This window comes from Xyrauchen texanus, chromosome 31 (assembly GCF_025860055.1).
Source record: "Xyrauchen texanus isolate HMW12.3.18 chromosome 31, RBS_HiC_50CHRs, whole genome shotgun sequence".
Classification (NCBI taxonomy): Eukaryota; Metazoa; Chordata; class Actinopteri; order Cypriniformes; family Catostomidae; genus Xyrauchen; species Xyrauchen texanus.
In genome coordinates this window covers 19364054-19436142 of record NC_068306.1, presented here as the reverse complement: position 1 = coordinate 19436142, position 72089 = coordinate 19364054, and the positions used below count along the sequence as shown (strand labels likewise).

The 72089-nt window shown below is 39.8% G+C and overlaps 1 protein-coding gene across 1 annotated transcript; it reads right to left on the bottom strand.

Moving 5' to 3' along the window:
• Window positions 1-27004: 27004 nt before the first annotated feature.
• LOC127625269 (CCR4-NOT transcription complex subunit 6-like) lies at window positions 27005-57234 on the bottom strand. Its single transcript, XM_052100458.1, has 12 exons — window positions 57145-57234; window positions 55556-55677; window positions 54222-54408; window positions 52380-52465; window positions 45527-45628; window positions 45256-45324; window positions 43564-43721; window positions 38713-38867; window positions 38407-38561; window positions 37910-38143; window positions 37624-37826; window positions 27005-30834 (listed from the first exon to the last, which is right to left on the bottom strand). The coding sequence occupies exons 2-12, from the start codon at window positions 55665-55667 to the stop codon at window positions 30622-30624; spliced, it is 1674 nt and encodes a 557-aa protein (XP_051956418.1). The 5' UTR covers window positions 55668-55677; window positions 57145-57234; the 3' UTR covers window positions 27005-30621.
• Window positions 57235-72089: the final 14855 nt, after the last annotated feature.

Below are 72089 nucleotides of genomic sequence, written 5' to 3'. Positions count from 1 at the left end.
ATGCCACGAGAGCACACGCCACCTTGAATTTTGGTGAAGGGTTTGGAATTTTATGTGTGACATATTGGCCACTCAAATGTAATTTTGCCCCAGTATTTTAGGCGATGGAGTGGTCAATAATGCATAAAATAATTGGGTCCTAGCCAGTGTTATGATCAGCAGACAGATTATTCTTAGAGGATGGAAGTCGGCTGGAGCGCCCTCATTTCAAGAGTGGTGCACAGAGATGGAGAGGGTTGCGGCATTCATGGAAATGTCATGTAGAAGACAAGGCAACTTAGATTTATTTAATTGAAAATGGGGCAACTAATTCTTTTTGGAGGGCTCTCGCAGAGGAGAGAGAAGTGTAGTTTTAAATGTGTGTGATTATTTTATGTATATATAGTATATATATATATATAAAATGCCATATAAATGTGGTTTATGAGGACATTTCAAGTGTCCCCATAATTCAAATTGATTAAAAAACATACTAAACGATATTTAATTGAAAATGTAAAAATGCAGAACGTTTTTTGTGAGGGTTAGGTTTAGGGGTAGTGTCAGGGGATAGAACCTATAGTTTGTGCAGTATAAAAATCATTATATCTATGGAGAGTCCTCCTAATGAAAGCTGCACCAACATGATTGCAAACAGATAATGATTGACAATATCTGGAAATGGCATGGATCTGGGAAGTTGCCAAATATATTATACAGTGGCCAGGGTGTGAAACTTGCACCAAATGCAACAAGGTTGAATCCAGTTTGCAGGCTTCTCATCCAAATGTATTTCATGCGTGAGTGTTTGCTCCACCAAGACACGTGCTTGAACAAGCACTCTTTATTATATGTTTAAGAACAGACAAAAGAAAAGATTGTACCATGTCATTTTATATTAAATATATGTTTACTACATGCAGTTTGCTTATGTATTTATTTATTATGTTTAATCTTTTGTGTTGTGGTTAATAAAAATAAACATTAGTAATTAATTACATATTTTGTTTGAACCAAAATAATTTCTTTTAAATTTTAGTTTCTGAGAAAAACAAGTTTTGAAACTCGAAAAGGCAATCCTTGCCTCAAATTTGTTAAGTTAGTAGAACTTATAAGGGTTTGCTATGTTTTTAAATCCTTCAAAAATTGGCCCAATTTACTTCAATTGTAAGTACCTCAATTAAATCAAAATCATTTTGTGATAATCAACACTGACACAAATGCTTTCGATTGAGCTTAACTTGTACTGAACCTGTATTCCCTTAATATATCTTTTTTCCAATAAATGGATTTGTTTCATACTATGTGCTGCCTCTGTAGTCTCATTTGACAGTCACTGTAGTTAGTTTTACATCATCCATTTTATTGGGTTTAAATTGACTCAGTTTTGTTAAGAGAACTTGTTTCAATCACGTGGAACCACTGTCCATGATTGAATTATGTTCAGCCAAAGTGCTATTTATTTGAGTGTACTGCCCACTGTGGACAAAACGATGAGTCAGCAAACTTGCTGTAATAGAGCCTAGAGGGAAAAACCAATAGATGCATGCTGCAGCTAAACGCAACCTTTAGATGCATAAACCAACAGATATGAATACTGTAAATATAAAAATAATAAATATAAAATAATAGATGTAATGTAAATGAATGGTGACTGAGATGAACATTATGAACATATTTTGTATTTTACAGGAGAAAAGAAATTGAATAGATTTGGATACAACATGAGGGTGAATAAATGATGACAGCATTTTTATTTTTGGGGGAATTATCACCTTAATTATGACCAGCAATATTATCAGCATCTTTTTAGTCACACAGCACATGTGCAACAAGATGTCATAATGCATGTCACACTGTTTTAATTCCTCTTCTGTTCCGGTGTGGTCTGCCAAGTCCACCATATGTGTCTGATTCATTCACTTATGTGGATATTCTGCACATATCCACAGATCCAGAAGAGGAGGACACATCAGTGAGTTTGTCTGATATGGTGACTTTACTGTATTATAAAACAAGATACAAGATTTTATAGAATTTAATACAAGAGCGCATATATAGGGCCCTGAACTGGCAGTGGTTTGCGCTAAAGGGACTTTAGGGTCAGGGGCGTAGCACCAAATTTTGGGCCCTGGGTACAAACCATCTTGCTGGGCCCCCGTACCAAATATGTATGTATAGAAAACTGACTTCTAAGGGGCCCCCCCTACCTCGGGCCCTGGGTACTCGGTACCCTTTACCCCCCCAGTCCACCGCCCCTGTTTAGGGTTACTGGTTGATGGCTGTAAAAGAGAGTTTGGAACTGTGTTGCCGTCACTGCTGGCCCTCAAATGGCTCACAGCCGAGCCAGTGTGTCCCGCCATGATGTGTGTTTCACATTTGTTCTTCAGCTCCCTCTCTCCTCTCTCATCCTGAAACTCCTTCCGCACAAACGGACGCTGCTGAACAGATGCATGTGTTACATGAACACATACACTAAAAGGCATGGTTCACCCAATAATGAAAATTCTGTCATAATTTACTCACCTTCTTGTTGTTCAAAACACATAATACTTGCCCTTAAAAGGTATACAAGGTACACAAGTATACCTAAATACAAGTACTGAGAAGAAACTTAAGGAAACTATAAATATGTTGAGTGCATTATGCTATTTTTTTCCCCAGAGCCTGAACGCCAGTGTAGTTTGATGGCATGCCTGTCAGTTGAACAACAAATCACACTGTTTTGGTGGATACAGATTTGCATATGGAACAAATCACATCACCACACATTTAGTACAACCCTTGGGAGAGTCTTATACCTCAACAGTGTATTTTCCAAAGTGTATTTTTGCTTTCACTTTGATGAAAGACTTATAACTTCACACATTATTTCAGCCCACGAGAAAAATTACTTTATTGGAAGGTTTTGCTTGGAGTCCTTTAGGAGTCAAGAAAAGCTTCATTTCTGGGCAGCTTGATATACACATGACATTTACAGGACCAAAAAGAAAACAGCAGGCTAGTAAAGGGAGCAGGCTGGCAGTGTTATGAAAGCTGTTCTCTCTGAAATCTTGTTTTTATAAACTCACAGGGGTGAATTCACTACACACACTGAAAAAAGTGGTAACCTGCAATTGTCACCTCAATGATCTTTTTCTTGATGATCTTACCCAAGGATTACCAAACTTTTTTGTGTGTGTGCATTGAACCCCTTGACCTAAAATATTTACATTAAGTACCCCCAGATATTTTAAAGGAATAGTTCACCCATAAATTCTCTCATCATTTACTCCCCCTGAAGTCATCCCAGATATGTAGGACTTTCTGTTTTCTACAGAACACAAACAAAGATTTTAAGAAGAATATCTCAGCTCTGTAGGTCCACACAATGCAAGTGAAAGGGTACCAAAAAAGGTGACTCCAGTGGTTTAACCCATTCTGAAATGACATAAGGGGTTTTGGGTGAGAACAAACCAAAATGTAACTCCTTTTTCACTGCACATCTTGCCATTGCAGTCTTTAGGCATGATCATGATTTCAAGCTCAATTATACTTCCTAGGAGAGTTGGGAGAAAGTCACACATGTTCAAGTCACAAGCAATTCTCAAGTCTTAAGGTGCGTACACACTGCCAGCGACTTTGTCGCTGCAGGTCGCCAATGGCTGGCGGTGAAGTCGCTAGTGGGTGTTCCCAATACTGGTTGCCTAGTAACGTTTATAAATGACATTCACGGATGTCATTCCATTGCTGTTGACAGCGAATCTCTTTTCTTGCCACTAAAAACAAACATTTTGGAGGGAAAAGACTAAATATAAATGGAATCAGTACATAAAATGCTTTATATCAAAGATGAACGAGAAACCAGGCGTGCTGTTTGCCATAGCGGCTGTTTATCTGCGGCGAAAATGCAAATGCCGGTCTGTCTGGGTCCATAAAATCCCCGCGATCTCAGATACACCTTTCCACGCAGTATTTTTCTTAAAAATGTCCTTGTACGTGGGAAGAGACATATCATAGAGCACTGGAAAATTTCTAACAGCAAGAATTAGCCTTTCATCCATCTTTCCGTTACCGCAGGAGCTGAGAGAGAGAGAAGGATCACGTGAGCTCTCCCGTCTTCTCTCCTATTGGCTGTCGCTTCGTTAGTCGCTCCAAAGTTGAACTTTTCTCAACTTTGTCGTGTCGCCGGAAGTCGCTGTGCTCGCATTGAAAATTAATGGTATTGAGTCGCTGTCGCGCGCGATGTCGCTGGCAGTGTGTACGCACCTTTAAGCATCAAGTCGAGTTAAGTCTCAAGTGCAGTTGAGACAAATCAAACGAGTCAGTGACTCACCTCAAGCAAGTCAAGTTGAGTCCTGATGGTTTCAAGTCGAGTCAAGCCACAGTACAAAAATAAGGTTATCACACACACATACACACACACACTCAAAAATGAGGTTATTTTTTTTTATAAATATTCTATATTTTAATAAAAAAAGTCATTGTATAAAGGTATGCATTACGTTTGTTGGCGACATTTGATATCTTGATATGATATGGCCAAAATGTACCTTTTTAATGAAATACAATGTCCAGAACCTACTATTTTTTAGGACTACAGGGCAAACAATGTCAGGTTTATGACTCCAACTTTATAGTTAAAAACGTACTTTCTGGTAATGAAAGTAAATACGTTCCATGATTAGTTGAATAATAGCATGTAATTCACTTTTGCATTAAAAAGTGTTATTTTTTCACAGTAAAGTGTACCAGTTCACAGTAGTGTGCTGCATCATCCATAACCAACTTTAATTACAAAGTAGTAGTTTTTGGTCATTTTAAATTCTTGATATCAGATTACAGTTACAGACTTTCAGTTAAGTTAGTTATTTTTAATACATGATTTGAGTTACAAATATTTCTAAATGTTATTATATTACTAATATGCTATTTTTGAAAAATAAATTTTAAACATGAATTATGTTCACATGTAGGCTACATCTGCTTGCTGTGACAGCTGAAGTGTGTGCGCCCCCAAGCAGATGATCGCTATGGAGAAACGTGTGGTGCTGAGTGGATGACTTGAATGCGACAATGTCCAAGGAGGAAGTATAGACATTACTTTGAATTTGTTTAGCAGAAAAATTATAGCTTTTCTGCGAAAAGTGTTAAAGAAATTCAATTAGAAGTGAAGTAATCACTCAGATGCACAGGTCTAAACTTGATGGGCATTTCTGCCTGCCGCACCTCCGCCAGTGCCTTCAGTTGTCCAGCTACGAGGTCATCAGTCGGGAACCACCTATCACAGATATTTCACCCTATTATTCCAAGAACATCTCTTGGTGGTGGGGCATCAACCGCCCCTCTAATGCCTAGCTTGGCATGGTTTTGCTCCCCCACTCAATCCCTCTCCAGAAACCCCTGGATAAGGACCACGTGGGTCAGCAGAAATAATTCCTCCCCACTCCTTTCCTCTTCTACATGCTACCTCACCACATATTGCAACTGTTTCCTATTCCTACTTTCTCACTTCTGCACACCCCACTTTTCATCCTTCCTTCTTAATCATAGCCAGATGCTCCCTTTTTCTTCTTCTCCTGCCATTTCCTTCAGAGGCTTCTTTAATGCTGATCAAAGATGCCAATGTTTTTCAACAAGTGTTGCATTGATGTTGCATTAAACCCTCAACACCCGACCTCCACAGGGTAAGTGGTAGCCTCCATCCATTTTTCCTGTACTCGGTGGCCAGATCAGCATATTTTAGCATCTTCCTCACATAGGCTGCCTCCAGTTCCGCTTCCCATGGGACAGTAAGTTCAATCATTATGACATTCTTAGCTGATACCAACCATAATACTATGTCTGCCCTCAAGGAGTTAATGGCGATCTCAAAAGGAAATTTTAGCTGCTGGCTAAGGTCGACCACCATTGGCCAATCACTTCCATGTACCAGGATTAAACTTTCCTCCTTTCATGCCATGCCTTGTGTGGCACCTGCCTTTTTTAACAAACACAATGTACTTCCTCTGTGGAGCATGATGGTGTAATGTGATGACTTTTTCGATGAAGACTTCTGATAATCTGATTTAGAAAATTAATTAGTAATTTGTAGTGGATTACTAGTTTTGAGTAATTTACTGTCCACAATTTAGCACTCAACTGACCTTTTTTTTGTTGGCCTTATTTGCACTGTTACCTGATTTGCATAATTGCTTTAGTGAATCGGGTGCTAAAATGCATTCAGCACTTGCAAATAAACAATGCATGAACAAATATGTTGACTTATTCTTGACAAGCAGACCCTGATATGTTGAATAAACAGCGCTCAGTTGACTTGAGAGAATGGTGTACACGCTAATGCATTTGATACATTCCTCAAAAATCCCTCACCATTCAAGAACAAGAGCTACTGACTGCACGTCAAACTATGATCTTGGGTGGGTTCAGATTGTCCATTTCAGCAGTTTAATGGAAGAAAATCAGGACAGCTCCCTGCTGTATCGAGACATATCCAGCTGCAGACCCGCAGCACCACCAGTTTCAGAACCCCAGCGCCAGAACCTGATGTGAGGGGCGGAGTTATTGACAATGAGACAGGCATGGCGGAGATCATGGTGAGTTGTGTAACGTTTTTGACATCATGTTGTGAAAAATTATCGCATATATTAAGTTCAGCGTTCATCTGCTAAATATTTAATTTGTGCATAACTTTATCATCTTAATGAAGCTTGAATATGTTGTCATACTTTACTGTATTAAAAAAAAAATTCTACGGATGGTTCGATACATTTTTGCGTGTTGTAAATGAGCCTTGCGGTGACGTTTTGAAGACATCTTGTGAAGGTGTTAAAGTGTTTGTTCCACGTTCCTCTGTTATATGCATTGTTTGTGAGTTAATGTTACCTTATAGTTGAGGGGGTTTTTTACGTTGAGATTATTGTGTGGTGCTTTCATCTCTTGTAGAGACATTTCGAATGAATGAAGACCACAAGGAAAAGGCCCGCAACAATCTCCTGGAACAGTCAGAAGCTTCCAGAGAGCCCTTTCTATTTCATTTTGTGTTCGGGGATGACATGGAGCTATTTTAGCAAGAATGTAAGGACAAAACGGGCCTGAGAGTGAATTCCTCATTTGATACATTTTAAGTTTAATTTATACAGGATTGTCATGATAAAATGGGCCTAGGGGTGAATTGGTCATTTGTTGTATATATTTTTATTGTTTCTTTTAAAATTATGCTGAATTTTCTCTCTTTTTTAGTTTTTTGACATGTTTTATTTTACATAAAGAAAAATGCATGCTGCACATGTTCTTGTGAAATAAAGTATATTTTATATAAAATGCCCATAAGTTTCAAGCATTTTTTTTCACCATCATGATCAGGAAGTAACTCTCATAATACAATGAAACGGATAACTATATACAATTATATTACACAAGATCAATGTTTTAAAATGCTTATTGTACTGTACCTTAAAGAATCATTATAACATATGTATAAAGTATGATGTTTCGTTTGTAATAAAAGCAAAGTACTCTCCAAAACGTTAGGTGGCGCTACTCGGTTTCGAACGTAAGCTCCGCCCCTCACTTCAGGTTCTGGCGCTGGGGTTCTGAAACTGGTGGTGCTGCGGGTCTGCAGCTGGATACTATTGGCTGTATCACACAATAACCCACTGAGTAGCCATATGCCTGATCAGCACTGCACACTAAAGTCCAGGTGGACCACAAGGTCTTCTTTATCTTCTCCTACATTAACTGAACTTTCACCAATACAGAATTGTGTCCTCCAGGTAAAATCTGAGTGGGCAGTTTGAGACATTGTGACAGCAAACAGAGGAAACTGTCTCTACAATAGACCAGAGAGACTGTCACAGTGGATACACACAGCGACATCAGCGTTCCTCATTAGAGGGTGTTTCTTAGACAAGATGTCTCCTACAGCAAATGTGTTCTCCTCTGAAGCTGTTCTTCTCCGTTTCGAAGTGCAACCACAGCTTAGAGACACATGAAGTGGGTATCACATTAGAAGACGACAGAAGGGACATTGCAAGATTGCAAATAATCAATAGGCTTTTGCAAAATGGTGATAAAAAACGAATTTCACAAGCTCTGAAACGTGATGAGAGCTATATATAAGCAAGAGTATTATTTAGCTCAATTTTAAGAAAAACAGCACAATAGAGAGCAACAATCAGGTTCCGGAAGTAAAAATCCCATTCATTTTCTCCATAGACGAATTTAGTTTTTACAATAACTTATAAATATTTAAAGGAAAAGTACACCCAAAAATGAAAATTCTCTCATTATTTATTCACCCTTATGCCATCCCAGATGTATATGACTTTCCTTCTTCTGCAGAACACACATGAAGATTTTTAGACTACCTCAGCTATGTAGGCCCATACAATGAAAGTGAATAGTAACCAAAACTTTGAATCTCCAAAAAGCACATAAAGGCAGCATAAAAGTAATCCATAAGACTCCAGTGGTTAAATCCATATCTTCAGAAGCAATGTGATAGATGTGGCTAGATCTTATCATGGTTGCTATGACAGCAAGCCACTCTTTAACAAGCGTGAGTGCTTTGAGTTAAAAGGGAACAAATTGTAGAAAAAATGTAGAGAGAAAAGAATATAGATTCTTTATTTTAATTATATATTACTATAATTATACATTTACATTTATGCATTTGGCAGACGCTTCTATCCAAAGCGACTTACAGTGCACTTATTACAGGGACAATCCCCCCGGAGCAACCTGGAGTTAAGTGCCTTGCTCAAGGACACAATGGTGGTGGCTGTGGGGATCAAACCAGCGACCTTCAGATTTTGAAGAGAATAAGTTGTATTTTATTTTTCATTTGTTTCATTTAATAGTTAGTCCTGATGCGATCCAAAGTGCACTTGCAATTGCGATCCAAACACGTTCTTATGAAGTGTTACATTCATACAAGCATAGAGAGAAGTAAGTTTGAAGTAAGTTTGAAGCAGAAGAAATAGAAATAAACCTTGTGCAAATTGTCAGCTTTACGCTAAGCTAAGATGCTATTTCTAGCCATTTTACATGCACATGTTACCAGACACGATCATATTTCTTTATTTAAAAAAAATGCATGTTGGATCATAATTTATTTTTGTATAGTAAGACCTTTGATATTAGGGCAAAAATCCTATTCTTGATGATAAAAAATATAGAAAAATCCTTAAAACAAGATCAATTTGATTTATCTTGTTTTAGAAACAACACATGAGATATAGGTTTTTCAGATACTGTATTTTTAACATGTGTGTTTTGTCTTTCTGTACTGGCAGAGTTTTTATAGTCAAAACAAGTTAAAAAAAATCTACCAGTGCTGAAGAAGTAATTCAAAGTATTTAGAATACATTACTGACCTTGAGTATTCAAACAGAATACATAACAAATTACATTTACGGCATGTATTCTGTAATCTGTAGTGGAATACATTTCAAAAGTAACCCTCCCAACCCTGTGTATGCAGCCGACAAATGCGACCTCCGGGGGACACAGCCTTTGAAATGAGACACAGCCCAAATCTCTTTTATATTCTTCTTCTGTTTTTTGGCAATTTGCATTCGTCATGCATACCACCACCTGCTGTTTGGGGCTTGTCAAATGTGGAGATTTAAAGAACAGAAAGCTGAGGCTGCGGTGGGCACAAGCTCACCAAAAGTGGACAGTTAAAGACTGGAAAACATAGCCTGGTCTAATGAATCTCAATTTCTGCTGAGGTACACAGATGATTCTGTTCTTGGCTGACAGAAGTGGAACACAACATGGTCTTTTGCTGTTGTAGCCCATTTGCTTCAAGGTTCGACGTGTTGTGCACTCTGAGATGCTATTCTGCTCACTACTATTGTACAGGGTGGTTATTCGATTTCCCGTAGCCTTTCCGTCAGCTTAAACCAGTCTGGCCATTCTGCATTGACCTCTCTCATCAACAAGACGTTTCCGTCCGCAGAACTGCCCCTTACTGGATGTTTTTTTGTTTTTGGTACCACTCTATACACTCTAGAGACCGTTGTGCATGAAAATCCCATGAGATCAGCAGTTACAGAAATACTCAAACTAGCCTGTCTGGCACAAAAAATCATGCCATGGTTGAAATCACTGAGATCGCATTTATTCCCCATTCTGATGGTTGATGTGAACATTAACTGAAGCTTCTGACCCGTATCTGTATGATTTTATGCACTGCACTGCTGCCACACGATTGGCTAATTAGACAATCGCATAAATATGTACTGTAGGTGTCCAGGTGTTCATAACAAAGTGGTCACTGAGTGTACGTAGTCTTTGTATCAAAGTTTGTGATGTTGTGATTTACCTTGGAGCTGTTTGGTTAGGTTCATGGCTTAGATCTCTGTATTTTTTTGAAAACTCTATGGAATAAAATGCATAGGAAAAATACTTCTGGAGCCAAGATGGCTAAAAACAATTCCTGTCAATTCACAATTTTTTTTTCCCACCAACATAAATAGTTCAAAAATAAGCTAAAGCATCAAGCTTTAGAGCACAGCTAAAGAGCACACAGATTGGAATGCCCCAAAGACCGACAAGTGTGATACAATCCATATAAGTGGCACAGTGAAGTGTCATATTGCTTGTATACAAATGATTGGCACTCTTAGCAATTCAGATCAATGGACCGAAGTTAACTGTTATATAAAGGGTTATAAAGAGCCTTTCCATTCACTAGTAACACCATCATGTTGTAAATATACAAACAAAAAATAGGTTGTGTACCAAACATGAGAGCAATACTTATTCTTTCTGTTTAACCAGAAGCAGTCTCCATTGCTGGATCTGTTTTTAAATGTGCACCACGTGTTCTGCTTCCAATTCCATGATCAAAGGCATAGAAATGTTGGACAGGATAGAAATGGAATGGAAGGGGGGGGGTGGGGGGGGCAGCAGATGATCCTGAGGCCTTCCTCGAAGATGGGGGCAGCAGAAGATGGGGGCATGCTTCAGAAGATGGGGGCAGCAGATGATCCTGAGGCCTTCCTCGATTTGTTCGAGCGCTCTGCAGAAATCTGGGGCTGGCCCTCGAACAGTGGGCAGCCCGCCTGATTCCCCTCATGTCCGGGGAAGCTCAACATTCGGCACCAGTGTAGCACTCTTCACATGAAGGACGACAGGAAACACATATTCCCCACAAGGTAAGCTTTTTAATTCACGTTGCTCTTTACACTATAACTTAACACACACAACACAATAACAGCACACTGGGTTAGTCTGTCATCTTCCTCCCCTGGAGGCCCACTCGCTGCCCTTTTATGCCGCTCTCCCCGTGCTCACTGAAATTAGAGACAGGTGTTAGACATAATTTAGCTCAGGTGACCACGCCCCCGCTGCCACAATGGCATTTAATTTTTAATAATTTTTTTGTTTATGTTTTTTAGTATTGGGTATTTTAGAATATCTGGGACATTTCTATCACTTAAGGGGTTAGTTCACCCCAAAAATGTAAATCTTTAATCATTTACTCACTCTCATGCCATCTCAGATGTGTAGAAATTTCTTTTTTCTGCTGAATACAATCAAAGATTTTTACAAGAATTTCTCAGCTCTTGAATTTGATGCTCCAAAATCCACATCAGGGCAAACAAAAGTACTCCAGAAAACTCTGGTGGTTAAATCCATATATTCTGAAGCTATTTGATAGGTGTGGGTGAGAAATAGATCAATATTTCAAAGTCCTTTTTTACTATAAATTCTCCTCTATGCTTCTTATTCTCCTTCTGTTTTTGGTGAATCACAGTCTTTGTGCATATCACCCCTATTGATCCGTTTCTCACCCACATCTATAACATCATGTCTGATCACATGAATTTAACCACTGGAGCATTATGGATTACTTTTATGCTGTCTATCTGTGGATTTTGGAGTCATAATTTTGACACCTATTCACTTGCATTGTGAGGACCCATAGAGCTGAAATATTTTACTAAAATGTGTATATATATACACTCACCTAAAGGATTATTAGGAACACCTGTTCAATTTCTCATTAATGCAATTATCTAAACAACCAATCAAATGGCAGTTGCTTCATTGCATTTAGGGGTGTGGTCCTGGTCAAGACAATCTCCTGAACTCCAAACTGAATGTCAGAATGGGAAAGAAAGGTGATTTAAGCAATTTTGAGCGTGGCATGGTTGTTGGTGCCAGACGGGCCGGTCTGAGTATTTCACAATCTGCTCAGTTACTGGGATTTTCACGCACAACCATTTCTAGGGTTTACAAAGAATGGTGTGAAAAGGAAAAACATCCAGTATGCGGCAGTCCTGTGGGCTGAAAATGCCTTGTTGATGCTAGAGGTCAGAGGAGAATGGGCCGACTGATTCAAGCTGATAGAAGAGCAACTTTGCCTGAAATAACCACTCATTACAGCCGAGGTATGCAGCAAAGCATTTGTGAAGCCACAACACGCACAACCTTGAGCCGGATGGGCTACAACAGCAGAAGACCCCACCGGGTACCACTCATCTCCACTACAAATAGGAAAAAGAGGCTACAATTTGCAAGAGCTCACCAAAATTGGACAGTTGAAGACTGGAAAAATGTTGCCTGGTCTGATGAGTCTCGATTTCTGTTGAGACATTCAGATGGTAGAGTCAGAATTTGGCGTAAACAGAATGAGAACATGGATCCATCATGCCTTGTTACCACTGTGCAGGCTGGTGGTGGTGGTGTAATGGTGTGGGGGATGTTTTCTTGGCACTCTTTAGGCCCCTTAGTGCCAATTGGGCATCGTTTAAATGCCACGGCCTACCTGAGCATTGTTTCTGACCATGTCCATCCCTTTATGGCCACCACGTACCCATCCTCTGATGGCTACTTCCAGCAGGATAATGCACCATGTCACAAAGCTTGAATCATTTCAAATTGGTTTCTTGAACATACAATGAGTTCACTGTACTAAAATGGCCCCCACAGTCACCAGATCTCAACCCAATAGAGCATCTTTGGGATGTGGTGGAACGGGAGCTTCGTGCCCTGGATGTGCATCCCACAAATCTCCATCAACTGCAAGATGCTATCCTATCAATATGGGCCAACATTTCTAAAGAATGCTTTTAGCACCTTGTTGAATCAATGCCACGTAGAATTAAGGCAGTTCTGAAGGCTGAAAGGGGTCAAACACAGTATTAGTATGGTGTTCCTAATAATCCTTTAGGTGAGTGTATATACAGGTATATATATATATATATATATATATATATATATATATATATAGACATACATATATACACAGTACATTTCATAATATTATTTTATAGGCCTAAAACTATAGTAACCATTTAATTAAATACATTTAAGTATTTGATATAGACAACACTTTGTGTTATGTTAGAAAAAAAAATGCCATAGGTAACAAATGCACCTGAAAATCAATTCTAGTGGGCAAATATAAAATCTTTTTGTTTCATATTTGATACATCAGGCTTTAAATGTTGAGGTAAAATCATGCCTGTAATGTAAATCAAATATATATTATTTTAATAATATATAGATTATAAAGACAGGATATATAAATGCATATAAATAAAATTTTCCACTCCATTACATTTAAATTATATATATATACGAGATGAATCAAATTGAACTTGTTTTAATGATTTTCAGATATGTTTACAGGAAATCAATACAATTTTGTTTTATCAAGAATATGATTTTTGTCCTAATATCAAAGGTCTTACTAAAAAAATTATGATCCAATGTGAATTTTCTTGATTAAAACAATATGATCATGCCTGGCAACATGTGCCTGTAAAATGGCTAGAAATAGCATTTTAGCTTAGCGTAAAGCTGGCAATATTTACAAGGGTTATTTCTATTTCTTCTGCTCCAAAGTTATTTCTCTCTATGCTTGAATATAAATTTGTACTTTAATCAATCAAAGTGGCATTCAACTGATCACAAAGTATAGTCAGGACATTAAAAAACAGCACCATCACTATTTGAAAAAAGTTATTTTTATCAAATCTAGACAGGCCCGATTTCCAGCAGCCATCACTCCAACACCTTATGCTTGAGAAATCATGCTAAATTGCTAATATGGTATTAGAAAATCACTTACCATTATATCAAACACAGCTGAAAGCTATTTGATTCATTAAATGAAGCATAACATTGTCTTTGTTTTTTAGTTGCCACAGTATGCAGTAGACTGGCATGTCAAAATTAGTTTAAAAATGGCACAAAAGCAACAGCTTTCTCTAGTAACTCATCCGTCAATCATTGCTTTGAGGAATGAAGGCTACACAATGCTTGAAATTGCCAAAAAAATTAAGATTTCATACAAAGGTGTACACTACAGTCTTCAAAGACAAGGGACAACTAGCTCTAAGGTGAGGGCCTTATGGGAAGAATTGCAAAGTAAAAGCCACTTTTGAAACAAAACAAAAAGGAAAAGGTTAAATTGGGCAAAGAAACAGACATTGGAAAACAGATAATTGGAAAAGTGAGTTATGGATCTTAACTGCACTGAGCTTTTGTGGGATCAGCTAGACTGTAAGGTGCGTGAGAAGTGCCCAACAAGCAGGAAGCGTGTGGTGAAATGTCACCCAATAATGTGGACAAACTGACAGCTGGAATGCAAAGCTGTAATTGCTGTAGGTAGAGGATTTTTGATGAGAACCCTTTTAAGTAGTTTAAGAAGTTCTGAACATTTTTGTCAAATTGTAACAGTAATTTTTCACATTACTAATGTCCTGATTATACTTTGTGATCAGTTCAATGCCACATTGGTGAATTAAAGTACCAATTTCCTTCCGAAACATCAAAATCTGCAAAATCTTTTGGCCGTGTGTGTGTGTATATATATTAGGCTTTCAATCAATTCAAATGTTTAATCGAACTAACAACATGTTATGCCGAATTAATTGCAATTAATCGCATATATAAATATTTGCTTAGAAAGCCCCTCAAATAACAATAATTCAATAAATAATGATTAAATAGAAATCATTACAAAAAACTATTTATTATAAAAATTTATAATATAGATCATTAAAATTGTAAATCAGTGAAGCATTAAAAAAGACGGTAACACTTTACAATAAGGTTCCATTTGTTAACATTATTTAATAACATTAGTTAACATCAACTAACAATGAACAATACTTTTACAGCTTTTATTAATCTTAGTTCATGTTAATTTCAACATATACTAATACATTTTTCAAATCAAAAGTTGTGTTTGTTAACATTAGATAATTCACTATGAACTAACAATGAACAATTGTATTTTTATTTACTAATATTAACAAAGATTAATAAATGCTGTAAAAAATATATTGTTACGCAAATGACACAACCCCATAAAATGTTGGTTAATGGAGAAAAACAACCTTGGGGGAAACCAGGCTCAATGTGGGGGCCAGTTCCCCTCTGGCTAACAGCATGAATATAATGCCAACATTAGTTATTTATGTGCAGTGCAAATCATGGTTTAAAATGATTAAAATAAGAAAGTGTTAAGGGTCAGTGTTTAAACAAAGATTTTGTAAGAACTGTAAGTTTAATGACTAATGTCTTTGAAGTTCATCCTGGATTAACTGCAGAAGTTTATATAGATGCATTGTCCTTTGTTAGCTGGCTGATGAAGGCTTTTGTATTCCATTTTAAGAATGTAGTCCATCATTAGACCAAGGTGATGCTGGCTGAGATCAGTGAGGTGCTTCGCAGTTCAACCAGCTAGTCATTTCGGTGAGGTCTATCCTAAATCCAAATTTCAGGCAATAGCATATGAATTAATCCATGTCTTATGGTTGGAGTTGGAATCAATCCATCGTAATAGACTGAAGTGATGTCTGGCTGGCACCGGCTACATTTAAGAGACACTTGGCAGTGTAGTCCGATACCAAGCAGTAATGGAGCTGGATCCAGTCGGTTCTGGTGACCTCGGGATCAATATTAGCAATATTTCTTAGGTGGAAGAATGATGTTCTACAAATATTGGAAATTTGATTTTCAAATGACATATTGGTATCAAACATGACACCTATGTTCTTTGCTGTTAAAGACAAGGTAACAGTACATCCATCAAGAATCAAATTATATTTTAGCAGCTTATTTTTAGAGTTTTTTGATCCAATAACTAGTACCTCTGTTTTGTCAGAATTGAGTAGAAGGAAATTTCTGGCCATCCAGTCTTTGATTTCATTGATACACTCAGCTAATTTGGAGAAATGTGAAATTTCTTGGGGTTTCAAAGAAAAATAAAGTTGGTTATCGTCAGCATAACAGTGGAAACTTATTCTATGATTCGTGATAATGTCTCACAGGGGAAGTATAAGGAGAAAAGTAGAGGCCCTAAAACTGATCCCTGTGGCACTCCATCCTTAATTTTTGTTTGATTTGACAATTCCTCTTTTACACAAAGTGGTAGCGGTCTGCTAAATAAGATCTAAACCATGCTAATGCAACTCCACAAATGCCAGCATAATTCTCTAGCCTATTCAAGAGAATATCATGATCTATCGTGTCGAAGGCAGCACTAAGGTCTATAAGCACTAGAAGAGAAATGCAGCCGCGATCAGATGATAAGAGCAAGTCATTTGTAACACTCTGTACTGTGGTGTGGCCTAAATACTGACTGAAATTGTCCATATATACTATTTCTCTGTAGAAATTAACATAATTGTGAGGACAACCTTTTCTAGTATTTTCAACATAAACGGGAGATTTGAAATCGGTCAATAATTAGCCAATTCTCCAGGATCAAGTTGTGGCTTCTTAATAAGCAGTTTGATAACTGCCATTTTAAAGTTTCTTGGGACACATCCAAAGGATAATTTAGTTGGTATTGGATCTAACATTCATGTTTTGGCTTTTGGTGTTTTGATAAGTTTTTTTTAGCTCTTCATGACCTATGACAGCCAAGGATTGAAGTTTCACATGTGGAAAATTATGAGACACTTTTTTCTGAGGTACTGTGACAGATGATTGCATAATTCCAATATTATTTCTGATTATTCAATTTTATCAGTAAAGAAATTCATGAAGTCATTATTATTGTGCTGCGACAGGAATAAAGCCTCAACTGAACCAGATATTCTAACCAATTTAGCCACAGACAGTACTGAATAAACACCAAGGATTGTTGTGGTTATTTTCTGTGAGTTTGCTCAAATATGCTGACCTGGCAGCTTTTAGTGGCTGTCTGTAGCTACAGACACTATCCTTCCATGCACTGTGAAATACCTCTAATTTTGTATTATTCCATTTGCGCTCCATTTTCTGAGCTGCTCTCTTGACAGCATGAGTGTGATATTTGTACCATGGTGCGGGACTTTTTTCTTACATTTCCTTTAATCAAAGGGGCTAACACTATCAAGAGTGCTAAAGAAAACAATATTTATATTTTTTGTTATTTCATCAAGTTCAACTAGGCCTTGGGGTTTATTGAGTGTATGAGATAGATCTGGAATATTATTAGTGAAGCTAACTTTAGTGGTCAAAAGAATTGTTCTACCTGAACAATAGCATGGTGTAGATTGAGTAACATCAGCTGCAGCATAAAAGAGACAAGGTTATGATCTGAGATGCCATCGCTCTGTGGTAGAATTTCTATAGTATCAACATCAACTCCATATGAAAGAATTAAATCTAGCATATGATTATGCAATGAGTTGGTCCTGTCACATTTTGTCTGACTACAAATCTCATTAGTATTAGGTCATTAGTATGGTGTTCCTAATAATCCTTTAGGTGAGTGTATGTGTGTATATATATATATATATATATATATATATATATATATATACACACACACACCGATCAGTCACAACATTAAAACCACCCCTGGATTTGTGAGTTTGAATCCAGGGCATGCTGATTGACTCCAGCCAGGTCTCCTAAGCAACCAAATTGTCCCAGTTGCTAGGGATGGTAGAGGGTAACCTCCTCGTGGTCGCTAGAATGTGGTTCTCGCTCTTGGTGGGGCACGTGGTTAGATGTGCATGAATGCCGCAGAGAATAGCATGAAGCCTCCACACATGCTATGTCTCCGCTGTAATAACACCACATTCTGAGATGATATTCTTCTCACCACAATTGTACATAGTGGTTATCTAGATCAGCAGTTACAGAAATACTCAAACCAGCCTGTCTGGCACCAACAATCATGCCACGGTCCAAAACACTGAGATCACGTTTTTCATTCTGATGGTTGATGTGAACATTAACTGAAGCTCCTGACCCGTATCTGTATGATTTTACACATTACATTGCTGCCATTGGATTGGCTGATTAGATAATCACATGGATGATTGTTGGTGCCAGGCTGGTGTGAGAATTTCTGTAACTGCTGATCTACTGGGATTTTCACATACAACAGTCTCTTGATTTTACTCAAAATCGTACCAAAAACAAAAAACATCCAGTGAGCTGCAATTCTGTGCACAGAAATGCCTTGTTGATGAGAGAGGTCAACAGAAAATGGCCAGACTGGTAAAGTCTATGATAACTCTGATAACCACTCTGTACAACTTTGGTGAGAAGAATAATATCTCATAATGCTGTTCTGAGATGCGGGCTGGTGCTGTTTTGTCGGCACGAGGGCGACATACACAATATTAAGTTGTATTTTCAAAGCTTTATATTTTTTGTTGGGTGGCCATAAAATATACTGGAATGCAATTTAATAATCAAATATGATATGCATAGCTTTGTAGTCTAAAGTACCATAGCACACTTTCGTGTGATATTGCTTAAATATGACTCATCTGTTTTCTCCATAGATAACAGCATTTCCCCTGTAAACTGTAAACATTTAATTTAAAACACTCCCACTCAAAATGTGCACTCTTTCTAATCACCATTATTACCACCCAGAGAAGCTCTTTTAATAGTGAAATCGTGACCCATTTCACTGCATTCTGATGCTGTAGTTAATATAAGGACAAACCTTACATGCGAAGTAAGGTGAACTTTCCCATATTTCTTTTCTCCATATAGTTAAAAACCATGTAAAGCTGCTTGAGGATTTGTTACAGACATCAAAGCTTACAGAAAATTCTGGACAAAATACTGTGCTAAATCCACACCATTTCGAACATGTTGCAACATGTAACTTGGTATGAACATAGTTGATCAGTCCTGCAAACTTTTCCCTTCAAAAGAATGTCATTTCAGTTAAATAATTTGAGGTTATGCACTGATCTCCACATTTTTTAAATAGTGAGCTCTTTTGAAAACAAAGCATGCTCTATTATGCGCATATTCTTTTAAACAATATGAAATTCCCATCTGCTCAGTCATGTTTGCTCTGCCTTCTCACCTCGCACACCTCCCTGCACGTTTGCAAGCTGCCTGATCAGTTAACTTCACATCAGACTGCTGAGCTCAGCGCTTCCCCACAGATTCAGCAGCAGCAGCTACCTGGAACTGCTGTCACCCCGCATCTCCTCATCCTACCTGCACCTCCAGCTGAGCCTCACTCCCCCGCTATCAAACACCAGTGTCCTTGATATCCCGCAGAAACTGTGGCAGAGACAAACACCTCTCTAGATTCTGCAGTCTAGCTTCAGTCCTCTAAATCTCTCAGCTCAAAGCATGGTTTCATCAACAACTCAATTTGAGGGGATTTGCTAAAATAATTGTTTGTAGTAGTGCGGATCCTTGTGAACGTTAAATGGATGATGGTGAGAATTTGAAGTGACAAAAGGAAGGCAACTCCCAGGGTGACAAGTAATCAACTAGGTTTGTTATGTAAAGTGTAGTGAGTTCTCTGTGAAATTACCCTTTTTGCTTTAAGCAAAAGGCGAAAAAGCAGGTGAAATTGTGAGTGGAGCACAACTTGAGGAAGAGTAGAGGATGCATTTGGGAGCTGTCCACTGACATTTACATCAAGTGAGGTGTCTGCAGTCAAGACCCATCTGTGAGTGTCTGCATTTACATGTGGCAGCACTTTTCTCGCAGCACTGATATTTGCTTTGCCAATGAAAATATTCCCTCTCTGTAATCTGCATCTGTGATGCGAAACAGCAACTTTCAAAAACATTTGTTTCTGACTGGAGTTTAAAACTTAGCCAGTTATCATCTACATTGTATTACTCTAAAAGGATCCCCTTCTTTAAAAGTATTGCGGATATACCACCAAAGATCATTGTGTAAATGTACCACGTGAATCTGTGAACTAACAAGTCTCTAAAAGTCAATGAGCAACATCTGAAATCTGTTCGCGGAATAAGAAATCCCAAATTACCAAGATCCACTCATATTACCAGCAGCTCATTTCGAACATCAGGATACATTATTTATTATATGAAACCCACTAAACTATTTATGAGCCTTAGAGGACTATGCTTTCAATATATTTCACCTTAAAATGGAAACAAATTCAACTTTCATCCATAAACTTGTTTTCAATCTACATTTATAATGTGCTACAAGTCTTCAATCGTTTTTATTGCTTAACCAACCCTAGGCATCATATGTCTGCTGAGGAAAACAAAATAGTAAAAACTATCAATATAAAAGCAATACCAGTAAAATTATGTGACAAATTCCTAATTAGATGAAACAATGTATTTCGCAGAGGTCCAAATAAGAGTACGGACAATTGTCGCAAGAAGATTTTCCCATCTTCATGCAGAACTTGGAAGCTCCACATGCTTCCCATAAAGTCTGAGCTCATGCCTGGCAGAGCGGCCCGCAAACTTAATTCCCGTTCGCTCAGACTGGAATAAACTTTTTCAGCCAGATGGTACACCCCCAAGCTCAGGGTATGCATTACATTTCCTCCTCCTGGTCAGACAACACAAGTCAAAATATCAATAACTGATCATGTCACACTCAAAGTTTGATCATGTTTTGGCTTCGTTTGGAAATACATTTGATATTGGAGCAGAAGTAGACAAAATAACTGGCTATATTATGTCTAAAATATATGTTACTAGATAGTGTTGAGAATAACTAACTAAAATAGTGACGCAACAAACTTAACTACATTTTTCAGTAGCATGGCAGTAGCTCAGCTATTTTAACAATAGTGTAGCTTATCCAGTAATAATTTTCCAACAAGCAGTGCTGTAGCATCACATAACACTACATTTGTCACATTGTATTGCACATGCGGCAATAGAGTCAAGGGAGTAATTAAAACCTAAACTGTCTTCTTTTTCTCATATGTAGCGCTGGGAAATCTAAATGAACTAGTTCACATAAATGATTAACTTTTTCGACTCAGTTATTTAAAATATTGTTTTCTAGTTTTATTAGTAAATATACATACAGTACTATACATGTGTAAGTTTTTATCAATGTAGTTAGCTACTTTTTGTGTGTAATTTGTAGTGTATCTAACTACTATTTTATAAAAGAGAAGATTGACTGTAGTTGAAGTAATTTAAGTTATGAGTAACGTGTAGCTTAGGAAGCTATTTAAAAGTAGCTTCCCCAATTGGGCTGGGCGAGAGAACAATGTTATCGGATATTGATGTCTTACAAAGATCCCCGATGCACATTGCGAACAGATGATGGTCGAAAATATCGGGAAATAGCAAAACCATGGATCTGGGAAGTCACCAAATAACTACAAATTATAAAAAATATATTAAACATTGGCCAGGTTGTGAAACTAGCACCCGCCACACACCAAATGCAACGAGATTGAATCAAGTTTGCAAGTTCCTCCCTCAAATGTCTTTCATGCCCGGGTAATTTCCTCATCTATTCACAACAGTTGGGCGACCTGTAAGACGTTTCGGAGTGACACTTGCTTGTGTCTATTATGCTGTTTGTTCAGAGGCGTGCAGCGTAAGCCTGTCTCTTGGAAAAAGTGCATGTAAAGAGTTTTCACTCTTTTTTTTCTCTGTTTCACAAGTCTGAAAACTGTTTGCAAGAATAACGTTGTCTATGAGAATGCTAAAAATGATCTCTGATCATATCTGGAGGTGCTGTGAGTTTATTTTGCTTTATTTCCTTGTGGTTGGCATGCATTACGGATTCTGTGATGCAAATGGAGCCATTGGAGACGGTAAATGTTTGGATTTGGATGGTTAAATACAATTTTTTTATCACTTTGTTATTTCATTGCATTTTTTGTTTAAAGTGCAAATTGAATTTAGAAATGTCTTCTATGTTTTTTGTTTCATCCATCCATCCATCCATCTTCAACCGCTTATCCGAAGTCGGGTCGCGGGGGCAGCTGCTCCAGCAGAGGGCTCCAAACTTCCCTATCCCGAGCCACATTAACCAGCTCTGACTGGGGGACCCCGAGGCGTTCCCAGGCCAGTGTGGACATGTAATCTCTCCACCTAATCCTGGGTCTTCCCCGAGGCCTCCTCCCAGCTGGACGTGCCTGAAACACCTCCCTAGGGAGGCGGCCGGGGGCATCCTTACCAGATGCCCAAACCACCTCAACTGACTCCTTTCGACGCAAAGGAGCAGCGGCTCTACTCCGAGCTCCTCACGGATGACTGAGCTCCTCACCCTATCTCTAAGGGAGAAGCCCGCCACCCTTCTGAGGAAGCCCATTTCGGCCGCTTGTACTCGTGACCTAGTTCTTTCGGTCATGACCCAGCCTTCATGACCATAGGTGAGGGTAGGAACAAAAATTGACTGGTAGATCGAGAGCTTTGCCTTTCGGCTCAGCTCTCTTTTTGTGACAACGGTGCAATAGAGCGAGTGCAATACCACCCCCACTGCCCCGATTCTCCGGCCAACCTCCCGCTCCATTGTCCCCTCACTCGTGAACAAGACCCCGAGGTACTTGAACTCCTTCACTTGGGGCAATACCTCCTTCCCTACCTGGAGTACGGTTTCCTGCTGAGAACAATGGCCTCAGATTTAGAGGTGCTAATCCTCATCCCAGCTGCTTCACACTCAACTGCCAAGCGATCCAGTGAGAGCTGAAGGTCACGGACCGATGATGACATGAAGACAACATCATCTGCAAAAAGCAGCGATGAGATCCCCAGCCCACCGAACCGCACACCTTCCCCACCCCGACTACGCCACGATATCCTGTCCATGAATATCACAAACAGGATTGGTGACAAAGCGCAGCCTTGGCGGAGACCAACCCCCACATGGAATGAACTCGACTTTGTGCTGAGGACCCGGACACAGCTCTCACTTTGGACGCACAGGGATTGGATCGCCCTAAGAAGGGACCCCCCCCACCCCGTACTCCCGCAGCACCTCCCACAGTCTCTCCCGGGGGACCCGGTCATACGCCTTCTCCAGATCCACAAAACACATGTAGGATGGGCATACTCCCAGGCCCCCTTCAGGATCCTTGCGAGAGTAAAGATCTGATCCCCCGTCAGCCTCAGGCTCTGCCTCTAGCATAGAGGGTGTGTTGGGATTTAGGAGTTCTTCAAAGTGTTCCTTCCACCGCCCAATAACCTCCTCGGTTGAGGTCAACAGCGTCCCATCTTTGCTGTATACAGCTTGGATGGTTCCCCATTTCCCCCTCCTAAGGTGGCGGACGGTTTTCCAGAAGCACTTTGGTGCGGACCGAAAGTCCTTCTCCATGGCTTCTCCGAACTTTTCCCACACCCACTGCTTTGCCTCCCTCACGGCCGAGGCCGCAGCCCTTCGGGCCTGTCGGTACCTTGCAACTGCCTCCGGAGACCTCCGGGACAACAAATCCCGGAAGGCCTCTTTCTTCAGTCGGACGGCTTCCCTGACCACCAGTGTCCACCATGGTGTTCGAGGGTTACCACCCCTTGCGGCACCTAAAACCTTGAGGCCGCAGCTCTCCACCGCGGCTTCGGCAATGGAAGCTTTGAACATTGCCCACTTCGGTTCAATGTCCCCAACCTCCGCAGGGATGCCTGAAAAGCTCCACCGGAGGTGAGTTGAAGATCTCGCGGACAGGGACCTCCTCCAAACGTTCCCAGTTCACCCGCACTACTCGCTTGGGCTTCCTAGGTCTGTCCAGAGTCTTTCTCCACCCCCTGACCCAACTCACCACCAGATGGTGATCGGTTGACAGCTCTGCCCCTCTCTTCACCCGAGTGTCCAAAACATATGGCCTCAGATCCGACGACACGATTACAAAATCGATCATCGACCTTCGGCCTAGGGTGCTCTGGTACCACGTACACTTATGAGCATCCTTATGTTCGAACATGGTGTTTGTTATAGATAATCCATGACTAGCACAGAAGTCTAATAACAAACATCCACTTGAGTTCAGATCAGGGAGGCCGTTCCTCCCAGTCATGCCTTTCCAGGTGTCCCTGTCATTTCCCATGTGTGCGTTGAAGTCACCCAGCATCACTATAGAGTCCCCTACTGGGGCCCTATTCAGGACTCCATTCAGGGTCTCCAAGAACGCCGAATACTCTGAACTGCTGTTCGGTGCATATGCACAGACAACAGTCAGAGTTTCCCCCCCCCACAACCCGTAGGCGTAGGGAGGCAACCCTCTTGTCCACCGGGGTAAACTCCAACGTAGAGGCGCTCAGCCGGGGGCTCGTGAGTATCCCCACACCTGCCCGTCACCTCACACCCTGGGAAACTCCAGAGAAGAATAGAGTCCATCCCCTATCCAGGAGTATGGATCCAGAGCCAAAACTGTGTGTCGATGTAAGCACCACCAGATCCAACTGGTAACGCTCCACCTCCCTCACCAGTTCCGGCTCCTTCCCCCCCAGTGAGGTGACATTCCACGTCCCCAGAGCTAGCCTTTGCTGCCCGGGTCTGGTCCGTCGAGGCCCACGGCCTTCACTGCCACCCATATGGCAGCGCACCTGACTCCTGCGGTTTCTCCAATGGGTGGTGGGCCCAAGGGATGTAGAGGGGGGTTTCACGTCGCTTTTCAGGCTGTGCCTGGCCGGGCTCCATGACAAGCCCGGCCACCAGGCGCTCACCGACGAGCCCTCCATCTGGGCCTGGCTCCAGATGGGGGCTCCGGGCTTCCTCCGGGCAGGGTAACTCCTCCTCTTTCCGTTTTTTTCCATAGAGTCTTGGTGAACCATTTTTAGTCTGGTCCCTCACCTGAGACCACTTTGCCTTGGCAGACCCTACCAGGAGCACATGGCTCCAGACAACACAGCCCTCAGGATCATAAGGGCACACAAACCTCTCCACCACGATAAGGTGCTGGTTCCCGGAGAGGTTTTTTGTTTCAATAAATGAATAATTTTTTTTAAAGCAAAATCAATAAAGCAAAAATAATTCACCAACCCTCGGCAGGGGTCTTGTAATCAGATATTGCTGTATTTAAGGCAATTATCGCAAAAATAATTTTTTACATATCTCTCAGACATATTCCCCAAGCAATAAAAGCAAAAAATCCAGAATTATTTGAAAATGTTTAAAAGTACATATTGTGCATGTAAGTGCAAGTGAGGAAATCTAACCTTTTGTACAAAGAAATCTAAAAAGTCAATGTCACAAATTTGCTTGTTTGATTACCGACACAGAAATTGTATAAAATCTAAAATATTTCCTTTTCATATGATCACTTATTTACATCATCTGTAATGATGTAAACCCTAAACATTTGTTTATTTGAAGGTTTGCATTTCATTTTGAATCACAGATTTTCAATGTGTTCATTCGGCACCCCACTAAAACTCAAAGTTCCAGTGTCAGTAACCGCAGTCATTTATGGCAATTGTGTTTAATTTGGGGGAGAAAGACAGGCCCAGTCATAGACCAAAAGTTCTTTGAAATGACTCGCTTACAGAGTGCCAAATAATTTTCATTGCGGTTGTACATGGCCCTCCTGAATATAAGTCCATAACTTATCACGCCTCTAAACGCATCCATCCCAAGAGATTGTGTCTGAAAGTTTTCAACATTACTCTGGGTCATTATCACCAACATACAAACTTCCAGTAAGAATTTAGGAAGAGTCCCTATGGCCTGAACCTTGAAATAAAACTTCAAAATTAATGAAGTCTATCCAAGGTCAAACACAACTTTATGGCTTTAAGGCAGCAAAATTACATTGAGAAGTTCTAACAGTCCATTGAGACCAACATTTTTGGCTAGATTACAAAAAATGTAATCTGGTAAGATTACAAATAAAACAACTAAAATTTTAATCATGTAAAGTAATATTTAAAAGAACACTTTTATGGTAATTTAATCTGGTTTCTTTTGGATATCATTTGGAGTACTCACTGAATGATTTGATAAATCTAATTGGAAGTGTATTTAGTAGTGTCTGTCTCAGAGTAGCTACCAATAGTGTAATGTGATCCTTTTTCACCCAGGTCATTGTCTGGACTTTATTTCTTATTGCTTTGCTCTGGAACATTAATTCCAGGTCGAGAGTAGATATGCAAGAAATGTTCCACATTGGTCATATGGACATGATTATGTGTATCAAGTTTTCAGGAATTCATGATTTGTAGCACTTGGATGTCTTATTGACAGTTTAAACAAATTATGAAAGATGTGATTTATCTTGAAGCTGCAGATTTTTGCCGCATTGCTATCCTACACTGATGTGTGTGTTGCTTGTGATAATTGGTTTGCTGGTGGGTTTGTCTCCATGGTAATTGCATTAAATCACATTAGAACTTTAGGGAAATGTCGGTTTACATATTCAGTCAATTCAAAGGTTTTAAATACAATTTTACACATTAATCTGTGTGTACTAAAACATACTGAATTTTTTTTAAACTTTAACAATTGTTTTTTTTTTTTAACCAACCATATGGTCACGTGTTTCTGCTGTTAGATAACTAGAGCATTTTTATTTTCGTCCAATATTCACCAAGCTTACAGATGGAAGAAAAAGACAAGCTCATTACAATTGAGAAGGGAAAAAACACCTCTGATCAGCTGTGGATCATGCACTCCATCTGCTGGGTGAAGCATGTCTGGGCAGCCTAAACAGTCTTTCACTTGGTTATAACAATTGTGTAATCTACACCAAAGAACATTTTGAACTAGAATTAACTTAATTTACCGCTTGGTTGGCTGTTGTTTTACAGATTCTTTAACTTTTTCAAATGGAAAATCTGGATATAACTAAAATCTGTAATGGAACCATGACTTAGAAAGCTTCATATCTCTTTTATTGGTTGTTCTAGACATCACAATTATCATAAAACACAAAGGCTGAAACAGATATAGAATTTATTTAACCATGAGTAGGAAAAAATACATGGTTGTAAAGGAAACAAGCTGACCCTGTTATAAACACATCACTACTCAGAGAACCAAGAGAACTGGAGAAACAGTGAAATCCAAAACACCTTGTTTACCATTAGGCTTTGATCCCAAACACTTAATATTTAATTAAAAACAGCTGCCATTATTTGATTTTTTTTGTAATATCTATTCTTTTTTTTCCATACACATGTATGCAACATTCTTTTTAAAACATTGTGCAAGTGTTATGCTGGTATTCCATAAATGGTAAACAAGAGTTGGTCCAGTGCATTATATAGTGACATTACCTAAATATTTATTGACTCTCAGCTGATTCAACAACAATCCTGACCATTGAACTACTACCCCTACTAATGGAGAGAAAAGTTGACAATGAAACAAAAGGAAAGACTTTCTATGGTAAAAGCCAGAAATAACTGCCCAGTTGTTCTGAAAGGACGAAATCAAGAGTTGTGAAAGTCATTATTTCCAAGTTGAGTATGTTGACATTACTAGCATTATGCTATTTTTGCTTGTTGTACACAAGACACCAACCTGAAAGCATTGTCTTTGACCCAAAGGAAATTAAAGATTCCCTAAACACTGTGGCAATGGCAATAATACCTAAACATGCAATTTATTAGAGGTGACTGGCTTTCAGAGAGCAATGATGCCGAGAAAGAGGGAGCGCACAAACGAGAACACTAACATAAAATGTCTCTTTGTTCTGCCCTAAACCTTACTTTCTTCTGGAGACAGATAGCACAAAAACACCTAAGAAAGTAGGAAAAACAGGATAGAGAATGTGTCCACTATGCATCCCACAACCCAAACACATTTGTAAGTAAATTACTGGCTCTCCAACCAGGTGAAATGCCACAAAGCTAAGGGTCAAAGTTGATTTTGTTTCGTGACAAAATGACAGCTCTTTATTTCTCTGTGAAGATTTCATTGATGTTTTTTTTCCTTAAAAGCATCTTGAAGTGAAGGTTAGCAACAATATAAATCTATAATTCAGTGTGCCAACATCTTTACAAAAAAATTTGGTTTTAAGAATTACAAAACAAAATGACAAAAACAATTAGATATCAATCATAATACACAACACAATTCATGTCAAAGGAAACGTGATACATTATTCACACTTTACAAAAATCTTTTTACTACATCACCAGCAATCCAATATAACCAGACAAGTTGCTTTCAATTAAAACAACCAGAAAACAAAAACAAAATTCAGACTTCGATGTGAGGAATAAAAAGGGACTCCAAATGGGGAATTATAAGATGGTCCATCCAGTTCATCCATTTACTCTTGCTTGATAAAAGTCATTAAAATTTACCTCTGCCTCATGGCAAAAGTAGCGTTCTCATTTTTTATTTTTTTTGTAAAAAGCAATGAGTAGCTGCACCAGTGATCTACAATAAGTGCTTGTCAATCTATTCAATTTCTAAAACATTACAAATTCAACAGGGATGGAAAAACCAACAATTTGCTTTGAAAGCACGCTTCAATAAATGACTGGTGTTGATAGCGGCTGCTATTTAATCTGAAATTAAAAATTAGACCATGCTACAGAAGCGGCACTCTGGCCTTGCGCTTACAAAGAATAAACAGACGAATTCCCACCATATTTGTTTTCATTAAGTTAGAGCAGGTTTTACAGTAGTAAATCGAGCTTTACACTTGGCCTTGTGGCAGAATGCAACGGATGGCACAATACAAGAGGAGATAAACGTACATGAAATACAGAACAAGATCCAAACAAGTAGAGAAACGAGCAAAATATACGGCTAAAGTGAATTGCCTGAGTCGAAAGGGAGGAAGTGGCAGTAAAGAGAGAATTTAGATCATAAACGTGAGCAGGGATTGACCATTGCATGATTGGAATGAAAAATATCTGGTTCAAGAAACAAGAGCGGATCAGCAAAGCAATCTTTTGCTGTTTTTTTTTTATACCCAAAGAGATCATGTTTGATAGCTAATATAGAAAACTGACAAATGGAAAGGAGGATAATGGAAAGGAGGATATTGGAGGATGGTGAACATGTACAGAGATATTGAGGCGTTTCAGGTGTTCACCGATAGCACTGGCAGTGCGCTCTGAAAAACGAATCAGTGAGGCACAATGTTATGAGTTCTTGAATATCAAAGTGAATAACAGGACCACATCACCAGTTATCGGCCTCGGTGGAACAATATCAGAAGAGGAAATAAACTGGTACACTAGGGAAAACCTTGACATATGCAATTTTACACAGCAGAAACCTAAAAAAAACAACTCTTAAACACACTGGTCTTTTGAATGTTCATTAAGATGAACATCTAACACGGATATAAATTTTGCTTTCATTTACAAATACAATCATTTTCATCCAAATCTAATCTGTGTACTTACAAAAGAACAAAAACAACAAAAAAACATTTGCAGTACATTTGTTGCTTCTATACAATCATGTAGAGAGAAAATAAACTAAAAACAAAATAAATGAATAACTGGAGTCTTTGTTGGGCAAGACATCTACTGACCACATTGAAGGGTTAATTTATCCATCTATGAGTGGGATGTGCCTGTCTTTGAATGTGCAAGCATATGCCACCCTTACACCCTCGTCTTATTAACATGATCTCCTGGCAAATTCAACAGGTCTGAGACCAGCACCCCAGGTGCAAAGGCTACAGTTACTGCCATATAAAACACAGCTGCCTGTTCCAGATTATTTCCCTTTACTGAAACCTTCTCGCTGTTGTACAAACAAGATCTGTGAGCACCTCAGCACAATGAGGGCACCATGGCACATGAAGCATGACAACTTCACAAGTTGCTAATTGAAATGTTGCTTTCTTAAAAGCATTAAAAAAAAATATATATGTATTTATATAAATTGCCCATGGTACGAATGGCATCCTATGGATAAATCCATTCGAGATGGACCTGGCCCAATGTGTGCTAAGCTAGATTGTGAAGCAAACTGCCTGTAGAGAGGCCACAGCACCACTGACTAAGTATTAGAGTTTGACCAGCTCTCTTTATACATTAAAAGCCCTTATAATAAGGGAGATTCACTATCTGACTTGAGCGGAGATGGTGAAATTATTTATTTTTTTGGTCAAATGCAGCTGCTCACTCTTAACTGGCCTCATAAATAGCATGATCCAAATGATTCATTTCATGATAACTTACTTGATCTGGACTCCCTGATGTGTTTCAAAGATATTGCCATATAGTTATAAAAAAGCTTTGACTTTTGTCTCAAGGTAAAAGTTACAGTAACACTCAGGGCCCTTGGGTGTGTTAACTAGTTGGAAAAATTAGCAATTTTAACTTTGAGCCCAGAAACAGAAGGGGAAAACCAAACAGAAAACAAAAAGGAAACGAAAACAAAAGTTGAAAGGTGGTATAGATAAGACTGACATTAGCATCTGCTTCAGTTAAAAATCCATGGGAATAAAAGTTTGCCATACCCCCTTCTCCTCTAACTGGTTTCAGACTTATACACAACAGCCCCTGCCTCATTCTCTCTCTATCCACCATGAGAGCAAAAAGAAGCACGGGCTGGAGCTACACCTGCTGGCTCGGAGAACTACCTGCGACCAGGCAGATGAATGCCGTTGACAGCAGGTGGGTAGGGCAGGAGAAGCTCCATTTGTGCAAACAAGGAGAAGTGATCAGAGGGGATGTGGGGATGGGGGCAGCCAGTGACATTGTTCTCGTGGAGCCAGTGGGGGTCCAAGGGACCCAATACGCCCAGCACACTGAGCAAAGGTTGAGAGTAGAAGATGTAGTCAATGATGCCCTATAAAAGAAAAACAAGATTACAATTGTGTCAATAATGGTTTGAGACTTCAAGATGGAGGTTCTCTTAAAGCTGGGTGATATATGGAATATTTAGAACATATACATGGTGATTTTGCTGGAGATTTAAAAAGTATAAAAAAAAATATGAAAACATGAATATCAGAGTGAACTTATTTACTTTTTCTCTGGCCAGTTATAGAAACACATTGTCAATTTTAATGCCGTCTCTGTTTCAAACCTCAGCAGCAAAAATGGGGATAATATTCAGTGTTCCCCCTCTCAATAAGGCACAATTTTCCAGGACATTTCTAGGACTCACATATAGCGCATCACTCTCACCCAAGGCCGCTTGAGCTGGCATGAAAATTGGAATTAGCGCTCATAAAGTCATGAAAATAGAGCCCTTTATGTGCCCAACAGATGTTATATTTAAGCAGGTGTCGTTATGTATAATGTGGTTATTGGATGGAGATTATTTTTTTCAGTATTTGACAGTTTAGTTACATTTTATTATAAAATGGTGTCTACTCAAATGAAATAATTAACTTTAAATCAAATAAAAATAGAATTACTTTGATCAAATAAAATATGCAATGTTACATTAAATTTAAAGTGCTTTTATACAAAATCCACTCTGTACAATCCAAAACACTTGAGACATGTCAAACGGCGTACTGCACAACAGAACATCAGTTACATTATCATCATTCATTATTCCCATTACAGGTGCCTTTTTGAATCAAATGACAATAAGCCCCTTTCACACAGATCCTGGGATGAATCCCGGAAAAGTCATCCCTGGATCTGTCCCGGGACTGCAAGATTTTGATCATTCACATTGCCCCAGCTTTCCCGGATCTGTGATCACATTCACACATATCCCGTAAAAATCCCAAGACAAAAGTGAAATCACAATGTGATATCTAATGCACAGCATCTTAAATTTACTGATAACCTGCGTTTATTTCATACCTTACCACAAAAAAATAACTGTTAATCTCATCATCTGTGCAGATGGTACTGGTGAGAGTTTTGCTTGAGTCAATTTTAGTCAGTTAAGACTACTTCTATAAACAGCTAATAAGATCTTTTTATACAGTTCAATGCAAATAGTTTTTGGCCAATAAAGATTGAAAGTGAAATGTGTCATATTATGTGTGTATTTGAGATATATATATATATATATATATATATATATATATATATATATACACATACGTATATGTGTATATGTAACTGTGCATATTTACCGATATTTACTCTAGTAACCATTTAAAAGTAAATGATATTTATAATTTTCATACTGCGCTTCAAGATAGTATTTGATTCAGTAATTGCTTTTGTAATTTAAATTCTTAACCGTCCAACTTTGCTAAAAAAATAAAAGGAAACTTCACAGCCAAGGTTCACCATGTTTTTCTTTCAGACATTTCTTTATATAATTTCTTCAATTGGCATTTCTTTGTTGTTGCTTTTTTATTTTGCATTAGGGTTACAAAAAAAAAAAAAAAGTTTGAATGGACAGTTGGCCTGTCATAAGCTTTAAAGCACAGCAGTGAGTTAATGCTTTGGAGTTATTACAAATATTTTTGAAAAGTAGGCCACTGTATATGGTTGTCTCTAATTTAAAGGGTCTATAATATATTAGACTATATAGGCTACTTAATTTACAGTTATATTCATCTTTGCAAATTCTCATGGAGATTACTTCAGGTTTGTGGTTTCCTGCATGAGATGGCTCTTTTATAACATCAACATTGTACATATCCAAAGAAGCCAATTCACACAAATAGGGCTGCAACTAACAATTATTTTTATAAATCGAATAAATCTAAGGATTATTAGAATGACAATTCGAATATTCGAGTGATTATTGCAACGATTAACCATTAGCGGACTCTTCAAAAGACAAAAATAGTCTTTTAAAAATACCTCTAAAATGAGTATATAAGTGTTTTTGTCTTGTTTTCCATATAACATTATCTAAAAATCCTTAAGATACATTTACTTGAGATGCAACATAAGATATTTAGACTTGCTTTAAGAGAATATATCCTAAATATAAGTGTATTTTTTTCACTTGTTCATATTTCTGAATATATAAAAAAAAAAAAAATGCAATCTTATATATATTAGTGCAGCACGATAAAATCATATCGCAATGTCAGCCTGTGCAATTATATGACGGCCAAAAGCTGCGATTATATTAAATAAATAAGTGCATGTGTTTGATAAGATCAATCTTTTGTGAAAAATAACACAAATGACAACAATAAAATGTGTGTGTGAGATTATATATATATATGTTTTGGATAGACAAGATTGGCAAATGCTTATAATAATACTTTTATGGCTAAAATGTTTACAGTGTTCAGTGGCTAAAATATCAATATGATTAAATGTTACTAAAATATGACTAAAATGTCAACAGTTTTCATTGACCAAAACTACATTAAAAAGCCCAGTTAACAAAACAAAGCACAATTACAGGTGTTTACGAGTGTCACGCCTTATGACAAGTCTTCACAGAGATATAAAGAGACATGATGCACCGTTAGCAAAGTTGGATTTCAGAAAATGATCCACACACTGGACAAGTGGTACCAGCGATAAGTAGAACTTTTTAGAAAGAGGATTTGGAAATACCAGTTGGTAATTTAAAAAAAACAGCAACAATAAATGTTACATCCTGATTAAACGTCCCCATTTGTTTGGACAATATTATTTTCATGAAAATTTGTATGTTCTTATTTATTGTTCCATTTAATTTAGGTGTAATATTGAGAAAATAAGTTTGCAGTAATGCAAAGATGTTATTTAATTTTGTAAAAATATTTTTATTTGAAAACACTGCATTTATAGTTGTTGCTAGTTTGTATGTTTGAGTTGAGAAATACACATTTCAGCATTATCAGTTCTCCATTTGTACATTTTCCTTGATAACCAAACAAGTTGACTCATGTTACCATTTGTGTATTATATCGAAATTGCATATCGCAATATTTCATTTCCCCAAATCGTGCAGCCCTTATATTATATATGCGTTCCGACTGTCATTGTTTACAACTCAAATGTTTTTGTAGTCAAGACACGTTGCTTGGAACTAAAATCATGTTTTGCACTACATCAATACTTAAAATAATTTTGCATTATATTATATAAATGTACTTAAATGCAAAGCAGAGATGAAAGCAGATTATCAGAGATGAATGCAGATTGGTAGAGAATGTACAGAGCTTCGTTCATGAGGCAACTGCTGATGTTTTCACAAAGCACAGCAGGCGGCAGTGACAACATTACCAATTTTTTTTGTACACAACATACAAAAACCTTGTTGGCGACATAGTGACTACCAGTGTTGTACTCGAGTCCAGGACTCATCTCAGATTTGAACACTAATGACTCGGACTTGAGCATTGGGTGCATTCTGACTTGGAGGAGAGAACTCATTACAACCGTTAACTTCTGCGTTCTGCCATTTTTGGGCTTGAGATCACATGCATGTCACATCATATACACCGGTTGCGCATGGGCAAATCTCTGCGCTCGCACACGGATTTCCTTTACTTGAACACAGAATCCTGGATTACACAATACCACTTCTAGAATCTGAACAGAATCTAAAAATGCTAGGTGTACTTACCAACTATGTAAATGGCCACAGAAATAAAACGGGTAACCACATGCTCAACTAAGGATTAACCGATTCTCCACTATCGGGCCAGTGCGAGCCAGGGCCAAAAACTGGTCAGCCAGGGCCAATAGCCTCGTACTTTGAGCCACGAGACCAAAATCGCTCTGCATTGCCACCATAAGGGCAAAAACCCCCGCAGCATTGCCCTAAAACCCGCCCTTAATATGACGCCCTGGTGCACGTCTCACACCCCACCCATTTCCCATACCAAAACAAACACGCATGTTATCAAGAATATCAAGTTTAGCTAGCTAACAAGTATTTTAACTACATTTTTTCACTGAGTTGTAGGTGATAAAAATCACGCAAATATGTCGTCACTCAGAGATAAGTGATAAACATTCACATATTAAATTAAATCGATCAATAAGTCAAAGTTTGTACAAGATATTAACGCTCGTTTAACAAACGTTTGCAGAGACAGGTGTACGAAACATGATAAATTAAACTTTCTTTTGATGATCGTCCACCTGTAGTACGAATGCTATCGTAGCAGCATTTGTTTAGCAGTTGGGTTGCTAGGAAACAATCAAAACCCGGTTATGCTAACATGATTGTTGCAGTTTTGGTTGTTAAAACATCCTTTTCCAAGCATCTGGCAATGGAATTTCTTTGAGGAATGGGCTTTTGGTAATTTTGTCTACTTGAGTACTTGGTGGTGTGGGGCACACAGACATGTACAAATACAGAGTGTACATATATGTCATACGTCTTTGGCTGCTGCATTGTCTCTCTTGCTACAATGTCTATTAATTAACATAGGCTGTTACAGGAGGCCTGGGTAGCTCAGCTAGTATTGACGCCGACTACACCCCTGGAGTCACGAGTTCGAATTCAAGGTGTGCTGAGTGACTCCAGCCAGGTCTCCTAAGCAACCAAATTGGCCCGGTTGCTAGGGCGGGTACAGTCACATGGGGTAGCCTCCTCATGGTCGTTATTAGGAGTTCTCGCTCTCAATAGGGCTCGTGGAAAGTTGTGCCTGGATCGCGGAGAGTAGCATGAACCTCCACATGCGGAGTTTCCACAGTGTCATGGACAACGAGCCATTTGATGAGATGCATGGAGACTTGTCCTCCGCCACCTGGATTGAGGCAAGTAACCACGGACCTACCAAGTAGTGGGAATTAGGCATTCGAAATTGGGGGAAAAGGAAAAAAAATAAAAATAAAATAGGCTGTTATTAAGTAGTCCGTTACAATAAGTACAAAAGTGGGCATAATCAAAATATAATGCATAATATTTCGACATGTGAAGACTTGCTGGTCAATTCAATGAAACGATGCTCAGAACATGCATCTGTTCTTCCTTCAGGTTACCGTAATAAGCTTGTGTGCACGGTTTCTGAACCGTGTATCTGTAAACCACAGATTCCGTGATGCCATAATCATCGCATTTTTAAAACACAGTGTTAAGTTAAAAATAGTTTTGAAGACCCTGCGTTCCATTACATACGGCTCTGATGTCACTGAACTTTGAAATCAGTGAAAAGTCACACCAAGCGTTTCGATCGTTGCCGTCACTTCAGAGTACACAGGTAATCATGCCCATCAGTAATTCCTTTATAGTTGTAGAGTTTGGAGTATTCAAGTTCGAATATCCCACATATAACTTGAAAAGAAATGCAGCACGAGTGTCTCCCTAAACTCAGCTTTTGACATTGACCGTACCTCAATCCCCAGTTGGCCTTCTTTGGCCCAAGGTTAATCGGCGGGCCAAATGCCATGAGCCACGATTAAGCCCCGGAACTGACAGTGTGAACGCAATTGGCCCTGACAAGCAATGGCATGCCTTAATTTGGTGCGACAGTGGAAATGCGTCTAGTGACAGCCAAGTCAATCTGACCCAGTCACAAACACATGGAAACACACCCCCCATTCTTGGAGACGCATGAACAGGAGTGAAATGTACGGGATGCTGCCATTGATGTTGCTTCTCTGCTCCAAGTCTCCAACGATGGGCCAAGCACATTTAGGTGCAGACTAAGGTGTAAAGATTGCAACTGTAATGCAAGTTGGAGCGGAGTGCCTTTAAGTGCTTGTTCCGCATATCCATTTCTTTTCCATTGGCTGCTCATCATATGACTTTAGATTTGATTTGTGGAGCATCATACAACCTACTTCCTCTAGAGTCAGTCATACAATATATATATTATATCCTACTACAAAATTGAATAATTTTACTATCGGTCCAATTAGAAGGACTGGGCGATATATCGAATATTAACAATATAACAGAATTTTGCTGACGATGTAAAATTGACCAATATTATAAATATCGCAATGATTTTAAATGCGATTTGTTTGGTCATTAAGTTTCATATAATGCATCAGTACACTAATTTCATGATCCTTCAGGGCTGCACAATTAAACAAAATATCAAAATGGCAAGTTGGTCATATGTAATTATTAATCCACAAAAGGCTGTGATTTAAAGACAGATAAACATGGTCAGTGTTTCAGAACAAACCAGTGACGAGCTGATCTGTGTGCACACGTATGGCAGCGCTCTCAGATCATTCACATGCATTGTGAAATCAAAGTAATGCAGGTTCAAGCATTCACGCAATTTCAAACATTAGTAACAGTTACAAGTTATTATACAAATCTAAAAATGCAGCACAGAACAACAGAAGAGGAGATTACAGCGTTTCATGTAATGCAAATCATTGTAAACTGTCAAATACGCAGACCTTTTTCACAGACTGTGATGACGCACGCGTTTCTGCGTTATTTAGCAGCGTAAACCTAGCAAACTTTGATATTTTTTTAAATATTGCGTGTAAGTTTATAACATTATGCTTTGTGTTATATTTTAAGACATATTGCCCAGACCTAATTAGAAAACTTATTTTTTTTACTCCAGAGTACTTGAATCAACTCTGTCTTACATTAGCATGGCCTGACCTTGTACATGCTCAAACCGTTAATCTTACAACTTTCACAGATAGCATCGATTTCTAATTCAGGAAAATAGCCAGTGCTAAATGTACCTGTATTTTCAAACAGGGCGTGTTCACACATCACCTTATAAACTGAAAACTGAAATTTTCAGGAAAAGGCAGTATGAAAGCAATTAATGGGAGACCATCTAACCTTAAAGTCATAGGTGTAGTTGGTGTAAGGCATCAGGCTGTTCTCGTAGGCACTCTTCAGTTTGAAGCCGTGCGTGATCCTGGTGCTGGAGGTGCCATTCTTGCCATTGCAGTTGAAGTTGGTCAAGCTGTCAATGTATCGCAGCTCTTTGAAGTCCTTGTGGGTGCTGTCCACACCACCTGTGCTCAGGTACTCCACCACACCTGTGCATGCATAAAAACCATGAATCAAGCAAAAAGATATGAGAACACATGGCATCTTTAAACATTCTTGTCAACTTACGTACCAGAGTCAGGTAAAGAGTTGAGGTCAGCGCACAGGACCAGAGGGATGGCATTGGTTTCTCCAGAAAGAGAGGAGAGCTTCAGACTGCGATTGGCCTTGTCCACGATATTCTTCACCTCCGAGAGGAACATCATGGTCTGCACTAGCTTCACATCTGAATACTCAGGGTCCCAGTGCATATGAGCATTGGCCACCAAAATGAGTTGTTTCTCCATGCCATGCAGCGGCTTCCCAGCTGTGGAGAGAAAGACAGAAACATTACTTACATAAGCTAGCTAACAACAGGACATCTAAAGACCTGAGGGACTCCTCCTAGTGGCAGACCAGATATGAAGGGTCAGTATGTGGGCCTTAAGATATTGTCTACGTTACATCAAAACAAAACACAATGCTACACATACGGGTCATTTTAGTTAGAAATCACCTTCAAAAACACAAATATAAAAAAGTGTGTGTGGTTGGGGGGGGGTGGAGGAGAAAGGAAGGAAGGAAACAGACCAGACTGCTCCATCATCTCTTTCCGTAGCTCTAGTAGTACGGCCACTCCAATGTTGTCCTTGGTCATCACCCTGTTCAACATGGCCTCCGAGCCCTCAGAATTTGCCATTGCAAGCTGATTGAACTCCACTGTATGTTTCTGCACCAGACTGAACCTGATCAACACACAAACAGTGAGGTCCGAAAGGCTAACTGGAAATCCGGCATGCAGGCACAATTGTGGTGGTTTTGGCCATTCTGAAAGGAGCCCTGCGGGTCTTCTAGTTAGCAAACACAAGCAGTTAGGAAGAACACAGCTGTACTCACTTCTCTGTCTTGTAGAAGACAGCGCAGCCATCCACATGTTTGCGGTCAGACTCAGACATAGTCCTGGCTCGGGACTTGGGGCTGAAGAATCCTTCATAACCATGTTCCTTAAGCTCCACCAGAAAGTAGTTGTAGTACTGCTCAGTCTCCACTTCCTGTTAAAAACACAAGTTATTTTTTTCCCTCTCATCCCTTAACCGTAACCACCAAGAATGTCAAAACAAATTGTCTTTTTGCCAGAAAATGTAAAACTGTGTATAAATATTAATATTTGCTTTCAACCTACAGGGTGTTTAATAGTGTGGAACAATGAAGATTTCAAGAGGCTTCTTGACCTTCAGAAGTTTAATTATATAATGCTTTAAGTATTACCACTTATTTAGCACAAAATTATAAAACATCTTTAAAAGCACAGTTAAGTTAAACTGGTTGCACAATTGTATTATTTGTTTTTTCTTTATAATTGTTGCTTGTCAGATTGTAGGATGACTTCTTGGGTGAAAGCCAAAGTAGACTGTCAACAATAATTTATGTCAGACAGTAAAGGCCCCTACACACTTCCTAGAGGAACAAACGTTTATGAAATAATTTAGAATAAAATATGGACAGCAAAATGTGTTTGAGTTCATTTCGGTAGTTCGTAACAGCTCGCCAGCGCAAATTATCAAGAGAACTTCTTACTGGCTGCTAAACAGATAATACCATTGGTCCACGTCATCGGTAGGTGTGACCTGGAGCTCCACCTACTTTGAAGCTGACAGTTAATTCCTGTTGTCAATTAAGATCAGTCAACACGAACATACCGGTGTGCAGTTATTAGGAAGATGGTGCAAACATACATCTGTATATGACTGTTCGCATAGAGATTTTTTCCAAGAACATTTCATGCCATTTTTTGGTTTAATTAGTCTACAAAGAATCAAAACTACTTCAATACTCTTAAAGGGTTAGTTCACCCAAAAATGAAAATTCTCATAATTTACTCACCATCATGATATCCCAGGTGTGTATGATTTTCTTTCTTCAGCATAGCTAATTTGATGAAAAACAGAAAAGTATCTCAGCTGAGTAGGTCCTTAAAATGTAAGTGGACGGTGATCAGACCTTTGAAGCTCCATAAAGAACAGACAGTCCACATAAACTACATCCATACAACCCCAGTGGTTAAATTAATGTCTTCTAAAGACATAATAGCTTTTGGTGTGAAATAGATCAATATTCAAGTACTATTTAACTCTTAATCATCACTTCCGTATGTGCACTTGACGTAATCAAGATGGCATGCGAGACACGCGTGGGACATACCCGGAAGAGCAATGCTGTTTAAAGTGAGTAAGAGGAATGCTGTACAAGAGCTTCATTGGTTTTGGCTTGGATCTGTAATGATGCGTCTGTGTGCTTATCCTGGATTTCTCAACAGAAAGAAGAATGTGGCAACGTCACACAAGAGATAGCATGAACTCTCATGAAGCTTACCGGAAGCGATAAAAGTACTTAAAAGTTTCTTTTTTGCACCAAAAGTGATCAATTCGATTTAGAAGACATTAATTTAACCATTGGGAGTCATAGGGATGATGTTTAAGCTGACTTTCTGTGATTCTTGGAGCTTCAAAAAATGTCTGATCACCATCCACTTGCATTTTAAGGACCAACTGGAGTTTGGTCAAATTGAAACATTTAGGAGCCAAATGGCTGTTTTAGTTGCCACATCACAGAATTGCTTGATTTAGATTGTTGTTCAAAAACAAGATAGAAAGACTTGTTAAGCAGGTGTTTAATATGCTGTATATACTGGTGAGTGCATACAGTCCCCTTTTGTCTCAAGTTCACACACCCCTTTCAGAATGTATACAAATATAAGAGACAAAAATATATTTTTTCTGTTATTTAGTACTGCCCTTCAGAATCTATATATATATACTATATATCTATATATATATATATATATATATATATATATATATATATATATACTATATCTATATATATATATAAAATGTAATCTACAGATAATGTCTGTGCCACTAATCCCAAATCAACAATAACCAGAAAAAAAAAAAAAAAAAAGATTTGGAACATAACACAGGACTTTTAATTAGAAACAAGCCAAAATACACATGGGACTACTATTTTGAAATGTTTGCACTCAAAGTTGTGAACTCAATGACGGCTTATTTGCTGAGAAAGTGACGAATTCAAACTGCAAACCTGAGCTTCTGAGTTCAAATGTGCTCTTGTCAGATGATTCATTATAAAAGACCCAGTTCAAGAGAGTCATTCGTTCACGAATCGGACATCATGGCTCACGCAGTGTGTCGCGTGTAGCCAGCAAGCTCATATCAACAGAAAGGGTGAAAAGTGGAGTGAGACACACTGGTGCTCTAAAGATGTATTCAATAAAAGATGATATCTGACAAAACAGCATTTGAAAAGCACACATAAAATGGTTGCCAATGGCGACTAGATTTATATTTTCACTAGCATTTATTTTGTCGCATTTGCAACCATTTTTAGTCGCAGTCTGGAGCCCTGCGGAGATCTTTTTCTGTTTTTCTTCAAATGTGTTCTGCTGAATAATGTCATACACCTGGGATATCATGAGGGTGAGTAAATGAGAATTTTCATTTTTGGGTGAACCATCCCTTTAAATAACCATTTACTCATGTGAAAACTGCAGCCGAAAGTAATTCACACATCTGCCCAAAGCTTTGCCACTCTTATTCTTTTGTCTGTATTCTACCCATAAACACTCTTATATACACCCATCTTTACAGTAGCATCAGTTTCATCATAAATTACATTAAGTACATATGGCCACGTGTAACATGTCCATGCATTAGTGCCATGAATACACAAGGTAAACATTACAAATCACACATTATCTACTGCATATATATTACTTTAAATCATAGATAAAACTGCTTTGATGGATCTCGTGTAAATTCTACTCATAGAATGAGTCATGAAGTCATTAATATCACATTTTAATGTCACATCAGTTGATGTTTTACAAGTAGAATTGAGTGTCCTTATATTTAACATTTATTAGGGCCCCAAGCACTGTAGTACACCCCTTTTAAGCTACCATCACCAAACTTTGTACACATATAGATCTCATCAAGCCAGACAAATTTCGTGCATACAGTCATAAGCTCTGCCCAACAGGAAGTTGGCTATTTTGGATTGTTTGAAAAATGCATGCTCTGGAATTCTAAATATTCCTCCTAGGGATCTCATGTTACAGGTACCAAATGTGGGTGACAGAATGCAAAGACATTGACGATGCTAAATTGTGAATGGATTTGATATATATCGAACATGTTGCCATAGCAATATGATAAAGTAACATAAAACAAAATGGGAAAAAGCAAGTCTCAAATCTTCTGCATGCATGGTGTGATTTACATCAAAATTGAGCCAAATGTTTGTCATTGCTGATCTCATTGGTTGTAGCACAACCAACTGGCAGAAGTGTGACACTATTAACAAACTTTGAAATATCCCACTTATGTTTACCTGAATTGTTTCAAAACATTTTATAGAATAATGTCAAGACAGTGCAGATTTAAAATTATGAAGGAATTCTTGATATCATAAATACTGTTGCCATGGCAATGCATTCATATCATCATTCCTTTTATGTATATTCACATGCTTTTGAGGTACTTGGCATGTACTTGGATTTGTTGGCCATTAGGCTAGGGCAAAAGTTAACACATGGGCATGGCTGGGGAGCTCTTTATTTTCACCTTTTGACAAGTGGTGGGGTCAGTTTCTTCTACGGTAACCAAACTTGCTAAAAATATTTTTCTCATTAAGCCGGGCATATTTGAATACTCCTCCTAGGGGATTCACGTGACTGACACCAAACTTAGGCAATATTATACCAAGACATTCTTTAGAATAATGTCAAGACATAGCTGATGTAAAGTTGTAAAGGGATATTTTATATCTTAAATACTGTTGTCGTTGCAAGTGAAATAAAAAAAGGTATAGAAGACCAAGTTTATTGTAATGAAAATGTACTATAAACTTTATTTTTTATATAAATATATTAATACAAATAATCAACTGAAATGTAAAAATACTAGAAAATCAAAGTCAGTTCTGTTACAAATTTTAGATGGAGTGGCAAAGTGCTCAAGTGCAGAACCAGAAATGTCCAACAGAGGACAGCCAAGCTCCAAGATGTCCTCACTACAGCCTGTAGAACTTGACGTACTGGATTAGATCCAATATGTACTAGACGTTGCAACACGCATGTGCCGGAGTGGATTTTGGTGACGTCATGATTGTTTGAATACGCATGCACCAATGAACTGTTATTGTATGCATTTAGCGCAAATGTTGCCTTTGTTTAGAAAAAATTTCATGGTGATGATTTGTGTGCAGAAATTAACGTTTGTGCTGGTTCGGTGTTTGAGCTAGACAATTTTTTTTTGCTGTTCCGCTAACTAAAACTTTTCCAAAATGAATTAAAATATGCTTCAGAGACATCGGACTCTGGCATGAGGCACATATTGGTAAAGTGCAAATGCTTTGCATTGAAAAGAAAAGGTCAAAATGCCTGGATTGATTTGTGGCTAGTTAAAATGATAACCTGCCCGTTACTTAGCATCAACATATTAACTGGACATCTTTCACTTTTGGTCACATACACGTCAATTACTGTGCACCTATCGTCTCTTCATTAGGCACGCATCAAAAAGGAATTAATTGGCTGTTGGCGAGCATGCCAACCCAGACGATCCCAAGACTGAGGATTTTGCCTGATGAGATCTTTAACGATGACCAAAATCTATTTTAGATGGCAACAACGCACCCAGCTTTCTGCAAGAGTGGCTGACAGACCTGTAAGCTGATAATGTCAGCGCTGCAGTTGAGGATCTCCAGCATGATGGATTTCTTCCTGTATTCCCAGTTGAGGGCCCAAGAGGGACAGTAGCCATAGAGCTGACGTGTGGCATACTTGTCACATAGCACGTTGTAGCACATTACAGAGAACAGTGCTAAGGGTTAAAGGGAGATGTATCAGTAAGGCTTTCTCTTAAAAATATCATACAACATGTAACCTAAATGGTATATCAAAGATTATCTAAATTTTTGTCTCAAGGCTGCGATTTGGGGATATTTTTAAGGCAAGAATTGTTTTCTAAAGCACGGCTCAACGCTGCATTGTCATAAGTTCATTAATCATGAACAGTACATCATACACAGTACTGTTATGCCTCAATGTAAACATTTGTTTTTCTGTTTTGCACATTGCTGTATTGCAAGGATTCTGTCAATTTTAATGTCACCAATGTGAATTGCTTTTAGGGGGCTTTCACACTTGGTTCGATTGCCTGTTCCGAACCCGAGTTCGATTGCTCCCCCCTCCCCCCGATGGACTGTGTTCGCATTATATATTTGTATCCGAACCGCGGTACGCTTGCGTCATCAAGCTGTAGCTGGTGCGTAATTGTGTTGCTTGATAACCGCGAAATGATAAGGCGTCAAAATGAATAGACTTGCTCGGTTCACATTTGTTCTTTTTTTTAACCTTTGGTTTTGTTTTCAACATCAAGATACAGAAACACACTTGCGTCTGTCTGCCGCAAAAATAGGCTACTGAAATCGTTCAAAAGACAGCGGGCTGTCCGCCGAAGACAATTTTTGCGAAGGCAAGCAGAAATCATCTCTCTGCTTGCAGTGCGTGTGCGTCAATCCCGCTTTTCGTCAAGGTAAGTGTATACACACACACAAACGCACGCACGAAAGAGCTAACGTTTATCAAATATTTTGTAGAGTTAAGTGTTAGGATAGGAACTTTTTAGGAACTGTTTTGATGTTTACTTCATCAGCCCATACAGCTAACAAGGTTTCAATTTCATCGGAAGACCAAAGTAAACCCTTTCCGCTTATTTTGAAAGTGACGCGTGTGAGACTGACGACCACATTATACGTCATCAATAGCGGTTCACTTCCACGGTTTGGTTCGATTGCGTTCATATCAGCAGCGAACCGTACTGGAGTTCACATGAATCGTACCCCAGACCACCTTTTTAAGCGGACCCAAGTACGGTTCGCGGGTGCGCACCCGAGTTCGGCAGACAGCGTTCACATCATCCAAACGAACCGAACTCTGACGTCATTCGAACCCGGGTGCGCACCAAAAGTGCTAGTGTGAAAGCCCCCTTAATGACTAATGTAGAAGAGTTTTCAAAAATGCAAAAAGGATGTGTGATAGTATTGGAATAATCAGTTGAATTATAAATTGCCATTAGCTATCATTTTCCAACAAACATATGTTTATGTATTTATAGCTATATAACTGCCAGCCATTACTGAATAAACCTAATCAAAGTGTTGTAAATTGTAGCTTTATTAATAAAGCATATGAATTATATAAAAAAAAAATAACAATGTCGCTAAACATTTTTGTGGTGGGGCTACCACAGAATACTTATTGATGAGCCCTGTAAAATGCCTCACAAATCCGATGGAAAAGAAAAGTGAAAGAGTGAATGGTGTACCGTTTGTGTAACAATCTGAGGGTCTCACCTGCTGGCTGTGTCCTGTCTGGGTCCTGCAGTGGTATCCATGAGCGAGGTGGTGGCTGTTCTGCAGATACTATGGAGACAGGCAAGCAATGACTCAAAAGACTGCTGCATTGCCAAGCAAGCATATAGTATCTCCACAGAAATTCAGAGCAAAAAAATTAAGTGTTCAGATACAATACCATGACTCATCTGATTGCATAAAATTAATCGGTTCTAAAGAGCATGCATGAGAACAGAGGCCATTCAGGGCAGATAAACGAGGCTCTACTTACCACGTTTAGTGCCTGCAAGATTGTCCAGCAGGTAGTTGAGGAGCCGACGCGTCCCATCAGGCTCTTGGTAGAGGTTTAAGATTTCTTGTGCAAGAGGGTTTCCTATAGAACACAGCCAAACATGAGGACTGAAATGTCACAGAAACATGTATCATCAGAACATAGTGTCATCCCCTAAGATATGACACTATCGCTATCACCATCCATCCAAGCAGAATGCACTAGGAAGTACTCAATTTTAGACAAAGGAATATTCTGGGTTCAACAAACGTTAAGCTCAGTTGACAGCATTGGAGGCATAATGTTGATTACCACAAAAATTTATTTTGACTTGTCCCTTATTTTCTTACAAAAAATAAAAATCAAGTGCCTACAGTGAGGCACTGTAGTAACTTTCTCCCAAAGAGGACAGGAAAACAGGTCTCCGGCACAAGGTAAGCCTTTTTTTATTGTCTTTTATAATGTGTACACACACACACATCAACACAGAAACGCTGGGTTGCTGTAGGTCGGTCTCCCTCTGCTCTGTGGCTGCTGGCTTTTTATCCGCTCTCCTCGCTCTACTGCAATTAGAGACAGGTGTTAGACATAATTTAGCTCAGGTGTGAGCCCTTACCGCTTTTCTCCCGGACGGGCGCTTGACCATGCCCCCGCTGCCACATACCCCCACCGCCCGACTCAGGCCGGGCGTCATCCGGCCTGCCTACCACTCCCCCATTTCTGGAGAGGAAGTCAGCGGCAGCCATCTGCACCCCGGTCTGTGGACCACCTTGAACTTAAAAGGCTGGAGGGCCAGATACCAACGGGTGATCCGGGCGTTAGTATCTTTCATGCGGTGGAGCCACTGCAGTGGGGCATGATCCGAGCAGAGGGTGAAGGCCCGCCCCAGCAGGTAGTATCGGAGGGTGAGGACCACCCACTTGATGGCCAGACACTCCTTCTCTATGGTGCTGTACTTAGTCTCCCTTAAGGAGAGCTTCCGGCTAATGTACAGCACCGGGCTCCTCTCCCTCCACCACCTGCGAGAGTACGGCCCCCAGCCCTCTGTCTGAAGCGTCCGTCTGCAATACAAAGGGGAGAGAGAAGTCAGGTGCATGCAAAAGCGGCCCCCACAAAGTGCAGCTTTAACCTGCGTGAACGCCTGTTGGCACTGCTCTGACCATTGGACCGGATCTGGAGCCCCTTTTTAGTGAGGTCAGTCAGCGGGCTGGTGACGTCCGAATAATTGGGTACAAATCTTCTGTAATAGCCAGCCAGCCCCAGGAACTGCCTCACCCCCTTTTTGGTCTTAGGTCTAGGGCAAGTCGCAATCGCCGCGGTCTTATCAATTTGGGGACGCACCTGGCCATGACCCAAGTGGAACCCCAGATACCGTACCTCCACACGCCCAACCGCGCACTTCTTGGGGTTTGCGGTGAGCCCCGCCCACCGCAGCGATCTCAGGACGGCCCTCAGATGTTGCATGTGCCGCTGCCAATCATTGCTGTAAATGATAATATCATCTAAATAGGCAGCGGTGTACGCGGTGTGCGGTCTGAGGATCCGATCCATGAGTCGCTGAAACGTGGCTGGTGCCCCAAACAAACCGAAAGGAAGCGTCACAAATTGGTGTAATCCAAACGGCGTAGTGAAGGCTGTTTTCTCACGGGACATTGGTGTCAAGGGGATCTGCCAATAACCCTTCGTTAAATCCAAGGTCGAATAAAATCGAGCAGTACCTAACCGATCGAGCAGTTCATCAACACGGGGCATTGGGTACGCGTCAAATTTAGACACCGCGTTGACTTTTCTGTAATCCACACAGAATCGAACAGACCCATCACTCTTGGGAACAAGAACAACCGGGCTGGACCAATCACTGTGGGATTCCTCTATTACGCCCATATCAAGCATCGCATCTAATTCCTCCCGTACTATTTTCTTTTTATGTTCGGGTAAGCGATAGGCGGCAACGCACCACCGCGCCCGGCTCGGTCTCGATGTGGTGCTGTATGATGTTTGTGCGGCCCGGTAGAGGGAAAACACGTCTGCAAATTCTTTTTGTAATTCAGAAACCTCTGTGAGCTGCCGCGGTGAGAGTTGGTCTCCACAAGGAACCGGAGTGTTGAGATTGTAGTTTTTGTTTATCTCCGGTCCGAGCTCCGCCCTCTCGGAACTACCGTGGCCAGCGTCACAGAGGCCGTCCTCCCTCCATAATTTCAGGAGGTTGAGGTGATAAATTTGGCGCGCGCCCCTCTATCGGTACGTCTAACCTCATAATCGAGATCCCCACTCGTCGTGTGACCTCAAAGGGTCCTTGCCACTTGGCGAGTAATTTAGAGCTTCGATGTTGGGAGTAATACGAGTACCTTGTCTCCCGGTGCAAATTCCCGTAGCCGAGCACCCCTGTCATACAGCCGGCGTTGGCGTTCTTGAGCTTGGAGCAAATTCTCCTGTGTTAGTTGCCCCAGTGTGTGGAGTTTTGCTCTAAGATCGAGAACGAATTGAATTTCATTTTTACTGTTAGAAGGTCCCTCCTCCCACGCCGCGGATGACGTCAAGGACACCGCGGGGCGTCGCCCGTACAGCAGCTCAAACGGGGAGAACCCGGTGGAGGCTTGCGGGACCTCTCGTACTGCAAACAACAGGGGTCTAGCCACTTATCCCAATTCCTAGCGTCATCGTGTACGCAATTTACGAATCATGTTCTTGAGCGTTTTATTAAATCGTTCCACTAGGCCATCTGTCTGAGGATGGTAAACGCTAGTGCTGAATCGATTTGATGCCCAAGAGCTCGTAAAGTTCGCGAAGTGTTCGTGACATAAAAGTCGTGCCTTGATCGGTGAGGATTTCTTTCGGAATCCCCACCCGGAGATTACCTTGAAGAGTGCCCCTGCAACACTACGTCGCGGAGATGTTGCTCAGAGGCACTGCTTCCGGATATCGCGTCGCGTAATCCACTAGGACTAACACGGCGATGTCCGCGTGCTGACCGTTCTAATGGCCCGACGAGGTCCATCCCAATTCTTTCGAAGGGGACCTCGATTAACGGTAGAGGGCGCAATGGCGCTTTTGGGGTGGCCGGTGGGTTTACCAACTGACATTCACGGCACGCCGCACACCACCTGCGGACGTCACCGCCAATGCCCGGCCAATAGAAACGGGCTATTAGACGGAGAAGTGTTTTCCGTTCCCCTAGGTGACCGGCCATGGGATTATAGTGAGCCGCCTGGAAAACCATTTCCCGGCGGCTCCGTGGAATCAATAATTGGGTTACTTCCTCCTTTGTTTGGGCGTCCTGCGTCACCCTGTATAACCGATCTTTAATAAGTGAAAAATACGGGTATGAAACGGCGACACCCGGCCGGAGATGTTGACCATCGATTACTCTCACTTGGTCAAAGGCGTGCTTAAGGGTTTCATCCCGCGACTGCTCCAAGGGGAAGTCCCCTCCGAGAATTCCCGAGAGGAGGAGCGTCCACCTCGCCCCTTCCCACGTCACTCGGAGCAGCAGAGGACGGCCCTGGCTCCGCCTCCCGCCAAAGCATCGCACATCACACACCCCTTCACTTTCACGCAGGACCCATCCGCACAAACTCCCTCCAATAACTTTCTAAAATTCGGCCAATCCGTACCCAAAATTAGCGGATGGGTGAGGCGGAACTAACCGCTGCCTCCACACTATGTTTTTCTCCCTGAATTTGATCGCCAGAGTCACCACGGGATACTTGTGAATATCCCCATGCACACACCTTACCCTCACCAGTTTAGCTGAGCCCAAAGCCCGGGTTGAACCAAGCGTTGGTGGATGGTGGTCTGGTTACAGCCGGTATCCAACAAAGCTTGGTATGTACCCCCTGGATTCTTACCGAATCTGCACGCTCCAGCCCGATCGGGGGCAGCCTGTGGAACATCGGAGACCCGCACCACTGCCCCTATTTCCATCAGCGGACACTGATCCCGGAAGTGGTCCGGGTCTCCGCACCTCCAGCAGACCGGCCCAGGCGCTGCGGCCGCACCCGTGCTGGCGGGTGCCCCCACCTGAGGAGGAGAGCGGCTGAAGGACGGGAAGGGCTAGGCGGATGTTCCCAAGGCCGGGAAGCTGGTCTTACAAACGCTCCGCGCCTGCGGGGGGCAGGAACGGACCCTGGGGAGAGAGCAGAGCGAGAGGGAAGAGGGGAGGGAAAAAAAACAGGGGAAGACACAGGGGAAGGGGAGACAGAGAGAGAGGGCTCATCCGCCCTGGGAATCGCCGCCATGTGGTCCTCCGCGAGTCGGACGGCTTCCTCCAGCGACGCCGGGCGGTGGCACTGGACCCACTCGGCCGTCTTCCGGGGCAAACGCTGGACAAACTGCTCCAGTACCACCTGGTCGACTAGTTCCTCGACGTCGCGGTCCCGCGCGAGCAGCCACCTCCGACAGGCATCACGGAGCCGCTGAGCGAACGCAAACGGGCGGTCGGCTTTTTCGAGCTTCAAGGCCCGGAAGAGCTGGCGACTTTCTTCCGGGCTCCGACCAACCCGTTGCAAGATGGCTTTCCTCAGATCATGGTAAGCCAGGAGGCTTGTTGCCGGCAGTTGTTGCGCCGCGAGCTGTGCTTCCCCGGACAAGAGAGGGACTAGGCGGGCTGCCCACTGGTCTTGGGGCCACCCCCAAATTTCCGCCGTTCGTTCAAACAGATCGATGAACGCCTCTGGATCATCTGCCGGCCCCATCTTCTGTAACGCGGGTGGGGGCAATGTGGCGCGGGTGTCCGGGGTCGCGGCTGCGGCTGGAGCGGCCTCCTGGCTGAGGAGGCTCCGGATGGCGTGCCGGTCCTCTGCTTGAGCCCGCATGATTTCGAAGAACCGACGGTCCTGGTCTTGCCGGAGCTCAAGCAGGGATTGTTGGTGGCTCTGATGGAGTGTCGCGAGGGACTGGAGGACTTCCGCCAGCTGGGAGGACTCTATGGGGCGACTCTGTTCCATTATCAAAGTTCCCGGGTTTCAGCACCAGTGTAGTAACTTTCTCCCAAAGAGGACAGGAAAACAGGTCTCCGGCACAAGGTAAGCCTTTTTTTATTGTCTTTTATAATGTGTACACACACACACACATCAACACAGAAACGCTGGGTTGCTGTAGGTCGGTCTCCCTCTGCTCTGTGGCTGCTGGCTTTTTATCCGCTCTCCTCGCTCTACTGCAATTAGAGACAGGTGTTAGACATAATTTAGCTCAGGTGTGAGCGCCCTTACCGCTTTTCTCTCCCGGACGGGCGCTTGACCATGCCCCCGCTGCCACAGGCACTTAAAATGGAAGTGAATGGGGGCTAATTTCCTGATGGTTAAAATATTTTTTTTTTTAGAAGTTTAGCCACAAGACAAACAATATGCATGTAAACATGATTTTAAAGTAATACAATCACTTACTAACCTTTTGTGTGTAAAGTTATCTACAATATTCTTAAGTCCCTTGACGCTTTGAGGGCAATGTGGGCGGAACTTCCAGTTAAGCCTAAACAATCGTTATGTTATGCATTACCGTAGCATTAAAACTTACAGAAACTTGAACAAATGATGGCAGATTTACAGTGAGATATTATTCTTCCCCACCTATCGGTTATTGATAATGGGTGGGAGAATGATGGCCATACCGCAAATAGAAGCATTTTAGTTACTTAGTTGAGTCTTGATCCATCTATGAAGCGGAGCAGACTAACCTAAAAAACAAATGAAGCCAATTATTGCCTTCATAACTGCAAAGCCTGACATAATTTGAGAACTGTTGGTTGTTTAGTTGAAAGCAAATATTGAGCCTAGTCACAAAACTGAAGAGTCTGTTGTACAGAGATTGAGTACTTACAAAAGAGATAGTTGAGAGCCAGACAGAAGGATGCTTGTGTATTACAGGGCTCAGAGATGATGCGGTCATGCTGCTATTATTGTTCGGATAAAATATAATTATTTTGCAGATGACAATCTAGCTTCAGTAAACAGCTTACTATGGTACACATCTCATTTAACAATCATGGTCTACCAGAGTAGAATTCATCCATAGAGCATCACAGCATGAAAACAGTAGAAAACATCGTCAGTTCAGGAATAACACAGTTAATTTTTATACTCTGTAATGATGTAATTTCAAAACATGAAGCATTCCATATTCTTTACTCCTGTATAGAAGGCTCTTTCAGTAAGCAGCTTTCTCCAAAGCAATATATTTTCTCTCTCAACAATTGTGTAAATAACATAGCATCCGAGGAACACTTCACTATTTTACTATGTTGTTGATTCGCTTGAATTCCATAGGGCTCCAGACTGCGACTTAAATGTTCACAAATGCGCCCAAAAATGTGTTTCTCTCTTAAATAAAACTCCAAGATTCCCCAATGTATGAGCGCATAAATACGGATGTTAGGGACACTCGATATTTTAAATGGCTATATTTGAAAGTGTATGTGATTTTCCAATGTACTCCCAGAAATGTTGAATTCTTTCTGATGTGTTGACATGTTGATGGGCTCTATACCATGATGTCTGTTAGCCCGTTCAGTCCCATACACTCTTCAAAAACTCATCAGAACGCGGCTTATGTGTTTACATGAGCACATTAATCTGCATTCTCCAAGAAACCTAGGCGCTAAACATTCTTTTATCCCTTTGCAGCATTCTTGTTTACAGGACGTTTCAGAATGCCCCTAGAATAAACTGTTTTCTTAAGTGCATGTAAACAGTCACTGTAACCTCTCTCTTTTTTTTTTTTTTTTTTTTTTTAAGAAAAGGAGGGGCGAGTCAAAATAATTTGTGGTAATCAACATGCCACCAATGTTGTCGATTGAGCTTAATTTGCATTGAACCCAGAAGATATAGTTTTACAGGTTACAAAAAGGAAGCAGTACCTTTCAAACCCAATGTTTGTAACTGAAAGAGTTTCCCAAGCTCAAAAGGCAGAACTCGTAACTGGTTGTTATTTAAAAGCAGTTCCCTGTAAATCAAAGAGAGAAAATTTGCATGCCATAAAAAGAGCGAGAGGATCATTCATCGACATGCACAAATGGTTTGAGCAAACATGGTGTTTTCATGAAGAGCAAAATGGTGCCAAAAAGCCAATGTCAACAAGCTAATTTGAATAAGCCTTCATACTACACAAAACCTAATATGCAGCCTGGAGCATTTTGAGTGTTGTATGAAATCCAGATCACCTTCATAGCTACCCAATACAGTAGCATTTCAGCCCATATCAGAACATGATTTATAACTATCCAGAGCAGTAATCACACTAGTAGAAGTGGTAAGATATTTCAACCTGTAGCAGATTAAACTGATGCAGAGCAAACCACTATTAGCCTTTTTCCACCGAAATGGCAATGGCTCTCGTGCTGAGCCTGGAGCAGTCTGGAGCCTTTTGTAAACCGGCCGGCTTTTCCACTGACTTGAAAAGAGAACATGACCGGCTACGTGATAGTTTAACGTGGCTACCTCACCTGCCCACAAACAAACATGGCATGTCACAACAGTGTTTGTGTTTAGCGTTTACCCTTTTTTTTTTTTTTTAGGTCACATTTAAACATACGAAGTAATGCAATCCAGCGTTATTACATTGCTCAACAAGATTGTCAGAGAAGACATCTATGCTAAAGATGACAGTAAATGGAATTACATTATTTTGTATTAACTATGGCTTAACTTGCCAAGTTCTGTAAATTGTAACAGTGGAATCGTTATAAAGATTGGAGTAGCAGATTTTTATATTTTGATTTTTGCCATAGCATATAATATTGTTCACGGCTTAATTGAGAATCCCACCAGTTTACTTAACGGATAGCCACAATCTTCTGAACAGTGAGTAGCTAGTCAAAAATCCCTTTATAGAACAAAACAGCACAAAATAAGAGGACAACAGTGTAAAAGCTAACAAAATTGGAAAATATAATAACTTACTGAGATCAGCTGCAGTGGACACCAGCGATTTGTTTATCTTGAGTGACATAATTCAGTGCCCCTGTTGGATATCAGGCTGGCCGGTGTCTGAGACCAACAAAACATTGTTGCCCCATCGACAGCCGCTTTTGTTCAGGTCCTTCTTACAGTCCCTGCACTCCTTTAAGTGTTTTTCAATTTGGTAAATTGTCTGATTGAAGCCGATGTGCATCTTTTCGTGCTGCATCACTTTGTAGCCTATTTTTTCTTCTCTTAGCGATCTTTCTAGTTTATCTCGGCTCTCCAAAAAGTCCATATCGCCAAGTAGAATGCTCATGTCACCTGCATAACCTGAACACTTTTGATGTCTGATAATTATTATTTTTTGAACGTGGAAGTTCTCTTTGCTGCCAACGGTAGCTACTGTTGTTGTTTGGAAAAACTTTAAATGAAACATTATACTGCCCAATGCCCTCTAACATAATCGGTTCCTGCATTCAGACCAGCAAGCTTTTGAGGCAGTGTCAAACCAGGTTTTCGCCCCCGAACGCCCTTTTCTGCAGTGGAAACCTTCAGAACACATCGAGAATTTGCCCAGGAACCCACTCCCGAACCATGTCGGTGGAAAAGGGTTTGTGTAACTTAAATATGAGGCCAGCACCTGAAGGAAAACTAACAAATTTGGAGGTGTAATTAGCAATTAATTAGAAATGCTCAGATGGGTTAAAAGTCTCTGCAAGCTACCACAACAGCCTTACCCATCTACCGAACCACAATCATCAGTGCAGTTTTATTGTCTGAAGAGAGCATTAATTACTCACCTGAGAGATAACATGTTGCCTAGTTCGGCGGGCAGGCTCCTGATCTTATTGGACGAGAGGTCCAGGTACACCAAGTTGTGCAGTTTGGCAATGTCGGGCGGGACACGGGAGAGAGAGTTATCACTGATATGAAGAGCAGTGAGGTGGGTGAGGGACCATAATGCTGAACTCAAACTCCGTACTTTACCTGTAAAATGACAAAATTACATTAAGAGTATGCACTGTATATTTTACAATATAGATCTACTTTAGTTTATATATGATCGAATTTATATATCTAAGGTGGCTTCTAGTTTAGGTATTTTATTATCTTAAACTTCCACTCACAACCCATTTTACTTATTTCATTAAATACGTCATCTTTTTATAATTATGTATATTTCATGAACATTGTAAACTGCGGAGGACTAGTAGCCTCCTGAAACACCACCATACAATTTTTTGTGGGATTTTTGACTAGTACAATGGAGACACCAAAAAAAATATATATTCTCATTTACAGACCATCATGCAATCCCAAAAAAACCCTGGAAAATTCTCAGCTCTGTAGGTCATCACAATGCAAGTCTTGATACAAGCACCTTTTATAGCTCTACGCAAGTGTCAAGCACTAGGAAGTGTAATTGAGCTTAATCATGATTGTGCCTAGGGACTGCAATGGCAAGATGTACAGTGAAAAAGGAGTTTATTTTGGTCAGTTCTCACCCAAACTCGATTGAATCGCTTCAGAAGACACGGATTAAAGCACTGGAGTCATATGGATTACTTTTATGCTGTCTTTATGTGCTTTCTGGAGCATCAAAGTTTAGGTCAACATTCACTTGAATTATATGGACCTAAAAAGCTGAAAATTTATTCTAAAATTCGTAATTAGTGTTAAGCAGAAGAAAAAGTCAGACACATCTGGGATGACATACAGGTGTATAAATGATGAGAATTTTCATTTTTGGTTGAAATATCCCTTCAAGGCAAGTGCACCCCAGAGCATCTTGACATATAAATTTTTTATGAATTGCCATTATAGCCATAACATGTTTTTGTTTGTTACATTAACAGGCATTAAACTACAGTGCTAAACATTGGCAAGAACAGTAAACTAAAGCAATCCCCAACCAGACATTTGGCTATTGGTTACTATTCATTTCCAAAGGAAGCTGAAAAGACACTGTCGTTTCAAAGGTGAAGCAAGTTGATTCTGACGACAAACATTTTCCTTTGGAATAACATAATTGTGGAGTAAAATGACTTCACAATTAGACCAGAAGTGTCGAAAAAAAATAAATGGGGTCAACTTTGAATTCAAAGAAATGTTCTTTTGAGAACCAAAACATTACCAACAATCTCCAGCTCTGCCCAATACGACTTCTTCCCATTGGCAACCTCCTCACTGGACATTATTGTGTACATCCGCCTTGGATCAGGCGGATCATATTTTTCCTTGGGCATCCCTGTAATACTGAAATGCATAAATGATCACTTTCACTATGCACAATTATAAAAATGCCACATTATATATTTGCAATTTCTATAAAGCTGCGAGTGAGTAGTAAACGTACTGAATGAGTGGAAATGTGTGAAAAAGATGAGACCGAATGACAAGACAACGGAAGCACGCACATGCGCATGGGAGCAGGAATGGAGATCAGCGCAGAGTGAGTGAGAACACACAAAAGCAGTTTCAGGATCACTAGCTGAGGCATATGTCAATTACGCCTATGACAAATGGCTGCTAAACGTCACCACGATTCCAAGATTTACATTTATAACAGCCCGCGCACAAAAGGCAGTAACTAAAACGAACAGATTTGTATGAAACAAGTTACCACTTGATAACAGTGTATGGCATAAAATGACAACTTTTAAGAAGTTTTATAAGAAATTGACTAGTGCTAATATTTCACCGTGATGTGGCACTTTGCGTGCATTTTCTTTGCACGTGCAACTGACAAACGTTTAGACAACGCACGACTATACTGAAACAAACCTGATTTCTTTTAATTCCAGGTTTTCAAGATTACAGAATTCAAGACTACAATTTAGTCAGTCACGCCAAATAAGAAATGTCAGCTCGTTAAAACTGGAATGGGTTTAAGCGCTAGCCAATTCGCATGATACTCGTACTACAATTCCAAGAAACAAGAGGTGCAGCTGAAAACCTTGCAGCCATCAGCTAAAAATTAACACAGTGAAACAGTGTTTCCATACATAACCGCGGGTAATTGTTCCTTCATCATCGCAGTGCAAAGCAACCCAAACAAAACAACCACCTCGTGTTTATTTCCCAGTCACAGAGCCACGTTACAGCGTGTGGACTATTAAGTCGTCTTAAGGAGCAAACTACGCGAAAGCTATTAGGAACTGAATTAGCTTTCATTCGTAATGCGTTTGCCACAGATCCGCTGCTTAACTACTCAAGTGAATTACTTTGATTAGACCCCCTACAAAGTGAGTTAACTGTCTACATTAAAGAATCGCTATAGATGTAAAATATTTCACTTCGCAGTTTCATTCAAGTGACACTAATAACCGGGAACCCTCAAAAGCAAGCTACGGGGGTGTTAATTGAGATAATAAATAAATCGGAGACTTTTATTATTAGCTTAATTAGCTTCCCCAGGCACAGCAGGATGCTGCTTACATAACAAAACTAATAGACCTCGACATTCAAGAGTTCTTGATTGAGGCTTTCCATAATGTAGCAGTTTGTTATCAACTCATTAACTGGAGATAATACATTTAATGTTGTCCATCTTAACTATAAATCGATCTTTGACCAAATTAGTTCATAAGCTAACTGGCTAACACGCGATTATGCATGTACTAACACCAACGGCGACGAAAAGCTTTCGTAAGGAAATTCAATTAACTTGTTTGTATACATTTAAACAGAGTGTTAAATGTTCCGAATACGTTTTCGTTTTACCTGTAAGCTCATACCAGTTCACAAAGACGAGTGCGCGTTTCCTTTGTTTCTGATCCGCTGCTCTTTCTCACTAAAGGCAAACAAGCATCATGGCGGCCGTGAGAGTTGCAGCGCTCGAAAAGAAGCGCTCTCTTCATTGGTTGATCCTGAAACGAGCCCTCTGATTGGTCCGCCTGTTAGTTCCAAGCCTTCACACTGTTTACGCAAGCCAAAAACTGGAGTCATAAAAATAGGTCAATTTTGCGGATGCTTTACGAGTTAAGTACAACAAAGACGCCATTAGTTATAAACATGCTATTTATCTCACCCTTTGTCGGTGATGATAAAGATGGATCGTGAAACGAGATTTATGAAGCACATTAAGTAAATGGAGCAGTATGTTTGTTATGTAAACACGTGTCATAATTATTCAATAATATTGAAGAGATCGTCCTCGTTGTACTGGCATTTAAACTTGACAATCAGACCACCCATGCAAAATTGGGTATTTCTTTGAATTTCAGAACGCTCGACCTCTATAATAAATATTGGAGCAATTTGATCCAGCAAGATGAAAATAATTCCATTCAACCAGATAAAACGTAATCAATAAATTAAAATGAACACTGAATTTATGCAATTAAAGAAATTTTGAATATACGTATATATTTAGTAAATAGGTCTTAATAATCTGTAAACCAAGTAAGTAAATGAAAGGATTAAGTCTAGATAAGATGAAGACTCAGAGAGATGCAGTCAATGATGAGAGCAAGGAGAAGAAAAGATATTCGTCTGAATATTATAAACGATGTAGCCTACACTGTTGGCCAAAAGTTTAGAATAATGTACAGATTTTGCTCTTGTGGAAAGAAATTTGTACTTTTATTCACCAAAGTGGCATTCGACTGATCACAATGTATAGGCAGGACATTAATAACATGAAAAATTACCCTTACAATTTTCAAATTTTCAGAACTTCTTAAAATAAAAAGACTTCTCATCAAAAAAATCCTCCACGTGCAGCAATTCCTTGTGCAGATCCTTGGCTAGCTGTCAGTTTGTCCAGATAATCAGGTGACATTTCACCCCACACTTCTTGTAGCACTTGCCAAAGATGTGGCTTTCTTGTCGGGCACTTCTCACACACCTTACATGCTGATCACAATAAAGCTCAATGGGGTTTAAGATCCATATTTTTTAAGATCCATATCCATATTAAGATCCTTTTTATTTTTCTGTTTCAAAAGTGTCTTTTTCCTTTGCAATTCTTCCCATAAGGCCTGCACCCCTGAGTCTTCTTTTTACTGTTGTACATGAAACTGGTGTTGAGCTTGTTCATTGAAGCTGTCAGCTGAGAACATGTGAGGTGTCTATTTCTCAAACTAGAGACTCTGATGTACTTATCTTCTTGTTCAGTTGTACATCTGGCCTTCCACATCTCGTTCTGTCCTTGTTAGAGCCAGTTGTCCTTTGTCTTTGAAGACTGTAGTGTACACCTTTGTATGAAATCTTCAGTTTTTTGACAATTTCAAGCACTGTATAGCCTTCATTCCTCAAAATAATTATTGACTGACTAGTCAGAAAGTTCTCTTTTTTGCCATTTTTTACCTAATATTTACCTTAAGACATGCCAGTATGTTGAATACTGTGGCAACTCAAAAACAAACACAAAGACAATGTTAAGCTTAATTCATTTAATGAACCAAATGGCTTTAAGCTGTGTTTGATATGATGGCAAGTGATGTTCTATTACCAAATTAGCAGTTTGGCATGATTACTCAAGGATAAGTTGTTGGAGTGATGGCTGCTGGAAATGGGCCCTCTCTTGATCAAAGATTACTTTTTTCAAATAGTGATGGTGCTGTTTTTTTTATGCAAGTGAATGATTGCCAGAACTTTGAAGCTCCAAAAAGCACATAAAGGTTATCCACACAACTCAAGTGGTTAAAACCATGTCTTCAGAAGTGATATAATTTGAAATGAGAAGTGATCATGTTTAACGTGTATGAGCAGCAGTACACTTGACGAACACTGGATGGCATTAAAGAGCTATTAAAACGCTACATTAAACGGCAGCTGACAGCAGGAAGTCCTTGCCAATGTCTTTTTCTTTTTCTTTTTTAGGGAAGAAATAAGAAACATACATCAGTAGGAACAATACAATTATAGTCAGTGTAAATGAAAGAAAAGTGTCCCCTACAAAATTCCAAACAACAAAAAGCAAACAACAAGGGAGTATTAGTTAAAACAACAACAACAACAACAACAAAAACAAGTCGAGAGCAAAAGGCTAGAGAAAAACCCCCCGAAATAAATAAAAAGAAAGACATCCTTTCGGCGTAGCATACAAAACAACAATTATCTGGATATATCACTACACATCTTTCTTGCAATTTTACTAGACGTTACGTTTTTCAGTGAGGAAAAAAACATGAAAAGGAAGGCTAAGAATATCTTCACTTACTATAATGAATATGATATTTACCCATGAAAACAATAATATTAACCAAATCAGATAGGGATGAATCTACATTATCCATATAAAAGAGGATGAGTGATAAGTCAAATGTCGGGATGTCATCAATCTTAAATGACAGCCAATTATGTAAATCAGACCAGAAGCTTTTGTCAATAAGACATATAAAGAACATGTGTTCCAGCTGCCTCACAAAAACACAGGGATCTACTTAACATTTTTATCTATTTCTAAGAAAGTCAGCAACCAGATATATTTTATAAATTATTTTAAAGTGAGTCTCTTTGACTTTAGGGGAAATGGGCCATTTGATTAATTTGAAATGTGGTTTATCTATGGACAAGGCATTCATATTTGGAACTTTTACACAAAAATCCTCTATTATAATCCAAAAACATTCTAGCTTAAAAAAAAAATCATTAATACATTTGTTATTACATTTACTGTCATATAAATTGCATGAATTGATGACTAGATTAGGTAAAGTTGGTGAAAGTCTTATTCTCACATACATCAATGTGTTTTGGATTAACTGTAATATTGGTAACGGTGTTGCTTTACACATCTTATTGTATTCTCTATGAGTGCAGTTAAGATTATACTTGAGCAAGAAGGCAATATGTTCCTTGAAGTTACCATTATCATCTAATATATCATTCACAAAATACCCTTCTCATACCAATCACTTTTAAACAATTATTTCTTATTAATTTTAATGACCCTGTTATTCCATAGGGTGGATCCATGGGGAGAAAAGTTTGGGTAAATATAATTTTCCAGTATTGGAGAAGTTGTTTATGTAAGTTTGATAATTTAATAGGAAACTTAGTGACCTCAAAATCACATTTTAAAAGAAATTCAAGCCCACCTTTTTTTATTAAATAGTTATCTAGGTATGTGAAACCAAATAGAGTAAGGTTGTGATAAATATGATTTCAACCATTGAATATTAAAGGCCCCAAATATTGCAACAAAGTCCAAGGCTTTGATCCCACCCTTATCATACTCTTTAACTAGCTGTGATTTCCTAATATAATGGGTTTTATTTTCCAAAGGAACTGGAAAATAATTGAGGTGGCTTATTTAACATAATTAGCAGAGACATAGAGGGAATGACATGGATATATTACTTTGGAAATACCTTCTTACTTAGATAGCATAACTGTGACAAAAATGGCTTAGTGATTTTTTCCTATCTATTAAACGGTTAGAGAAATGTATATCTTAATAGATAAAACTATTCCTAGATACTTCACTTCATATTTAACCTTGATTGAAGCCATACTAGAATCATTAGATGAATGAATAGGAAGTAACTCATATTTTTTTGAATATTAAGGGATAATCCTGATGCTTTAGAGAAAATTGAGCTTGTACTAAGGGCCATAAATGTATTCTTTAAAAGGATGTGTCATCGGCAAATTGACTAATTTTAAATTCCTTATCGAAGATTGAGATACCATTCAAAACTGGGTTGTTATTTATGAGCATGAGCAAGTGACTGGGTGGCTAAAATAAACAATTTTGTAGAAATCAGGCATCCTTGTCTAATACCATGTAATACCTCAAATCTAGGGATTATACCAGGATTTAGGGACACAGAACTATGCATGTCAGAATATAACATCTTAATTATTTGAAAATTGTATCACTTCAAATAAAAAGGCATGTTCAATGGTATCAAATGCCTTGTAAAAATCAAGAAATAAAATAAAAGCATCAGTATCAGTAAGGTCTTGATAATCAAGCATGTCTAGTAAAAACCTGATGTGATTAAGTATATTTCTGCCCTTAATGAAAGCTGATTGACACTCATCAATGATATGTGATAATCCCTCATTCAGACGATTAGCATAGACAAGTGGCAGCAATTTTTAGTCATTAAATAATGAAGTAATTGGTCTTCAATTATCTAATACAAGATTATCATTATTAGGCTTGGGAATTAGAGTGATGAGACCATGTTTCATAGTGGGAGAAAGACTTCTGTTTGAAATAAAGTCTAAGAAGGCATTATAGAACAGTTCCCTGACATCCAGAAGGAAAAAAAAATCCATGTTTATCCCATCTATTCCAGGTGACTTCCCTTTAGACATCTGTTGAACTGCTATGTCTATCTCCTCAGTTCTTAGCTCATCTTCCATAAATTGATTCACCTTTCTTTCAATAATGTTAATAGAACATTCTTTCATCGTTTTCTGTCATTGATAAATGTTCTCAAAACATTAGCATGAACATTTTATTTATTTATTTACATTGTAAAAAAAAAATCTTAAATTTTCAAATATTTCCCAGAATATTTCACTAACCAAGAAAAAAACATTCTTAAAACACACACACACACACACACACACACACACACACACACACACACACACACACACACACACACACACACACACGTTGTGTTTCCATGTTTTATGGGGACTTTCCATAGACATAATGGTTTTTATACTGTACAAACTTTATATTCTATCCCCTAAACCTAACCCTACCCCTAAACCTAACCCTCACAGAAAACTTTCTGCATTTTTACATTTTCAAAAAACATAATTTAGTATGATTTATAAGCTGTTTTCCTCATGGGGACCGACAAAATGTCCCCACAAGGTCAAACATTTCGGGTTTTACTATCCTTATGGGGACATTTGGTCCCCACAAAGTGATAAATACACGCTCACACACACACACACACACACACACACACACACACACACACACACACACACACACACACACACACACACACACACACACACACACAAAAAACTGAATGTTTGAACATTCCCAGAACTTTTAAGCAATGTTAGAAACCTAATGGGAACATTAGAAATACAATGTACTCTTGTGCTAATTTTATTATTCATTATTCATTATTATACTATCATAATAATAGAAAGCACTCCAGTTGAACAAATTACATATTGGCATTGCAATAACTTTTTATAAGACTAACCATAGAAGCTAGAGCAATTTTCATTTTGGGAGATTTCTTAAGAATATTTCAAGCTACTGCATAATACTCTTAAGATCTTAGACAGGTCTTCAATGCATTTATGACCACCAAACATAGGCCTCTAACAGTACCAGAAATTAAGTAATATCTGCTCATGATTCACTTCATATCTAATTTGAATTCTTCACTTTCAACATTTAAATGCAAAACAGCATTTTCAAGAAATTCTGCTTGAAAAGTGTGATGTAAGGATTTAATGACAACACTGAAACTGTCAAGAGATCCACAAACACACTCCCACCTGCTGAGGTCTAAATATAGTTACATGACATCTTCCACGTCATGATACATGATAACAAGAAAAAAACAAATCTTTCATGAATAGGTTTTAAAGCTTGGCATCTGGTTGAGGCCTCGTTTCCATTAAAACGGGAAGATGAAGAAGGCCTCTTTGTTGTACATGTCTTTTATTTGCTGAAATGAGATTCAGGACATTAAGGATGACAAAGCAGGTTCAAAATAAAAAGAACATGTAAAATGAAAATAAATCATCAGAACCTTCACTCAGTGCTTTTATGTAAACCAAATGGCTTAAGTTATATTGTGAGGCTAAAGCCAATTCTCTGACTCGTTAATCAAATGTAACTGGTCAGCAAATTGACAAGAAGAACACTTACCACAGAATAAAAGTGATGCATATTTATTGCATATCTCATGAATATGATTATTTTCAGAAGAAAGATTTAAACAGATTATGGACTTTTATCAGAAAATTATGTGCATGGACTATAACATGATCATTGTATACATAATTTGATCTATCTGATCCAGTATTAGACATGTATTTTATATCTTTTACACAGCCCTAATGTTTTGCTCTATAATACTAAAAAATATGTAAAAATGTATTTGCCCAACTGAATCTACATCACCCAATTAGAATATTTTCAATAGCCTGAGCTGAAGCATCCTTATTTTAGCAGTGCCTGTGCCCATTGAAATCTGTCAGATGCTTTTGCTGCATTCACTTATCTGAGCATTGCACTGGTTGATCATTTTCCATCATCTTGTGTTTCTCTATCATCTCGCTCCCACTTCCGCTGACTGTGCAGATGCATGCCAAAAAGCTTTCAAATGCCATGGCTTCATGCTTTGAACTGAGGGATTCATTTTAATGACTAGGAATGAGACAAAAGCAATTCAATGGCTTTCAATGGCATGCAAGTTTCAGTGTTATAAGTTCTTTCAAGCAATTGAACGCCTTGGGTTATATAAATCAAACTCTTGATAATTATCACATTGCAGTGACAGAGTGTCACGGTTCCGGCATTTGTGCCGGCTCATACTGTTGTTTGTTTTTCTCTCTCCCTCGTGTCTCACAGGTTGAGCTTGCATGGGTGATCAGCGTTTCCATGTGAACACTGATCGTTCCTGGGGAGGCGCTGATCACGCCAATAATTTACTCACCCATTCCACCTGCTTCAACTGATTGGACTCCCTACTTATTTCTTGTGTTTCCTCTATTTCTTTGCCAGTTTATTGTTCGCTGTGAAGTTTTAACCATGCTCTCTTGTTTAGTTGGAGCTTGCTCGTTTGTCTGTTGGTTGTCTGTCTCTTGAGGTATGGTTACCTTCACCTGTATTGTTGCCCAATTCCTGTGTAGGAGGATTTCTCTGTCTCTGCCTGTGTCTCTGGGTAGAATCTCGTCTGGGCTTTGCTTCGCACTACACCAGCTTCAATGGACTCTCTTCAAAATGCTCCTGACTCATCATTCTAACACTCTCTTTCCGTATCCCATTGAGGGGCTTTTGTTTTACTCTGCTCTCTGCAGCGGTGCAGGGTGTGCCTGTCCTTATTTGAGTGACTGTCATTAATACATTCATTGAACTGTTTCCCCTCTGCACTTGGGTCCCTTTGTCTCCCCTCATACTCTGACAGAATAAACTGGCCAGCATGGACCCAGCGGAGGAGACTACTCTTTGCTCCACCCTTTCACAACAAGGAGCTCTGCTTGGACGACACCAAGTGTGCACTCCGTGCACTGGAAATGATGGCTTCGCAGCCCACGGAACTCACAGCAATGGCAGGACACACCCCATCTCCTTCAGAAGCTTCTCATGCCCCATGGCCACCAGAGGCGCGCATCCTTCCTCCAGCTACGTTCTCAGGTGAGGGATCTGTAAGAGACTTTCTCTCGCGATGCCCATTGTTCTTCTCCTTGCAGCCCTTCACATTTTCCTCAAACACGATGAAGATGTGAAGAAGTGTAATCACGCTCCTCTCCGGGAGGGCTGGAGAATGGGGAATGGCAATGTTGGATTCTTCACTCACAACCAGCCCCTTCCCAGATTGTCTGAATCTTGCTCTGACACTGAGCTCATGCAGTTGGATAGACTTCCTGTGTCACATAAGGAAAGGCAACCCCTTCAAAAGGGGTTATGCTTCCGTTGCGGCCAATCGGGCCACCTTGCTGCTATATGCCCATTACAAACACAACACACATCAGTAGTTAGGGAGTTACTGGTGAGCGCAACATCCTTGGACAAACCCCCCGGACATCGCACACTTCTCACGGCCCGGCTGCATAATGGAATGGACAGTCATGTGATTTTGGCTTTGGTGCATTCTGGTGTCGAAGGGAATTTCATTGACAGACTTGGCTTCCAAATGGCGGCTCACCAGGGACCGATTGGATGAGCCCATCACTGCCCACTCACTTAGTGGCACACCCCTGTCAGTCATCACCTATTCCACAAAACCAGTCACCATTGTCTCCGGTAACCACTCTGAACAGTTGTCCTTCTATCTTATCTGGTCCCCATCGACCCCAGTTGTGCTGGGACATCCCTAGTTGGTAACACACAACCCACACATAGATTGGGCAACCAACACTGTCCTTGCTTGGATCACTTTTTGTTCCTCACATTATCTGAAGTCTGCTGTCTCCCCTGTCCAGTCTTGTGTTTCGTTGCAGGATGAGCAGCCAGATTTGTCTGGAGTACCGTTGTCATACCACGACTTGAGGGCAGTGTTCAGCTGGTCACATGCTGTGACCCTCCCTCCTAATTGTTCAGCTGGTCACATGCTGTGCTATTAAATTGATTCCTGGCACTCTCCTCCTCGTGGATGGCTGTATTCACTATCGGTTCCTGAGAGGGAGACCATGAACGGGTATATAAATTACTATTTAGCAGCCATTCTCATCTGCCCTTCCTCATCACACAGGGGCGGGATTTTTCTTTGTGGAGAAGAAGGATGGCTTGCTTAGACCCTGCATAGATTATCAAGGGCTGAATGACATCACAGTGAATAGCCGTTATCCTTTGCCCTTGATGTCCTCAGCCTCTTTATGAAGTTGGACCTACACAATGCTTATCACCTGGTCCGTATCAGAAAGGAGGATGAGTGGAAGACGGCATTTAACACCCAAATATTCAATATACTTTGAATATTTGGTCATGCCTTTTGGATTGTCTATGCCCCTGCTGTCTTCCAGGAGCTCATGAATGACATGCTTAGAGACCATTTTCGATCATTTTGTTTTTGTTTATCTTGATCTTCTCCCAGAATATGCAGGACCATGTATGGCATGTCAGGCAGGTGCTTCAGCGGCTGTTGGAGAATCTAATGTTTGTCAAGGAAGAAAAGTGCACTTTTCATGCACAGTCGGTTCCGTTCTTGGGGTTCATCATTTCATCAGAGGGAGTGTGTATGGACCCAGCCAAGGTGAAAGCTGTCTTCGAGTGGCCAACCCTCGCAAGGCATTGCAGAGGTTTCTGTGGTTCACCAACTTTTATTGAAGGTTTATTAGAAATTATAGCCAACTCGCTGCGCCCCTGATGGATCTCACATCCACGCGCACTGACTATTGTTTGTCTCCATGGGCTAAAGCTGCATTTTCTAAGCTTAAAGAGTGCTTAACTACACCTATTTTAATCACCCCGATCCTTCTAGTCAGTTCATGGTGGAGGTTTATGCGTCCGAGGTCAGTGTTGGAGCAGTCCTCTCACACAGCTCTCCCTTGGATGGGTAGATGCATCTTTTTGCACTGACTAACAACAGTAGAAAGGAATTATGATGTCGGTAACCAGGAATTACTGGCTGTCCGGTGGGCCTTGGGCAAGTCACGTCATAGGTTAGAGGGTTTGGGGATACCTTTGCGGTTTGGACTGATCACAAGAACCTAGAGTACATCTGTAGCACTACATGTCTTACTCTAGGCAGGCTCGCTGGGCGTTGTTTTACACATGTTTTGAATTCACCCTGTCGTACCACCTGGGCTTCAAAAACGTCAAGCCCAAATCCTTATCTCGATGTTTTGAAATTGAGCCCTCCACCACCCCAGCGGATACCACCCTCCCCGTCCCTCGAGTGTCGGGCATGGTATCCTGGGAGGTACAGGCTAAAGTCTGCACAGTGATAAATAACACCGTGCCCCCGCCTCCTGTCCAGCAGGTAAGCTGTTATTCTGCGATCAGTATGAACGCACATCCTTCAGTGGGGTCAATCGTCTAACGTTGCCTGCCACCCGGGGGCTTCTCATACCCAAACGCTCATTATACAGCGTCTCTGTTGGCCATCGCTTGCATGGGACATTCGTCAGTTCATTACCACTCTTTCCTTAACCCAATAAGCAGCTTATGTTTTACTCTGCTCTCTGCAGCCGGTGCAGGGTGCACCAGTTCTTATTTGAGTGACTGTCATTAACAGAACACAGAATCTGGAGCGCACTTCGCTTGTGATTTTGGTTCATATTCGTGATTCTCAAACCAAATCATTCAGACCGTTTTTTTTATATTTTTGTACAGTTCAAAGTAATCAAATTTAAAAGATTAGCTAAAAATTATTCTTTCAACGAATAACACATCACTATCGCCGATCTGCCTGCATCTTTGCATGTACTGCTGTTATTTATTTGTATTTTTTAGGTGTTCAGTCACAAAAGTAACAAAAGTGTCTGGAGAAATTTATCAAATTTAAAAAGTGTCAATTTTCTCTTCAAAATGTAGTAGTTCAAGTTTAAAGTTTAAAGTTTTCGAGAGAGAGAGTTGGAGTAAAAATAGAAAAAAAAAAAATAAAATAAAAATAATTAAGAGATTTTGGGAATATATACTCCAGAGGATTTACAGCACAAGAAATATATACTGTATGTACAAAGTATGCATATGAATATGAAATATTGCATAATGACAAATGTAGAGGTGGTAGCAGCAACAGTTTGACAGGCAATATGTACATTTTGCAAGGTAAAGTGCTATTGTGCAGTAATGCTGACCTGCAACATGTTGATGTTATAGAGGTGATGTTGTAGATGTATAATAATTATAATGCAGAGTGTAATATCTGAGACATGTCTGCCCAACCTTACTGCTTGTGGCCTGGCCAGAAGTTGGAGATCCACTGATGCAAAGATGGGCTAAATCCTAGGTCCTCCAACTTGGTGGTGAGTTTAGAGGAAATTATAGTATTAAAAGTTGAACTGTAATCAACAAACAGAATTTTACAATAATTTCCCTTCCTCTTGTCCAGATGATCTAGGACTGTGTGGAGGAGATGTGTGATGGCATCATAGTTTGGAATAATCTCTCTACAATCAACTTAACCTTGTGATGCTTTTGGGAAACGTAGCCCAGGACTGTTTCTAGAGCTGGCTGCCTGGCCAAATTGAGCAATCGGGGGAGAAGGGCCTTGGTAGGAGAGGTGACCAAGAACCCGATGGTCACTCTGGTTGAGTTCCTGAGATCATGTGTGGAGATGTGAGAAACTTGCAGAAGGACAACCATCACTACAACACTTCAACGATCTGGGCTTTATAGCAGAGTGGCCAGACAGAAGCCTCTCCTCAGTGCAAGACACATGAAAGCCTGCTTGGAATTTGCAAAAAAAAAAGCACCTAAAGGACTCTCAGACTGTGAGAAACAAGATTCTCTGGTCTGATGAAATGAAGATTGAACTGTTTGGCCTCAATTCCAAGCGTCATGTCTGGATGAAACCAGGCACCGCTCATCAGCTGCGCAATACAAAACAAAAAAATATGTTTTATAAAACATTTTGTACCTTGCAAAAATGCTTTACATTTTTTTTTAATGACACAAATGAAGTTGTGTAAACACGTGTATTCAATGAGCAGGGAAATTGTTGCACAACTTGTTGTTAAATTTGTTTTATTTTATTTTATTATTTATATTTTGATTAAGTGCTACAAGAAATGATATTTTTTTATCCTCTTTTGCACACACACACAAGCACGCATGCACACACACACACACACACACACACACACACACACACACAGAGGGAGAGATAATGAACAAACAATTGTGCATATTTATGTCTTTATTGAACATATACAGTGTGGCCCAATAAAAGCTCAGCGATTTTGAGTTTGCTTTTCACAAGATCAGATCAAATATGACCAATTTATGCCCAAATTCATGTAAATCCAAGGGTTTACAAACTTTTCTTACAACTGTATTGTCACATTATTAATCAGAGTTGGGTCATATTGTACTTCATTAACCTGATTTCCATAGCCAGATTAAGCCAGTATTCCAATTTCTAGAAATCCAAATAAATCAGATTGCATTTTACATGAGTCATGTAAACATCTTTTTCAGAATATCCACTAATTTAACATAATTTATACACAATATATTATTGAAGAAATATATGTTTGGACTGAGGAGGAGACCACAATTGTGTTGTAACTGTATTTTTACATTGTGGGAAGAGTTTTCCATCAACAACACAATGAAATTGAGAATTTTTTCTGTTCAGGCAGAGATGAGAGATATAAGTTTTATTTTGTTTTATTCACTTTCCCTGCCTCCTCTTATTTTCTCTCTCTTTTATTAGTTTTCATGTACTCTCCTTCCATCAACTTGTCAAATCAAAAGAGCTTTCTGTGTCTTCCGTCCATTTGTGAGAGTCTTTAAATCAAGTCCAAAGTAAACAAAGCTTATGGATATGAATCACGAACAGAGAGGGCCCTGGGGTCTTCCCTCTCTAGCTACATGGCCTGGGAATTTGTCACAGGAGAACAAGTGGTCACGTTTTGACCCCTGACATAAAGCTGTGACAATCCTAACTATCCACAGCCTCTAACATTTTGTTTTCTACCTCTTGTGTAATAATGCAGGGTACACAAGTTTGTTCTTTCTTTTGTTGTCTCCCTGTTCAATTCTCACACTCACACCTCCACATTCTCACCTTCAGTGAGCACGTCTCCAGCAATAAGAGCAATGTTATAATTACATTTACATCCTTGCATAACAACCTGAATGGCCAAGTACGGTATGTCTATAAGCTATTTTGGTAATGCAAGTGCCAAGGCAGTGAGGAACAGCATAGGTAATAATTTTATGCTTCACACAGCTCTCTTATGCCACTGACATTTTCCAGTTCCCTACATCAGTTGTCACATCACGATAGGACACACTGTAACACATATACCCCTAAAGCTCCATACCTTGAAAAACCAACATGCCCCAATACTCATCCACTGGACCTTGTCAGCCAACCGGATGACAGACGGACACTGACGGAATGGACATTGTCCACATGGACATTTGATTACAAACAGGCTGAGTATTTAAAGCAATCTAGGGGCATGACTTGCTCCTGCTATGGGTTTATATAATCCTGTTCCCTCCCATGGACATTGCTTCATAAGGCCACACATATCACCCCAAGCTTCAAATCATTGAGCCTTTCATTAGATTTTTCACTTAAAGAAATAACTGCTTTTCCTCATGAATTTCAATGTGAAAGTCATAACAAATTTGACTTGTCAGTTATGCAACTTCCTCTCGTCCCTCTAATGTCAGGACAATACAATCAGTAGTCAACAATATATAATGCAAACACCAGAAGCCCATGCATTAGGCAACAACAACAACAAAATCAAATCAAGTGGCATCTGCAACACATGATACTAGAGTTTTTCTCTGAACCAACTAACCAGGGATTAAAAATGAAAATAATTTCATTTTGGTTCATTCTGAGAAGAAACAGTATTTTTTCGTTCTGGTTCGGGTGTTCCACAGGCTCCTTTCCTAATGGTAACTGGTTAGAACAAAATAAAAGAACGGTTGATAATGTTCTTTTTAAACTTACATTACTCTTTGCTTTGTGGTGGTTGAAATGCCAGTTGCAATGTTGCCAAAGGGAAAACAAAGGGAGAAATTTTGAAAAAAACAATTGCGGCCAGTGATGCCAGTGATGGCAGTTTATTGCGTCCACAAAGGACACAAAAGTAAAATTCAGAAGTCTAAGAAATTATTGTATGCAACTCATGTCTTGTTCTGAAGGAATACGATAAGGTTTGGTGTGAAAAAACGAAATCTGATGTATTATTAAGTGAAACTCTTCACCGACCATTGATCTCCTGTGCGCTTTCATGAGACAGACAGCATGCCAGCTTTAAACCCTTTAATATGGTGTGTTGCTTTCTCTATGTTTAATGACGCTTTGTGTAATAATTGTTCATGAGTTCAAGCTTTGTCCTGAGCTGTGAAGCTGCCCACTTTTCTTAAGAAAAATACTTAACATTCTTTGGTTTCCCAGCATTTTCTGCACATTTGAGTTCTTCCCAACACTGGCTAAATTATATAGACATCCAGCTTTTGACACTTAGGACAATTGATGGACACAAAAGGTGCAAACATTCACTGATGCTCAAGAAGGCAACACAAGAACCAAAGGGATGCTAACTTTTGAACAGGATGATTTGTGCAAATTACAGTACATTTTGTGTAATGTAGCATTTGCAGGGCAGTATTTCATAAAATTTTTCATTGCATCAGTAATTGGGTAATTTTCACAAAAAACATAATTTAATTTAAGAAGCAATTAGCCCAACAGCACTTGATGGGATGACTATTACACACGCAAATGAATGACTGAATCATGGTTTGATGAAACTGCTAAATAAAGAATATACTTTTCTTTCTTTGAAGCTTCAAATTGGGAGGCTCATTAGCTGAAGGGCAAACCAGAGACAAACCCAAACAAGCTGAAGGATGTGTTTTGTTAAACATAACCTCATGTTGGATCCGTTCTCCAGCCGTGTATGGAAATGACATCATAGCACGCTACAGCTGTGTAGTGAACCCACCGAGTCATTATATGCACTGAGGGAGTTCAGTATCACTGAGTTCACAAACCTTTTAACTCACTGACTTTGGGGATATTCCGCAAAAAATGTGCGAGTGGGAGTGTGAGTGTCTTTGCGATTGCATGCATGTGTGTGTGAGAAAGGTGCTCTCATCTGAGCTCTGTGTCGGCAAACAGCAGTGATTGTACATCTTCCAGACAAATATAGCCTACTTGGGCTGGCACTACAATTCCTGTGAACAAAAGAACCAAATGAGAGCACTTAAATTTCATATTTCACTCTTTAAACAGTGAACTTCCATTTTTTCAGCTAATGAGCCATTGTAAGATTAGAACACTCACTTTCTGGTATAACAATGTTTAGCGACATTTGTCATTAAATGTTTTTGCACAACAGGGCTGGACAGGGACAAAAAAATA

Coding starts and splice junctions, on each gene's coding strand:
- LOC127625269 (XM_052100458.1), bottom strand. CDS start 55,667: ATGCCCAAGGAAAAATATGATCCGCCTGATCCAAGGCGGATGTACACA. Junction 43,722..45,255: donor AGACAGGACACAGCCAGCAG/GTGAGACCCTCA, acceptor TTTAACCCTTAG/CACTGTTCTCTGTAATGTGC. Junction 38,144..38,406: donor AGAGATGATGGAGCAGTCTG/GTCTGTTTCCTT, acceptor TTCTCTCCACAG/CTGGGAAGCCGCTGCATGGC.